The following is a 71892-nucleotide window of genomic DNA, read 5'->3' as shown; positions in this document are numbered from 1 at the left end:
CTAGGAAAGTCCTATTGAGGTGAAGAAACTCTTTCTCAAGGGAGTCCTGGCCAAGAGGCAGCAAGAGTTACAGGCAATTTACATGTTACTACTTAAACAGAACAAATAATTAATAGCAATTGCAACTAAAGGAGGACATCTCAAAATCTCTCACTCTGGACTTAAAACCGTTCAAAGAAATAAGTTGCAACATTTTCCAGTCTCTCTGCAAAGAGTTCCACGTAGATGGAGCGGAGTAAACAAAGGCCCTTTTTCCCAGTTCTGTGCGGGCAAATGGTCGATCTTAAGGACCAGACTTGGGCCCCCTGCTCTAGAGTCTATTAAGTCTTCAGTGATTTGTGTTGTAATCTTTACAAGCTGGAAAGTTTTGAGATTTGCTTGAACTATTCCTATTAACTGGCATTTGTCCATCAGATTGGCACATTTTTCACTTTTTAGTTGACACATGGTGATGTTGAACAGTTTTCTGCAGAAGCAAAGTCCAGAAACACTGAAACACAACTCTGCATACATACATACATGAAAAATGCTTAACTGTAATAAATCTGCTTTAAAGATCATAATTTTTTTTTTTTATATCAGCAGTTTATTCCATGCAGAGGAAACTGTTTAAATGTCCTTTTCCTCACTTCATCCACATGTTTAACCTCTGAAAATGAGCATTGGGAATGAATCCTGAGAAAAAAAAGACAAGTTTCACAGCTTTTTTTTTTTTTTTAATTCATTTTTAGAGGACATAAGCCAATTAGGACGTGAGGGGAAATTAGACTAATAAACAGCCTTGTGAATAAAATGCCAGGGATGGAGTTTACATGTGGACATGGGAGATGATAGTTCCATTAATAGTATAGGTGTGTGTGTGTGTGTGTGTGTGTGTGTGTGTGTGTGTGTGTGTGTGTGTGTGTGTGTGTGTGTGGCTGAAGCAGCACAAATCAAGGAAAACAGGAAGTGTGTATCTGTATTCACTTTGGTTGGGCGATATTGCACCTTCTTATAGAATTCCAATGAATTTTATTTATATCTAAGAGTTTTCTCTACTGCAACACTGGAAGAAATTTGTCCTTTCCTTTGCTCTTCATGGTGTTCTGTAAGACCAACATAAAGTACCCAGAACACTCAGAAGTATGAGCATCAGATCAGATTCTCAACCCCCCCCTTTTTTTTTTTTTTTTTTTTTTTTTTTTAAAGAGCTTATTTCCTCATAAACTGCAGTGTTTTGTGGTTTGATACCTTTTAATTAGCATAACAGACTCACAAAGGCCAGCACAGCATAACACTTTACTTCTATGGAAGGTAAAAATAATGGGTGAGAATTTATTGGGGTCCACAGACTATTGGTCAGTGAATTGTAAGAAAAGCAGTTGGATTATGATACATTTTCTTCTACTTTAAAAAGCTTTTTTTTTTTTTTAAAAAAAAAAAAGAGGGATTTCACTCTTTTTTCAATCATCGATATCGCTACGTAATCAAACATTTAAAGCCTCTGGTTTCTTATCTCAGACCACCTTAAGAGATGGATGTCCCTTTCCAGTGTGTCTCCACTCTGTAAATACATGATACAGATGACAATGGGCCACGGGGTCGTCCTCAATTCTCCTCTGCCCGCCTGTCACAGCGAGTTACAAGTAAGACTCCATTTCATACATTTCCACTCACTGTCACTGTCAATTTGTATCACTTAGGTTGTCATTACAGCACGTTATGTTTGCGCTCGTTCATTGTGAGCAGCTAATGTTTAAGATATGAGGCATTTGTGTAGTATGGAGTGTTTTAATACCTAAACTGTCCAACCCAGCTGCTGAGAATTTAATAGTTTAACAAGATGAGCTGAGTTCAAGCTTTATTTTTAATTGTTGTAGCCGGAAACCCTGCATGGTTGCTCTTATATTTATTTATTTTTCTCTCTCTCTCCCTGCTTGCTTTAGCCTTCTACAACCATTTCGTTTCCTATTCGATATTGGGACCTCTCCATTGGGCAGAACAGGACCTGGGACCTGCAGTGCCCATACCAAAGTCTCGCTAAAACTGCAGCTCCACTTACCCCACCCCCATCGAGCACCACCAAGGACAAGACCAGTCTGTCTCTGACTGAAGTCTTTTGCTCCTTCCACCAGATGACTGTAATGCTTCCCTATGGTCCCATTTCAGAACTGGCAGTTCGAGGTGTGTGTCTTGTCTCTGGTGATACATGTGCGTCAGGTGCATATGGAAACCATCAGTTCTGCATGAGTTCAAATGGTTCAGACACTGTTGTGCAGTGAGTGGGGGTTGGGATGATTTTCTTTTTGAATGGAGAAATCTGGGCCCTTTTTAATATGCAGAGCTGTAATTATGCCCTCTGATATCTAAACAGAAATGAGCTGCTGGTATGAGAGAACATGTTTTTATTTTTAAGATGTCAAGGGGAACCAGATGAAGCTCCTTGAAGCCCCAAAAGAATGTGGGTATCATGCAAGGGAAGGCAAAGTTGGCAGAATCCATTTGATTCTCCAGTTACATCCTCATTGTCATATGAGCGTGCAGGCAAGTATTGACTGAAATTTCATGCTGAGCACATGACCTTTTTATATGAGAGACCATTTCATGTACCTGTTGACTCTTCTATCAATGTTTCCCTCAAAAGGGCGACAACTACGTCATCACTGTTCTCTACATGACAGAAAGTGGGAGAAAGGAGGCTCGGTTTTCCTGTCCAGTTGTGATACCGAGGTCTGGGCATGGTATGTATTTATTTTTGTTCTATGCGAGGCTCTTTGGCTTGCCTAAGACCACTTTCTCCAGGCCAGTGAGTTATTTTAACTGTGTGCCTGACATTTGTCGTGCTGCCTCTCAGAGTGCAACCTTCATAGCGAATACCGTCTCCCCTGTGGATCCAGCTCTATATCCCAGACTCAGTGCCTCTCCATGGGCTGCTGCTTCGACAAGCACCCTCCTGCCTGCTATTACCCAATGGATGGTGAGTTGCACTCAGTGTCCCTACTGGCATTTTCACACCACTTAGCTCAGTACAGTTGAGCTGTTTTGAGAACAGAAATGTAAGTAGTGCTGCTGCTGGATGTGTGAAGAATATTTGGGGCCAGCGCAGCATGATTCAAGCTGGCAGTGACGCAGAATGTGAAAAGGCTGGAAAATACCTTGGGTCTCATTATCAATTGCCTCCTGAGATTTCTGACCTTTTGTTCATCCGACCTTTTCATAACTGTGCATGCGTGTCTGTCTGTGTGTTTGTATCCCCCTCCAGAGTGCACTATTGACCGCCGCATGATTTTCTCAGTGCCCGCCTCCCTAACAGACCCCCCTCTTTCCCCTGCTCTGCTTGTTGCTGCCAACAACTCCACTTGCAAACCGCAGAGAACAACCTCTGAGTACGCCTTGTTCAATATCCCAATGGATGGCTGTGGGACACGCAGAGTGGTGAGATTTACATGACAAAAGCGAATCAGAAAATATTGAAGCATTTTATTGTGAAACATGAACATTGTCTGGATAGTTTGAACACTGACCAGGTGAACTGTTTATTTATACATGTTTGCATATTGATGCTTTTTTCCCCTTTTTAAAAAAAAAAAAAAAAAAAAATCAATGAAAAGACCAATTTAACAAAATTGATTTTATTTCCTAAATGATGGAAGTTTCATGCAGACCTGGTAAGAATCTGCATATTTTTATTTATACTCAAAATAATCTCAAATTAAAATCAGTTCATCATTTCAGTAACATCACATTCAGTTTATTCATATTGGATATTTATGCTTTTTTTCCTGTTTTTTTTTTTTTATTTTTTTAAATCCATGAAAAGACCAATTTAACTAAATTGATTTTATTTATTTGACGGAAGTTTCATGCAGACCTGGTAAGAATTTGCATATTTTTATTTAGACTCAAAATAATCTCAAATTAAAAAGTTAATTTTTTCAGTATTTTATTAGAACCTCAAGTGACTGCGTGACTGCATTAAAAATGCAGACTAAAGGTTCCCAGTTTACAGCTACTGGCTTTCCTTTCTACCATTTTATAGAAGTTGTTAAAGATGACCCAAAGATCTTGTAACCATCTCGAATCTTTTTGCATTTGTCGACTGATTGTGGCAACCAGTTCTTTTCCACTGACAGATTCAAGCTTTTTTTTTTTTTTTGCTTTTTTTTTTTTTTTAATGGGATTTAGAACAGAATCCACTGCAGGCCAGTTTGACTTGGTCAGTTGTTCTTTAGTTAGATGTGTGCATCAGTTAATCCTGCTGAAAGACCCGACATGTTTAAGAGTTTTAATACCAACACACCTCTGTTCTAAAATGCTTGGACTCACCAACAGATAAATGGAAATTAGATTATACCACACTTTGTTTGGTAAAGAGATGATGCTGAAGAAGAAAATGATAAATATGGCCATCTTAGCACATTTCTGCCATGTGTATCAGAGAGCTGTACAGCTGTGTACATTTAATGCATGCCATACATTAGGGGAGGGCAATTGAATTTTAATCTCAATTATGATCTCGGTTTTCAACCATCATAAAAATAAAGGTGCGATTAATTTTCTTTACTGTTTACTCTCGTCCTTTTGAGCGGCTCTGGCATTGCAACGCTGTGCTGTAAACTCCTCCCACAGCCGCTTCGGTTTCATTCAGACAGTTGCCAACTTGGCGACTTTCTCACTAAATCTGGCAACTTTCTACACCTCCTTGGTGACTTTTTTTTGTTAAAAGCGACAAATCTAGCAACTTTTACTGGAGTTATTAGACTTTTCTGGTGTTTTGGCGACTGACTTGAAGGCACATATTCTGCAGTTACTGTAACAAACATGCAGCGGGAGCTCCAACACACTTGACTCAAATTAATCAAACAGCCTATAAATTTCTGCACAATAGCCCATTAATTTGAGTCAGATGTGGAGCAGGGATACATTGTAAACCTGCAGGACTGTGGCCCTCATAGGACTGAATTGAGCAGTCCTGATCTACATGAAGCAGTGGATGACAACATGGAAAATCTGGAAGCCTGTAGCTCATGTGAATGGGTGAGAGCAGTTAGGGTTTAAGATCCTTCATGACAAATCCTGCGTTTTCTACTCCTGTAAACGCACATTTTGGTGTTGTCATAACATTGTTGCTGCATGTGTTTGGTGTAAACTCTGTTACGGCCCAGATCCTCTGTAGAAACCAGGCTGTTCATTTAAAACTGACTCAACGTACATGTTGTTGGACAAGCAGAACAAAGTGGCTTTTATCTCTCTAAGATTTAATATATCCACAAAATGTCAGAAGCTGACAGAAGAACTGTAATTAAAAGAAGTAAAGTTACCTTTTTAACAGTGACATCACTGAATGCTTTGATTTGGTTCATTAGATCTGAACAAATGACTTTTTTTCAACATCTGTGACTGCCATTCCTCTTTTTGATACTTAAGTTTCATCAGGATTCCTTTTCCAGTTTCATAATCTGGAAAAACATGAAAAAAGTGGAACAGCCAAAAATGGCAAACCTGTACCATTTTCCAACAATCCAAACTGTGTTCTGGTCTACAATAAGCTAGTTTGCCCATCCCTCAGTCTGTATAAGGGATGAAACTGGTAAACTCCATTTTTCTAAGTGTCTGGACGCAGAATTTAACTTCTACTTCTGTCCTAATAGGTGTTGGAGAAGACTGTTGTATACATGGTGGAGATAATCAACATGATACAAGCAGTCAGCCTCAACTATGGCACCATCACGAGGGATTCTCCTGTCAGGTCAGCTCATGTTACAGCTTGTGAAGTTACCTGCAGTGTTCACAGCAAGCGCCTGCATTGTGTTGCAGCTCCATCAGAGCTGTCACAGATAATCTGCTGGTGTTATACCTGATGTGGGTGTTTCCTCTGGGTCCTCGACATGCGCGTCGTGCCTCAGTCTTTCCAGTTTTACTCACCAGCTCCATTTTCATTTGAGTAAGGTTTTCATTTATACAAAGGCTTGAAATATTCCACTCTATCATGGATCTATATAATATATGGGCTTTAATTCCTAAAATAAGGGACAAAAATATTAACCTTTTTTTAATGATATTCTAATTTTTTTAGATGAGAAAATACAACTTGAATACTAATTGTCTTGTTGAAATGGGGAAAAACTTAATTTCAGTCTTTTTTTTTTTTTTTAACCTCTTGTCCAAGTAAGGGTCTCGGGGAAGCTGGAGCCAATCCCAGCAATCACTGGGTGAGAGGCAGGGTACACCCTGGACAGGTCGCCAGTTTATCAAAGGGTCAACACAGAGAGACAAACATTCAGACTAATTAACCTAACGTGCATGTGGACGGTGCAAAGAAGCCAGAGTACCAGGAGAGAACCCACACAGGAAGAACATGCAAACTCCACACAAAGATTACTGTATAAACTCTCCCTGTCGAGACTCAAACCAGTGACCTTCTAGTTGGGAGGTCACAGCGCTAACCACTACACCAAAAAGAAAAAAAACTTGAAGCAGAAAAAGATTTTAATGTTCAAAGGGGTTCAAAAGCTGAGCATTGCTGCCAAAACAAATCTGAAGCCTTAGAAATGCAGCTGCCGCACAACAGATGCACTCCTGAACGTTTCCAGGCAAAGCCGTTGGTGCGGTAAAGCCATGAGGAGGCAGAGCATCTGTTTCTCATGCTAATTGTCTGTCAGCGCAGGTTCTAAGGACATGCTGCCTGACCACCTCAGAAATCAGCCGCCTGTACATCTAGTCTCTACACTGGAAATCACACACATCCAGATGGATGTTTTATTGCAAGCAAAGCGCTCTACTTATACATTCAGACATCAATAAATGCAGACAGTGGAATTAAATGAAAGGCTCTAATAGTTCTGTGCCTGTTATTTCCAGGTTGCTGGTGGAATGCAGGTATGTACCAGGAACAACCCTGTCTGTGAGCTATGTAGTTAAAACTCCCACTTTTGGTCCAGAAATTCATACTCAAGGGGTCTTTGGAGTCCAGCTCAGGATTGCCAAAGGTAAACTTGTCTTAATTTCACAGATCAAATTTAGACAAATAGTTTGGTTAAATAAGTCGAGGTAAAAAATAATTGGTAGCATCTGATTTGATAAATGCATTTTGTATTTTAATATGCTTTATTTTAGACGCTGACTACAGCAGCTACTACCCACAGTATCACCAGCCCCTGCACATGTTGGTGGGAAAACCTCTCCATCTAGAAGTGCGGCTCCTGAACTCCCCAGATCCGAATTTGGTGTTGCTGGTGCACTTCTGCGTGGCGTACCCCCGCTCTGGGAAGGCTGTGTGGGTGCTGCTTTACAACGGGTACGCTGGAACACGCTCTGTGTGGAAGGGGGAGAAAGTGACTGTAGAAGCAACTAAAATGTTTTACTGAACACACATCAGTGTTGATTCCCATTTTGTACTTTTCAGCAGAAAATGACTGTGGCCTTTTCTTTAGGTGTCCCAACCCCTTGGACCCAGCACCACCAAAGACTGTGCTGTCTCACCAGGATCCATCTTCTCCTCCGAGTCAGACCCGTCGATTCACCATCAGCACTTTCCAGTTCCTGCCTGATGATGAGTTCAAGGACATGGACGAAGAGGTAAGGCTGAGCAGAGGGTACTGGTGTCTGTGTTGAAGCAGCAGAAGTAGCGACAGGGGAGCCTGTAGGGTCCATGAAGGAGGTGGAAAGATGCTCCATGTGCAAAAAGGCATTCTTAGGGCGGGGGGGGAGGAAACACCACTAAAATTCACAGGCAACAAGGCAGGTAATAAAAAAAATTTAAAAAAAAAAAAAAAAAAAACTTTCATTTTGGAACAAAACTATCAAAATGTTAATATGGAGTTGGCATTAGTGGCTAACTAGTTAGCCTTTTGTGTCCATACCATAAAGGTGTATAAAAGATGGACAGAGCCTTCGGCAGTAAAAAGTGAAGCCTATGTGGAAGTGCATAAAACTGCAGTTCCACCTTCATCCACTAGGGGCTGCAAAACAGAGAATCCCCATAGACTCCAATGTTAAAAAGATCAACTTCACAGCAGAAATAAACATGTTTACAGCCTGGTACAAAAATCCATTTTTGGTTAATAGGTCAGGTTTACCTTCATGACAACTGTGGGGGGAGTGAATTTTTTTCCCCTAACTCGCCCGTTTAAAAGTAATTTAATCTCGAAGTTTGTCATATTTAGGGCCGTGTCCTTTTGATTGACAGGTACCAATCTCCCGCTTCAGGTAAGAAGAACGTAGAAAAACCGCGATTTTTAGCCAGTAAATAATATAACTTGGCTTTCGCCTGCTTCCTTCCGTTAGATGGTTAGCTCCGGGGTTAGCTCTTAGCTAGAGAAAGCTCGGAGTTTGCTAGATGTCAATCATCCACCATGACGCTCACAGCTCCACCTCTTTGCCCATATTTGTATTTTCCGGGCGAGACGACACGCATGCCTCTGCCAAGATGGCGATGGTAGGAACCGCCCACCGAGCTTCAATTCAGTTCTTCAGAAACCTATGGGTGACGTCACGGAGGCTCCGTCCATCTCTATACAATCTATGGTCCATGCAGGAAACGATGCTAGTCACCGACATAAGAAGCGAAAGATGCTTAAGGTTACAAAATGCTAAACACTTATAGCCTTTCAGTCCTTCCAGTTAAACCCGCTGTGGTTGCTTTGGTCTTTGATGGTACTCATCAGTTTTAAAAAGTTGCTCTACATTGTTTTGGAGTCCATTGGACACATGAACGGTTATCAGCTTGGAGACTTTGTAGTAAAACTTCTCATTTCAGGGCACTTCATGCAGTTTCCTCTTGGTATGAGCATCAGCCACCAAGCAGAGAAACTTGAGGCCATGGCAGTGGTCTCTGCAGCCATTTACCAGTTAAAGACTACAGACATAATAAAATCTTCTAGTCTTCTAGTGTTTGGTCAAGATATAATTGGTTCACTGTTGCTGGGTTTTTTAAAAATGGCAGAGTGGTTGTAGTTGCTCTGACTCCTGGTGAAGTCACTCTTCCCCGATCAGTGCCGTGTATTAAGATGTTTTCAGCCTGACTTTCCCTGCTTGGACCCTCGACGGAGTAGGTAGCGCTAAATGTCCTGCTCAGCCCGGAAACCCCTCATGGGAAACCTCATCCTTGTAGAGTCAGGTAAGGTAGGTATGAGAGGAAAGGGGCTTTAGTGTTGGAGAAGCTGCTAAAACACCCCCCCCCCCCCCCCCCCCCCCCCCTTTGCAGTATTGTTTTTTTTTTTTTTTTTTTTTTTTTTTTATAAGTACTCTGGAGTGCTTAATACTTGCCATAAAATGGTCAGAGTGCTCAGGGCGCACTAAAAGCTACGTTGAAGGGCTGTTAGAGCACTTATTTATTTTGGCAACTGATACTCAAACCTCATTTTATTGCTAATTGAATGTTGTATTGAGGTTTTAACACCATGTTGGATGAGACTTTCCTACAGGCTGGCTGTGTGTAATTTGACCTGTGCTGTGACACGGTATTGTAACCAAGACCCTTAAGCGGCACGCTCACCCATCAGGATTTATTCCTGACTCTCCAGCCTGACTTGCTTTCAGCTGCAAGTCGGGGACTGGCTGCTTGTAAGAACTTCACAGCTCAACTTACAAAAACAGTACTCAGTTTTTCTGGAAGAGCAGAGCGAAAAGGAAGCAGCTGGTTTTACCGTCATGTGTCGAGATGTAGTCGTGAAAATGAGTTTCTTTGCTTTTGACTTGTGGCAAGAAGGTGAAGATTTTCCCTGATTTTGGAAAATTGTTCAGGTACATCTGTAGAAGAATATGCCTGCTTATTCAGCAGAAGCGTGCAGCCTTGGAGGTTTTTATTTTAAGCTGGCTCAAAATCTCAACATCAGCGTTTTATAGGCATGGAGAGGCCATTTTGTAAACTTCCTGACCAGTCACCTCCAGCTGCTGCTTTAGCACACTGCACTCTGAGTTCCTGCTTTACTTGTGCCTCCCTCTCAGATCTACTTCATGTGTTCAACTGAGATCTGCTCACCACAAGATGGGCCTTGTGTTGAAGGATGCTTTGGCCAGTGAGGGTGAGGAAACGGGTCATCTCAACGACCATCCCTGCTAACCCTCATACACTTTGGTAGAAGCTGTAAACCAGTCTCGTCTCAACCGTCTTCACTTGAAAACAGCCTGAGTTGGTTGTAGCTGCAGATCCATATGACAGCAGGACAATGTTTAAGTAATGAGAAGTGTGAATTATTTATCAACTCTGATCTATTTCCTGTTTATCACTTAAGAAAAGGAGGATGCTGGACTCAGTTGAGATGATTTGGTAAGTCGACTGATGTTTAAACTTCATAAATGTCACAAATTGTTTTTGTAATCCTGACCATCTGTCATTTTCTCTTTCTGGCCTCAGATTTGCACTCATTTAACCTCCAATAAAACTCTTAAGAAAATAAGTGGTTTTGTAGTTGTTGTGTAGAAGCTGGAGGCAGATATGATGTGAATGTGACAGTTTTGTTTTGTCTAACTTTATGTGGAAAACACAGCTCCAAACCTCTTACATCATGCACGGAGTACAAAAAAACTGAAGGTCCAGGTTGTATCTAGTCTGATGCAGAACATGCCATCAGACTCTGAAGCTACCATGAAAATTATATACATATTTGTTTGACGGATGCAGTCAACTTAAGCATGTTACATCCTCCAGGAGAAGCGAGAACTTTCTTTCGTCCGATTTTTTTTTTTTTTTTTTTTTTTTTTTTCTTTCTCTCTCCATACTTCACGAGAAGCTTCATCTGCAGCGGGGGGGTGACTGTGAGCAGCAATGTCTGCTTTTATGCGCAATGAGCTGTTTTATATTTAACAAGAAACTTCATCTGCAGCAGGGTGGGTTTTGCAGGTGGATCTGTCTGTGTTTTAATGCCACATCTTGTAAAATCTTTTTTTTTTTTACTTCCTCACCTGCACGTTTTACCTGCATTAGTAAAGATGTGGAAGCGGAAGCTGCCCTCTTCATGCTTTTCTGTTTTTAACCACGCCCGCCTCAAATGTCCAACCAATCACACAATACTTCTCGGAGCGCCACAAGAAACAAAGTTCTGCCAGGCTGATGTGTTGAACAGTCTTCCAGCACGTCCACAAGAACAAAAGGACATCTTGTCCTTTTTGGGGCCTTGAGGAAATAAGTTCTTCCTCCTCGTGGAGGATGTAGACGGCTTTAGTTGGAGGTGACAGGACACTCCCCATCATTAAATGTGTACAGTACTCGTTTGTTGGAATGTTTTACTTTGTAGTAATCTGATAAAACATTCATTTAAGTGATGGGCAAGCTGAACTTTAATTAGACTCAAGCATTGACTAAACATGCATTTTCTAAGCGGCTACATGCCGGGGCACAAACTGATACCCTGGTTGGCAACTTCCCATATTGATGAGCTTTTTTCCTTTGGATTTACCTAGCTGACACCCAAAGCAAACATTACAGATGAATTCAAACTTTGTCACCAACATGTATCTTGTGCAAGTTTAAAAAAAAAAAAAAAAAAAAAAAAAGCTATTTGTAGGCCTTGTAGGCTTTTTGTATGGCAGAATTAACTTGGACTTCATGATTTTCAATACACATCTACAATTAAATATTAACCAATTGCATAACATGCTGCTCTCTGTTACGGTGATTAACTATTCAGAGCTATGAACGGAGCACTAAATGTTCTGGTTCAGAGACAACTTGTATCTAAGGTCCTCACATTTTAACATCCGACCAAGATGACCTGCACAGTTGTAGTTTATTGGTCCAAACCAGACAATAGAAATGTGCCAACTTGCCATTCTGTTGGGTAATCGCTGACAAAAAGCATATTGCTACAGCTTGTGGTATTTTGTAGGAAAATGAACTGTTTCAGTCAGAGCAGTGATATTTGGGGTGAATCTGTGTTTTTAATCATTATAGACAGATGTATTATCTAAGGACCAGTGTGTAAAGACTTGAAATAAACTGAACTATCCCAAACCCATCAGCAATTACATTGAGTGTAAAAGCCTTGTCTTTAATTTTTCTTGCTGAACTTTGCATTATGTAATGGATACCACTAAAATCTATCCACTAAAGATGGTGTAGAACGGGTAAGAATTACATCCTCTTATGTTTTAGTCAGGTTTAGAGACCAATAAACTTAAAACTGAGTCACATCCAGCAGTTTGCTTCATCTCTCTCCTTGTACCTCCTGGTGCGATGCTCGCTTATTTACCTCAAACAAGTGCTGTTCACCTTCGTAGGGTGAGTTGGTTAGGTTTAGGCATGAAGGTGAGTTTCAGATGGAATATGATAATTGTGTATAAACTAAAAACTTTAGTTAGCATAATCATTTCCTTTAAAGAGAGACCAAACTATTAAAACAAATATGGTGACGCTATTAATCGCGAGCCATCAGATATGGTTCTAATTTTGCTATAGACTTTTTTGCAAGTTTAGTCTTATATGATGACCAGTTTGACAGGTGTGTGTGAGCAAACATTTGATTAGCATGAACCTTTAATCTTTAATGCATAGGGAAATATATGGTGACCTGAAATACTGTTGATGTGGATTTTGACCAAACTCCAAAGTGCGTATCCTCCAGAAAAAAAAATCCTTATGAAGGAAATATGAATATGCATGCATGTCCGGTGTAATTGGGAGACGCGACACTTCTTGTGTCCAGCAAATAGCCATTTAATCTATTCGGCTCTAGTGGAACCCCTTTGACCACTGGGTGTCATCCAAGCAATAAAAATGCCAGAGGAACACGAGGCGCTTCATGCTGCATGACTCACAGCTGGGTTCGTGTGAAGACCTTGGCCTGGCCATTGGTTGTGTAATGAGTTGGGCATAAAATCTTGCAGAGAAGCCCACCCCCTTTAATGTCGAGCCGTGTAATGTGACACCATTAAACAGCCGGGAAATCCATCAAAACTGCGCATGTTGGGAGAATTGCGCACAGCCCGACATATAAGGAGGGGGGGTAATTTGATTTAAAGGTTTGGGGGTTGACTCTTAAGAAGCATGGCAGTCTGTCAGGGCTATCCCCCCCTTTTCCTCTTTGCCTCTAACACACACACACACACACCTCCCCTCTGTGAAATGTATGGAAGCACTGCGGCACACTGCGTGTATTTGCAGGCTGCATGGCTGCCTGGCTCAGCGTTCAAAGGCAGAGCGGAAGATAGGAGGAGGGGAATGACTACAGCAAGGGAAGAGGAGGAGGGAGGGAGGGAGGGAGGACGGCTGCCTTTCTGTAACACACGCTACATGAACACACCGCCGGGAAAACGAAGAGAGGGAAGAAAATACTAATCGACAGAAGGAGAAGGAGACACCGCAGCCCTTCAGTCCGTCCTTTCTCTTCCTTTTGTATTTTTTTTTTTAAAGAGAGGAAAGTCTTTCCCCCACCCCCCTATCCATAAATGCAGACTTGCGGAAAACATGGGAAGAGCGAGCTGAGGAGGATTGGCTTTCAGTGAACCTCTCCTCTGTGGTGCAAGCCTGTGGCTGGTAGGGAAAAGGCGACAGGGAGGACATGTTGAGGGGCTTCTCGTCTTGAGGTTGCGGCTGGGTGTTCATGTTGCGCTCTTCCAGCACTCGGAAGGAAAAAAGGAGAGGAAAAAAAACGGAGTAAATGGACATTGAGCGGTAGACTGGCTCAGGAGCCATTGTTGGGATCGGTGTTTGTTTATTTGGGGTTTTGTTATGATCTGGAATAAGGTAGGCCTCTAAGGCAGTAAATAAATACACGGTCAGCAGACAGGGGGGCTGCTTTGCTTGAAATCAGACTGACAATCCTGCTTGTGTTTTTTTGTTTGGGGGGGTGGGGGGAACATTTTTTTTTTCTTTTTTACACTGAGCTGCTGTGTTTAGGAAGGAAATTTCCTGACCGTGGAGCGAAAACATTAGAAACACCAACTCTTTGGAGAGGGATTACACAGAGGCCCAGAAGAATGAGGGAGAAGGAGCAGTGAAGGCAACTTGGCATATTAAGACATTTCTTTTAAACCCTCCGCCGACTGACTTTAAGCTCAGAAGATCCGATAGGTGATCTTAGCCCCCAGTTCAGCTGAGAAAAGGGAACAAAAGAAGAGATTTTAAATGTTAATGTCGACCGACGTTGCTTCCATCATGCTGCCAGTGTCCCGGGCTCTCATAGACCGGGATAGAGAGCTGGACACCATGGCCGGGGTGCACCCCAACCCGGCTGGAGCTCCTGCAGCTGTGCGGGGCATGAAGCGCGGAGACCCGGAGCCCGACGGACAGGCAGCGGCCGTTCTGGTGGACTCCACCGGGGCGGAGTGCAAGCGTCCCCGCATCGACGGCACGGGAGGGATCGGCGAGGTCGGCCAGGTAAATAGTAAAGCAAACAAAAGGGGTTGTCTCTGTTACTTTTATTTAAACCCAGTTTCTTTGTACCCACTCAGCTTTGTCTGCATTTACATTGTGTTTATTCAGTCTAAGCGGTGGTTGCAGATACTGTAGTTGGAGCTGCAGCATTAGGCCCTCCATGTACTCCATTAGCAGCTGTGCTGTAAATACCAACACAATTCACAGCTGCACAAGACTGCACATGTGTTCTGGTGTGGTTACAATGTAGCCCACTGCTTCCCAGTTAGACAACTGCAGCAACCAGGTTGCACCTCTGCTCGTAAGGCTGAGCCACTCTCCTCAGACACTTACTTTAAAAACATCAGCTGGTTTAATATCCATAAATCCCAGAGTTCCAGCACAGGGACAATGTAAACAAACCTGACCTTTAGTTATGAAGTCTAAAACACTTTCATTTGAGTCAGGAGCGTTAAGCCCTTCTTGGGTTTACAGTCATAACCCATGTTAGTGTTTGTTTGTTTTGATCTTTGAGGGGGGGTAAACTATAGTGGGTGTGTGAGGTTAACCAAAGAGCCCTAGCTTTTTTTGGGCTGAAAACTCAGTATATTTGCATTGATCCTTGGTTTCCTGCTGTTTTTCAAACTTTTAAACCTTTTACTCCCCCCCCCCCCCCCCAACAGCTATTAACCCCTTGTCTTTCAGTAAATGTGTTCTTCTCTCCCTGATTGATCCAAAAATGGTCATATGTTATTTAATAGAGCATTACAGGAAGGCAGGGCATCATTAGAGTGGATTACATAGGCTGAAGTACTCTACTGGACGACAGAAAGCCATTTCTCCACCGCTGAAAGAGGCAGTAATGGAGGTGAAGTGGCCTGTTTGCTCCTGTTTGAAAAGTAAATGGCTGGCTTTACATTGCCATGCTGTCCGGGAGTGCTGACAGGCAGGCTCGCAAACCTAATGCACTTAAAAACACATGTGAATGGAAGAGCGTGTGCCTGACTGCATTGGGGGGGGACCTACTGGGCAGTCTGGAAATGAGAGTGGGGAAAGATACTCCCCTCCCCATCGCAGTCTGGCAGTGTAGGAACAGATTTGCCCTATCACTGGCAGTAAAGAGGCTTTGTTTCCAGCTTATAGGATCACATCTCGTGCTGAAACAGAGCGTAAGGGGGGGCTTATAACCAGCTTGATCTCAGATCTTTACTTAAGGCGAAGGCCGATGGAACACTGATACTGCTGAGACATAAATTTCGAAGTTGGGTGATTAATTAGAAAGTTAATTATCAATTACTGAAGTAATTTTCAGACAATAACAAACCAGTTTTCAGCTGTTTGCTTATGTTGATTTAAAAATATTTAACAATTGAGTTAATTATTTCTGACATTTTTACACCAAATGATGGATGAATTCATCAAGAATGAAATTGGGGTTTATTTCTAGCTTTATTATTTACATAAGAGAAAGAATAAAGATTCCCCCCCCCCCCCCCCCCCCTCCACACACACACACAATGATCTAGATTAGAAAAACAGCCTCCACTGATGTATTTTTATCCCTTTTCATCTGACATTGTTGTGTAAGTTTAGTTGAGTACTTTTCCAAGTGGCTTTCTGAGAAATGTCTGTAAAAGTGGAATGAAGTGCGTCTGTGAAACTAATCTGTGGAGGATGGAAAATATTACAGCAGTCTGTACCCTCCCTTTCAGAAAGCAGTTTCCTTTTCTTAATCCTTTCCGTCTTTGATTTGAAAAAGGAAAAAAAAACTTCTTTATTGCTGACATAATGGCAAGAGTTGAACTGTGCCCTGCATGTGAGCGCAGCTCGGTGGGGTGTGGTTGTAGCAAACAGCTTTCTCTTTGCACCGCCGCAGCCTGATAATGGCATCTTTTCCCATTTGGTCATCGACATGGCCGGTTCCCTCATTATGGCGTGATGTCATCAGCGTGCAGGGGAAGAACTGCTCCGTCGGGTCGGATCCGCAGCGTGTTAGCCGAGCAACAAAGCATTTGTAAACCGGTGCAGCGTGCAGAAGACGACTGAAGGCTCAGCAAAAGGGGGAGCAAATAAAGCAAGTGGAAGAAAAAAAAAAGCAGAGAGCTTTCAGCAGTTTTGTGCTGATGCTGCGTTTATAATCCAACTGCATGGATTTTAAATGAATATCCTCCCCCTCTCTGCTCCCACCAACTTCAAAAACACGCAGTCTGCTTTGTATTCCTGTGCAGTATCAGGGGAAGTCCTGTTTTTTTTTTTTTTCCCCACTCCAGGAAACGGAGGATTTATAACAACACCCCACATCTTCAGCTCCAGTCGGATTGTTGGGAATGTTGAGAGGAGCTTGTCTGCTCCCGTATCCATCCGGTCTGCTGCTGAGAGCTGAGCGGCCTGTGCTTTGTTGTCAGTCCGCGTAGGAACCCGGGCTCGCTCTGGAACCTGATAAGGGCCCGCCTCGGGTGACAGTGCTGGGGACAAATGACTTGACTAGGACACTAATGTAGGTGGATCACCCCTGTGAGCTTTCATACCAGCCCCGGCGCCGAAATGGTATGAAAATGTCAGCAAGAAAAATGCTCTTGCACAGCCAGCTGAGAATATTTGTTTTGTGCTTGTGTGTGTGTGTGTGTGTTGTATTTTTTTTTTTTTTTTAGATGAGGGCATCTCATTTTTTTCCGTGATGAATTGCTGGTAGGAATGTTTTGACTGATGCATATTTTAACAGGACCCGGTAGTGTTTTGGGATGCTGTTGGAGGAGCGAGCTGATGTGCCTGAAATGCAGTTATCCTCACATATTAACTGCAGCTGACTGATGGTTTGCTGCAGAGTATCCGGCGTTGATTGTGCAGAGTGCTATATTCATTTTAGCTCATCTAAAAGTAAGATGTTAGCTTCAGGATTTCCATGATGCAGAACTTTTTGCTGTTGTGACATTTGAAAACATTTTGAAGCATTTTAACTCTACATGCCGGCGCGTTTCCTTATGTATGCTTAATGAGCTTTAAAGTCACTTTTTGGGTTAAATAATTCAGGATTCTCTGATGTGTTGGTTAGCATCTAGTTTTCACTTTTCAGATTTGTCTTAAACCAAGTTTTGGTTTCAGTCTGTCACAATATCAGGTTTTCTTTGGCTTAAAACATTCCCAATACCCACATCTTCCTCATATCAGTGGCAAACATTGGGGAGTTGAATGAAATGCAAAGCAATTAGCTAAAAACTGGGAAAAAACGTTGCAAATCTTCTTTCATAATATTTTGATTAGATGTTATAAGACCAATATTGTGTATTAACATCACAATACAATATATTTTCCAATATTTCCATGTTAATGTGTTATTTAATAACATCCTTTATTTAGCAAATCAAAAATATAATTACTAACTAAACAGGACTTGAAGAAACTAGTATTGTGAGTAGATAATGTACTTCCTGTGGTCTTTACTCATGTGGGTTCTACTGGTTGGCAGTGATTGACTGGTGGAGCGTTGCACATCTCTTATCAAATTTATTTAGCAACAATCCTGTTTAAAAGAATGAAGAAAAGCAAATGATTCATTTGTGGTTTTACATATAAAACTTTTCATTATAGCATCACCATCAGTTCAAACACACCCCTCATTCGTTTTTATATTCTCTCAAAACATCTTCCATATATTTCCATTTAAAAAAAAAAAAAAAGTTTACTTTTATATTTGACCAAAACAGGGATGGGAGATGCTGACACTTTTCCTGTCAAAACGATACCGTAAGTTCATCGATATCGATACTTCTTGTCCCTTCAAGGAAAATCACAGCTGTAAAGTGTTCATATTTTTAATTCCAGAGCAATATTACTGTAAATGAAAAGTTTTTCTCAATTGATTTCACCTGGTAAAATAATGGTTAAAATAAAATAAATAAAAGTCAGAAACATTAGAACATGAAAGAAACGCATTTAAAACAAAACTAAGTTGTACTGAGTTAAAAAAAACATGGATAAAATAAATCTTAATGAGCAAAAAACTTCAGATTAGTACGAGATTTATTTAATGTAAAATAAAGTAATAGTAGTATGATATATTTATAACACATAATACACAATAGCCTGCATTCATTTAGTAAAATATCAAAACAACCTCAATGACTGAAGTGTCGACACCATCATCATGACATGTGACTGCTATGATCATGTGACACAGCAGAAAAACACTGGCTCGCCTTTCCACGCAATTTTATTACCTAAAACTGTCAAAGATGGAATCAAATGGCATGTTTTACGTCACCAGAGTGGCATCTTAATATTAAAAGTACTAAATCTGATATTTTGACTCACTATTATCAAAGTATTAAATACCAGAGTATAAATATGCCCAAATATAGAGACTCTATATTTATCAGTATCGATTCTATAACCAATAAAAAAAAACAAACATGTTTTTTCTTCTTTCCAAGTGTTGCTGCAGTTTTTTCTCCAGTTCTGACCTCTGGCAACTAGAAGTTAGTGTAACTGGTCAGAAGATGACCAACCCCAGCTATTTTTTCTAATTAATACTAAGGTTCAGCTGTTTGTTGTCGGAGTTTCACACCAGATTGTTGTTAAACTCAAAACAGCTGCTAATAAAGCACAACTAATCTATGTATTATCAGCTAGCATTGGCTCATCACAACTATATCTTATTTTATTGAGTATAACAAAGAAAAAATAGTATAAGTCATTTTACCAAACTCCATTGTTTACGGTGGCTGTAACATCATGTGCAGTACCTTCAGCAGAATAAGAGTCACAGCTGAGCAGACAGTCAGGCTATGTGGGGGTTTTTCTAAGAGTGGGAAATCAAATATTGGGATTTTTTGCTTCACAATTTCAAAATCAATTAAAAAAAAAATTCAAATAAAAACAATCCATTTTAACATTTTTTTAAAATTGTTTTTATTGATCTTTTTACTCGTCTTCTTGGGCGTTATAGCAGCAGAATGATGGTCCGCCTACTGTGTTGCATTTTCCACATTGAAATCAAGAAAAATGATGAGAAAAAAATGTTTTAAATTTTTTTTCCATTTGTTTTTAGTCTACAAAAATTAACAATATCGTAGAATCAAGAGAATCACAATTTAAATTGAATCGACACCTAAAAAAAAAAAGAATCGAACCAAATCGGGACAAATGCATATCGTCACAGCCATAGTATTTTCTTATTCCTTAAACATTTCTCTTCATTTTAACCCCCCCACATCCAGAATCAGTGAAGGTTTAGCTGCTAAAGGTTACATAATCTGGTCAATGATACTAAATGAGTTATTAGCTGTGAACTTTGGATATTGTTCACAGATCCCCAATCACACTTACACAATATATGTGTGATACAGTATATCATATTTTTACAACAAAGAAATACTAGGTACTAGTAGAGGTGACTAGGTAGACCAAGATGGAAAAAAGTGTCTAGTCTGTGTTGAAAGGATATTTGTCACCATATTTGTTACATTGGCTGCTTTTCTGTTGAAGCCAAAACTTCATGAATGCACGATGAGAAACTTTATCGATTCTTAAGGAAAAATGTTGACAACCAGCTGCTCGTGCTCGTCATAAAAACCTTCAGGCACGAAATAAATAGGGCTGTGATGATATGCTTTTGTCCCGATTTTGGGTGCCGATTCGATTTAAATTGTGATTCTCACAATTCTTTGATATTGCTAATTTTTGTAGATTATAAACAAAAAAAAAAAAGTATAAAACTCTCTTTTTGCTCGTCATTTTCCTTGATTTCAATTAGAAAAAAAACAACACAGTGGCCAGACCTTCATTCTGCTGCTATAATGCCCAAGAAGACAAGTAAAAAGATCAATAAAAACAACAAAAAATTTGTAATTGATTATTTTAATTTATTTGAAAAAAAAAAAAAAACTTTTTTTTTTAAACAAAAAAATCGATTTTAAAATTGTGAAGCAAAAAAATCCCGATATTCGATTTTTCCACCCCTATAAATAAATATAATAAAATGAGAAAAATACTTAATTAAATTTAATAAATAGATTAAAAAATCTCACCAAACTAAAACCTCAAGCCCAAATTACACCCGCGTACCGTTGCTTACCTGCTCAGTGGCACATAGGCAGCGCTGCTCACTAGGGAGCTTTCAGCCTGTGGTCTGTGTCATATCCAGTCCAACTGATTCAGCTGCTACACATTTATAATGTCTTGAAAGTTTCAAGGCTGCGTTAAGCACGTGAAAACAGCTTTATCTCTCCTGTATTCCTCTTTCCTCCACCCCGTATTGTCTGTGATTAAACTGCTTCTCATGAGCAAATGGAACTAGTTTCCGCTCCTCATCGGCCACAGTGTTCTTCCTAATATGGGGATCAACATCGGTTTCAGAAGCACAGCATCAGGCTTCAGTTTCACTGCCAGGATGTTGCAAACGAGTTATGATGTAAAGCAGTCGGTGTGTGCAGTCGGATAATTGCAAGCAAATGCTAGTCGGCTCTTATCAGATGGAAAAGAAACTGATGGGAAAAAGAAAATGGCTGTTTTTTATTTTAAGATCAGCAGTGGACCGTGGGTTCCTCGTGCAGCATGTGATTTGGCAGCCGGCGCTGCTACGTGATTATCTTTCTTCCAGAACTGTCAAGCCAGCTTCCAAAATCCACTTTGTCTCTGGCCATCATCCCCTGGAGGAGGCACGTGTAGGTTTGCTGCGAACAGTCGGAGGAATGGGAGGTGTACGCAGAGAAAATAAACTTCAAATGGTCTCGCTGGCTGTTTGGAGGCTTAGCACATAAGTGCTTTGTGGTAGAAGTGGATTCACATCCTCTTGAGTGTATTGAGTGCCCTGCTTTGCAGTTAGGTAGGATGACTCTCAGAGTGGTGTAGTTCCTCTCTTCCTCCTCCTCCTCCTCCTCCTCCTCCTTCTCCTCCTCCTCCTCAGAAGAGCAGCTGTCCCAAGGCACGATAGGAATAGACACGAGCCTTGTGACCAAATTAGACATCACACACACACACACACACACACACACACACACACCTGCTGTAACCTGTAATGTTTAGCAAGTTTCATGTTTATACCCACACACACACGCTGGATTATGCCCACACTCCCCCCACCATCTCCCTCCCCTCTTTGCCATATGTTGAGTTCAGGTCATTTAGTTACTTTCTCCTGATTGCCCCGCCAGTCTTTCCCCACGTTTCTCCGCCTCCTCGTCCCGCCCCAAACCCAGCAACAACCCCCCCCCCCCCCCCCCCCCCGGACAGGCCTTGGCTGTTTGCTTTGTTTGTCGGCATCGGCGAATACACGCCAGAAAAATATGAACTACAGCTGCGTGAAGCACAGAATCCTCTTTTTGTTTCTCCTGTACCGAGGCTGAGACGCGCTCATTTTGTGCTGCCTCCACGCCGCCCTCCCCATCCCATCCCTCCCAGTTCCTTAAGGAAATTAAGCACATGACTCTGCTCATGTATGAGTCATTGTCTTTGCTCCCTCCATCCCTTCTTTTTCTAACGCTGTCCGTTTCCCGTTGCATTGCCAGCTCCTTATTCAGCCTCTTGCATGTATGAATTCCAGATGTTTTCAGACGTCTTTCAACACCCCCCCCCCCCCCCCCCCCCCCCCCCCCTTTACACACACACACACACCTTCATGGCACATAAATCTATGTGTACCCCCCTGCTTTGGTTTGGCTTCCCCATACCTTCAGTATATCGCATTTAGAGTTTGTCCTCGTTGCAAAAGAAGCTTTATACTTTATTCATGTTATTCAAGCCTCTAAAAGGTGATTCATTATTTAGAGCTTCTACCTCCCAAAGCCAGTTCACTAAGTACGTTTTTGGCTCTGAGATAGACTCACACAAGCTGTATTTTTCAATCACGAAGGCGCTTCCTGCTCCTTCCTCCTCGGCTCTGCCTCTTACATTTGGATGTGTTGTGTTCAGTTTTAGTGAAATGGCCTCGTGGGGTCCAGAGTGAGATGGCTACAGTATTAATCAGGCGAACTCAAGCTTCGAAGCGCACAGAGCAAAGTGGTTTCCCCCGGGGACAGAGCAGACTGGGGACATTGGTTCCACATGAAAGGGAGATCACAGGGGAAGGACGGAGAGAAGAGGGAGGAGCTGAGCTGTTTTCTAATCTACTGATATGAAGTCAGAGACGAGCAAATCTGTTTTCCTTATCAAAGTGTGTCATAATTGCGGTGAAAAGCAGCCTTTTTAATGGAATAAATTATCCTAAACACCAGAACGAGCACAAATAAAGTCGCTTGCAAACCATTTTAGGGGAAACTCCATCAGGGCTCCTGATGGAGTTTCACACCAATGGGTTTCATGCACGCCGACACTCCTGACCTATTTGTGGTTTAAGAGCCATGGTGACATTCGTTCTTTCATTCCTGCCTTTCATCTACATCCTACATGAACTCACTCGTGTCGTGTCCCCCCCCCCCCCTGTTATCACGTCTTTACAAGCAGACAAAAGACCCGCTGACTGGAAAACTCGAGAGGAGGCTGAGGTGGGAGATGGCAGGAGTTGTGTCACCAGTGCAGCTAATTTGATTAGGATCCAAAAACGCCATGCAAACTGGAAATGTAGAAGACAAACATAGAAGAGGGGGGGGGATAAAATGGCATTACCAACTAAAGGAAATATGAATTGGCTGGTCTGCTTCCAAATTTACACTTTAAGTTGACATAAATCTCCTCTTCTCTTTCAGAACAATGATCCTTTGACCCTTGGTTACCATGGATACCCATCTCACAGTCAGGTAAGGGCAATCAGATGCCTGCAAGAATCCACGTTGCATAACAACCCACATTCCAGAAGCTCCTTTGGTTGCACTGCACTTGCAGCAGTAATATGTTTGTGTCTGTGTAGTTCTGTAAGCCACAAGGTGGGGGTGCAGATTTTAATTTGCTGCTTGTGTAGCAGAAGACATGCCTCCACAATCATCACTCTTCCATTCCCATCCTCCACCTACTCTCCTTTTCCACCCTCAATAATAGTAATCATGGCTCAGCGTGTAGAACACGCTTATTTCATCCTTAAACCTTTAAACGCAGCAGTGTTTTAGTTTTGCTGCCCACCAAACACACACACACACACACGCACACACTCATGGAAAAAATGATCAGCTGCATCACACGCTTTGTGCGAACTTGGCCGCGTGTGAGTACACAATCTGTTTGCTTGTCTTTGTATTAGCCGTCTGATTGTGTTATTAGACTGCTCAGTTTATTTGGTTAATCCTCAGATCATCCTCTGTTCATCCACTCATCCATCCCATGCTCTGCCCGTAATCCCTTCATCCCTCGCTCTCTGATGCCTGGCAACCTCTGGCTCCTTATCTGCACTTTATCGGTCTTAGACTTTACCCATACGCTTTCATCTGCCGCAATAACAGTGTTTTCTTTTTTTCTTTTCTTCTAATACCGCTAAGTGGATGCTGTGGATGCCTCCGAGTCAATTAGAGCCTTTTTATTTCATTGGAAGATAAGCGAACTTTGAGTTATTTCCTTCCAAATGATGTTTGAAGGATACTCGTATAGTTTTGCTTTGTGTGAACAATCTCTTGCTGAATAGAATAGAGTCAGTCAAGGATTTGCTTCTTCAGGGGCTTGGAGGTGTGAAGTGACCTGGGGATTTAAAAAAAAAAAAAAAAAAAGGCAGAGAGGAAAAAACAATACTGAGCAGCAGAGGCTTCCACAACACTGAGGTGCTAAACTGTCAGCAGTAGTGTGAGAATGATGTTGATCAAAGGATCCTGAAAGGAAGGGCCTGGAGAGTAGCAGGAACTGTGTGTGAAGCAAGAGATGGCTCTCTTTCAGATGGATTATGAAACCTGGTGGCTTTTGTGTCATCTGGAGCAATTTAAAGCAGAATTTGGTTGAGTGTGGACACACCTACTCATCGGTAGTTGTTGCTTTTGATTGGTATTCCATATAAGTGTTTAGGTTTTTTCTCAGGTTCAAAGTGTCTGGTGTTGCTTTATAACATCAGTTTGAAATTGAGATATTTTTCTCTTGTTATATGCAAAGAACCAAACACCTAACCTACAAAACTTGGAATATGAATTGGAAATGAAAGCGAATCACAAATTTATGAAGCTGGAAAGAATAATCATGTAAATGGTTTTGACATGATGCACTTTGGGAGTTTTCAAAACTTGCAGCGTGACTCCATTTAGTTGCACCGCAACATTAGAGTGCAGATGAGTCCCATGTTACATGTAGGACTTGCCTGTTTGGAAGTAAACATGCTCAAGATGGAGTTTTTATCCAAAAGTGTCTTTATAAATTCAAACTGTGCTTTATTGTTCAGAAAATCCAACATAAACAATGTCAACTTTACATCTGTTTTTCCTTCTGTGCCTGACTGGATTGTTTGTTTCTGTTGGATAATGAGACGTTTGGGTCATCACAGCATGCGCCAGTCCAAGTTCGATCATGTGTTCTCGCTTCGCTGAACATGACAAGAAACTGCATGATATGGTGTCGATGTTGGCAAACAATGGGTTTCACAGTGATGCTGTTTGTTAAGGTGTGTACAAACTGGAAAGAATAGTTGTATTTTGGACAGAAATTGCCATTGCAAACAGGATATTTCAAGGGGAGTGCGTTTTTATGCTGAATGTGGAGCTAAAGACAACAACCTCTGCAAATTTTAGCCTTACATACTGGATGCCATTCTTTTATTTTGATATGTTAATAGATAACATGTAACATTGATTGTTTGTTCAGCATGTGTTTTTTTTCAAATTTTTCTGTTGCGTACTTGATTGTGTGACTGCTCAAAGCGAGTTTGGTACCTGCTGGTGTGCATGGAAACAAAAAGAACAATCAATTAAATGCTAATCTTAGTCCGTTTCTATAATGGAATACGAGTTAGCAATTGAACATTACTTTTCATACCAATGTGATGGTCTCGTCAGATCTTAAACAGTACATTTTAGTATTTGCTTCATAATTGGCTCGTATATTTAAGAATTAAAATGACTGGTTAAGCAAGCATTACGTAACTGGGATAGTTTGAGTATTAGGATTTAACAATTAAAGATAATGGTCTCATTTAAATTTATAGTTTAAGAATTGGTCCAAAAAAATCCAAATAAGTTGCAGTCCTCTACATTTAAAAAAGCCAAAGCCAACATAGAAAAAATGGTATCAAACCACCTTTATCTGTGTGGGAAAATCTGTCAGTAATTACTGCTACACCTGAAAAAAGGATACTACATTTGTGACATTTAGCATGACATTTCAGTTGCTAGCTAATATTCCTCCTGATGCTAAAACATCTTAATTTAGTTTTAATGTTTATTAAAAGCATTTAATACTAACATCGGTCATGTTAGCAGTTTTTGGGGCATCAGTTGCGACATTTAGCATGGCATTTTAGTTGCTAGCTAATATTCCTCCTTATGCTAAAACATTTCCATTTAATTTTAATGTTTATTAAAGTCATTTAATACAAACATCGGTCATGTTAGCAGTTTTTGGGGCATCAGTTGGAACATTTCGTATGGCATTTTAGTTGCTAGCTAAACGCTGTCATGATGCTAAAATGTCTCAATTTAGCTTTAATGTTTATTAAAAGCATTTTGTATGAGTACTGCTGCTTGTTAGCAGTTTTCTCCGTGATTTCTGGTGGTTTTGCTTTAACTGTGTCAAGTGATGGATAGCTACGCTCTATGAAAACAGACCGAATTACAAGCAAAACCAACGCAGGAGACGAATGAAACTTTGTCCGTTTGCGTATCCAGCGTCTGCATCGAGCATGATGGGCCTTAAGACTGTGGCCTCCACCATGTTTAACAAACACTTCTGAAAATAACAGGAAGTGACACCAATGACATAAATGACGTAAATGTGCTAATGGACAAAAAAATTTAGACGATTATTTGAATATTGTATTTCAGAAGGGCGTGTACAGAGATCAGATTCCAGTAATCTGATTACTCCCAAACATTTGATTTGATACAGAGATCAGATTCCAGTAATCTGATTACTCCCAAACATTTGATTTTTAATGGTCAAATATTAACAACTTGGTGTTTTTATAAAAAAAAAAAAAAAGAAATGCTTATCTGAGAATTACTTATATTTAAATACCTGTAAATTAGTCTATATTGAATCTGTTAATTTAGTCAAACTCTAATCAGGCTTTCTTTTTTAAACAAATAAAATTGGAAGTTAGGGGCGAAAATCTACCCTAATTAGCACTCATAGAGCAAACGCAGGTGTATGAATAGAGTCTAAACTGCAAAAACTGAAATCTAAGTAAGATTAAAAAATTTTAAATTGAGTACACATATGCTTATTTTTTTAAAGGTAATATAATTCTTAGTTTTTTGCCAGAGAATTCCTTTTTGTTTTAAGAGTATTTTTACTTGTTTTGGGAAGTCTTGACAAGACAAATTTTCTTCTTCTGTTGGCAGATAATTTATCTTATTTAAAGCAATATTTACCTATTTTTTGTATATTTTTTTCTTGTTTTTTTAAGGCTGAGTTTTTGCAGTATACAAATAAGTTGCTAATAATGACAAACACTATAAACTGAAATAAAAAAATTCACATTGGGGGAAAAAAAGTGTTACGGCATTGTAGTGTAAATCCGAGCCAGCCATGTCATAAAATGCTCATCAAAATGCAGTTCCTCAAGATCGACAGTTTGTGGTGCTGATTCTCCACTCATTCCCATCAACCACAGTAGAATAAGGAAACAAAAATATATCCTTAAAAAGAAATGTCAGCCAAACCTCAAATGCTGAAAAACAATGTCAAAGTGATAGGAACATGACTATTCAGTTTAATTCGGTTCTTTTACTCTGATTAAATGAAAAGTTTTTTAAAATAATTTGTTTTATGCCAGTATTTGTACTTTTGAACCTTTCTTAAAGAGGAATATCAGCCAGTGCAGCTTTCCATGCTCAAACATGATGATGGCGGTATTTAAACGGCAATGTTGTGAGATATATTATTAGCTTTGACCTGATAAGATTGAGAAAACAGACATCAAACAGCCGTCAAATGTGCAATTTACCAGCACGTTTGCGTAATAAGGTGCATGTCTGAAAAGGACAGAGACGGAGAGAAGGAATGTCTTCTCTTCCTCTCCCAGTGGTGCCAGCAGCCCCAGTTAACTCACCTACATGGAGAAAGAGAACAGAAGAAGAGAGAGAGGGAGAGAAAGAGGAGGGGAGGACTGCGACATGAGAGTGAAGCAGAGGGGAGGGGAAAGTTTGCAGGTGTGACAGAGGCAGCGAAGTAGGAGGAGGGAGGCGTCAGGCTATGTGAGCGAGAGAGGAGGAGGACCAGAGAAGAGATGAGCAGGCAAGGGCACAGCAGCAAAACAGAAGGCTGGGGGTAGAGGGAAAGCAAGGAGCGAGTGGGATAAGGAAAGAAAAGAGTGAGTGGGAGACAGAGAGAAAGAGAGAGCAGGGGAGAAAGAGAAGAAGAAGAAGAAGTGAGCGAGCAAGCGAGGGAGAGTGACAGGGACAGAGGCCAGCAGAGAAGGAGGAGGTGGTGGTGGTGGTGGAGGAGGAGGTGGTGGTGGGGAGGGGATTGGCAGGGCAGACAGAGCGAGCGGGGGCAGAGAGAGGGAGATTTTGAATCTGTGAGACAGACAAGAGAGACTGAGCTGGTGAGGTGACACAGGCTCGGAGAGAAGGCGAGGCAGCGCGAGAAGAGGAAAGGAGCGAGGAGCAACGACACTTTGAGTTGTTGCACAGAATACGATGATGGGACTGTACTATCCTAACGTGTTGTCGGTGAGTGTTTATCTCCATATCTTCCCACATCCTTCTCCGCGCGCTGTATCTCGCCGCCGAAGCTCAGGCGAAACGGCATCAGAGCGAGCCGCGCTGTCACTGAGCATTAAACCTTAATTAACTACTAACAGATGAGGACTCTACTTGACCCGTTTAACTACAACTGTCCACGCAGGACATTTCTGACTCTTGTTAGGACTCTGCGGACACTTGCTACGGCGAACATAAACAGTGAAACTAGTGTAGTACATGACAGCGAGATACAGGCTGGAGATTGTATCGTTGCAATTATGATTTGCTATGTTGAGACGCATGAGCAGCGATGTATTATTGCACGCTGTTGTTGTGGCATCTGTTCTCCTGCCCAGAGCTAGAAGTGTGCACGCAATCTGAACAGCAAGAGCTGCCACTGCCAGAAACCGTGCTCTGCCATGTATTATGCATGCTCAGAAGAATCTATGTGAGCATACAGCACACCGCGTTAGTCCGTACAGCTGCATGTAGCAGCTTCTGCCATCAACTCCGATTAGACATTTACCAGAGAAAAGAGTGGAAACAGAGAAGCAAATAGGGGAGTGGAGAGGTAAGTGAAAAAGTCTTTCTTCTTTATTGTCCCTGCAGCTGTCTCCGTACGTCGCTCAAGCCCGTGAGCGAAAGGGACAGGTGTCCACTGAACAGTTGCCCCTCTCTCGCTTGCTCTCTTTTCTTTTTTTTTTCCCATTACTCACTCTTTACTTTCTCTTGCTCCGTTCTGCATCTCGTCTGTTCTGCTTACACCTCCTCACTGTAATTTCTGTGTCACACATTTCACAAACACACAGAAGCTGAAGCACACAGTGGGCTGCAAAGTTGGTGCATGAAGTGTCATGTTCATATTACATTTCAATTGCTGTGAGTCAGGATGAGTGTGTGTGTGTGTGTGTGTGTGTGTGTTTCTTCCTTTCTTTGCTGGCATGTGTGCACCTCTTTTTCAGCTGTACCTTGGATTCCTGCTCTCTTTACTGTTTGACCTCTTTTCTCCCTTCTCCTGCTCTCCCTGGGGCCCTGGCAGCTGTTATCTCAATGTTTTCCTTTAAGAGCCCCTGGAAGAGAGAGAAAGGGGGGATGGGGAGGGGGGGGGGAGGCTAGAGGAGGGAGAGAGAATGGGAGCATGAGAGAAGGAAATAGATTTTTAACCCTCGGACAGTCACCACGTAAGCCCCCGGCTGAGGAAAGCTCGATGCAGAAGAGGACAGATGAGGTGAAAGACATGGAGAGCAGCACAGATACCGTAGGTCAGCTGGAGAGGGCCAGTTTGCTCATCATCCAGCTGACTTTGCAGTTACACATGTGCACAAGTGTGGTGAGTTGCTGTACAGTAGGGGTAATTTATTAGCTCTCTGATAGTGCTACTTGTGCTAATTCTGTTGGCCTGCGCTGCGAGAGTTAACGCAGCCGGTCGGGTGCAAAACACTGAAATATTTTCTCAAGCCCCACCTAAGTGTGTGCCCTAAGGCAAGGGAGAGACGCCTACCTGCTGCAAAAGCGAAGCACATACTGCCACGCTTGCATAAACTATATAAACCGGTCGTGAGGATTCAAACCTCCCCCTTCTTGCCTCCTCTCCACCACCACAACCTTCTGCATTCTCCCACCCGGCAGCCTCCACCTCCCAAATCTTGTTATTGATTCTTTGCTGGGTTTACAATGATGGTTGTTAAATGATCCCAATGAGCCATGTTGCCGTGGCAACTTGAATGAGTCACTCATTTTGTGCTGATTGTTGGATGGTTCAAGGCATGAGGAAAATGTTGAGGGTAGAGCAGTGAGAGGTTAAGCACCTTTTGGACTAAGAGCATAGTTAGGAAATGTTTTCAGTCTTGTGCTGCAGGTGACAGTTTTGCCTCCTTGGCAGACATTTTTGTCTTAAACGGCTCTGGAAGTGCTCATTGTGAGGGTTAACATTTAAAAAAGACAGTAGCTACCTTTGAAACAGATAGGGGGTTACCCTTACACTCTTCAAAAAGGCTGCTGTTGACAGTGACAACAGCATCCTCTGTGCGTTGTTAAAGCATGCTGGACACCAGGACATGTATTAATACAGAGTCGTTCCTAAACAAGACCAACTGGTTCCATGGTCATGCCTAATGGGGTTTGCACGTTGGGTAAATACATATGTCAGTGAGTTTGTGTGTTCACCTGCACATGTTTGTCCAGGATCATCCTCTCTTTTTTTTGTTTTGGAGTGTTTACTTTTAATAAATGGTGCCGAAGTGCTGAATGGACCAGTGGCCCAGCCAGCAAGGAGATGACAGGGAAGAGCTGCAGGTTTGTGTGTTTGTGTGTGTGTGTGTGTGTGTGTGTGTTCATGTATGAGGAGAGGGAGACCCTACAAGGCAACGGATGGGGAGTAGAATAGGAGGTCTTTGCTTGACAAGCAGACATGTTCCCCTATAAGGAGATGGAGGAGAACTCTGTGGGAGGGGCTTGGATGTTGCCGATATCCTGTTGCTATGAGGCAAATGGGCTTGATTGACATGTGTGGGGGCGGGACGCATGCAAGGGTCCCGTCTGGATTTTATGAAGCGTAAAGAAGTGAAGCACACAGCATAGAGAGTGGGAGGAAAGGGAGAACAGCAGCAAGAGGAGCAGAGAGGAAGAGCAAGAGGGGGTGGAAAGGGGTTGACGTGGGATGGAATAATTTAACGAGAGGGTGTCTCCTGCCTCATCGGTATGCCAGAGACATGCTGCAAATGTTTCTCCAGCTGTTTTCAGCGTGGGTAACAACAGCACAGGCTCAAATGCCAAGACGCCAGCCGAAAGCTGAAGTTCCCCAGTTAATCCGATTATTGAGCCAAAATGTGAGCTGCTGTTAACGTGAGTCACGCTTCCCATAGTCGAGTTTGTCGAATTGCCCTATAGAGTACTGCTGGCGGCCGGGGGAAGTTAGATCCCGAAATGTCATTATTCATGTGAAATGACCCAGTGATGGCCTAGTTAGCTATTAGCCATGTTTCCTCTCTTCCCTTCCTCGTCTCCTCTCCTCTTGTCTCCTCGTGTAGCGTGGTAAAACCGCACACGAGCACACTTTATAGCATGCCCTCCTCAGACGCACTTGGTGCTGCTAACTGACCCGAAAAGAAGCCAGCTACAGCTACCGCTCTGAGTCACTGGATTTGCCCGGCCAACACATACACAACCCCTTAATGTCCTAACACCAGGGGAGTGTGCGCACATTTTTCAAACGTGCGCTTACAGAACCTGAGTGCTGACACAAATGCACTGCATTGAGTTTGCTTCCTTTCCGATTGACCAAGAATGCCCTCCCTCTGTGTCTTTGTGTTCCCCCTCTTATCCCGCTATCTATGTGCATTTATTCAGTAGATGCTTTTATCCTGATGCGAATCACAATGGCCACTCTCAGTCAGCAAAAGGCCTGTAGCTTGGCGGGTTGAGAGAGCAGAGGGTAAAACAACAAAACAAAACAAAAAAAAAGGCACACCACACGTGGACGCACTGTGTAGATACCAGGCTATTGACACACTGTATCAGGTAGAAAGAGGACTGTTGAGATGCAGCCAAAATGGATCTCCTCTGAAAAGGCCAATTGTGCAACACAAATACAAGGTTGTTTTTGGCTTGTATTCCCGCTTCTATTTCTGTCTGGCAGAAGGAGCCGTAACAGCCGGGGTAGTCCATTCTCCTGCTGGCTGTAGTCTGTTTGAGCATGAGCAACAACAGTAAGCAGACCAGTGTGATTGGTTAAATTAGACGGTTTCAGCCAATGTATCCAAGCTAAGCTCAATATATCATATCCCAAGTGTGCAGTATTAAACATCCAAGTCACCATCTCCCTGCCCGGTTGCATCATAACTTGTCAAGTCCAAGATTGACTCATCTGTAGTCGAGTGAGATGTGTCATGAGTCACCAATGTTGGGACTCAAAAACGACAACACAGGAGCCGCGATGAACATTTTAGTGCACGGCAGGAGGGAAGTTTTCCCAACAAATAGGTCAAAAGGTACAGTTTGATAACGCTGTTTTCTAGTTGGCAATATTCTGAGGACAACCCACTGCAGGAGGCAGATGCCTGAATATACTTTCCTCCACTTAGGTTTGTTTCTGCTTATTTGCTCCAGTTCAAGGCTTATGGTGCAAAGGAAAGCCATTTATTTTGCAGCAACTACTGCAGATTGTACAAGATATCTCTAAATATTTGATTATGTTAAAGTCGCTGGTACAAGAAGTACAAGAAGCTTCAGAGTACAACACCTTTTTTAGGCTCTAAATCTACCAAGATTTTGGTGTAATGGGCCAGAAGTGCATCATAATCAGAGGCATGGATGGAAACAAAACAGTGATGCTCATACACATAACATACTGTTGACATGGAAAATCACTGGAACCTAAGCATGTCATTTGTTCAATTGTTTGTTTGTATGAGTGTGTATCATAGTAGATCTTCGTCTCTCCACAGAACCAAACTTATCCAGATACTGAAAGGGCAAAAAATGAAAAGCTCACTCTCCCTCCCCAAAAAAAACTGTTTATGCTCTTACTGTAGGTGCTGATGCACCACAGAGCTGATGAGTTCTGACTTTACAAACATGCTACCTGCTCCTACTGGTTTCTTTTTAGAGAAAGAACACAACGTAACCAGCTGAAATAGATTCCCAGAAACCTCGCTTCATTTACTCAGATGTGGCCCTAGACAACTGGTTTTCTTTGCGTTTCTCCTTGTGAACAGCTACTTTGTTTATTCCAGTGAAATGTAACTCCGCCTGCCAATGACAGCCTGATTTATTCACCACAAACTGGTAAATGGAGATAAACCAGAGCTCACTGAGCATTCACGCTGAAGAGTCATTTGAAAATGTTTCCTTCAAATTTTCTTTGCAGCTAGTGAAGAGGCTTGGCTGAAGGTGAAAGAAGGTTGTGTAACTTGCTGCAGATTATTATTAATAGAATGGGAAAAACTGAGTCTTTGAATGGCGTTGCAGTAGCGGCAGCTTTTAGCAGTAGCTGTGCTTGGATAGTGTTTTATCCTCCTGAGGTTTCCTACCAAGCTTTTTCAAATAAATTATCTTAAAAACTTTATTCACCATTGGTTTGTGATTCTGTTCTTATTCAGGAATTCCCTCCCTTTTTTTTTTTTTTTTACTTAATTGGGCCAAAAGTAAAGTTGTTTATACGCAGGAGCAGCTGATTAAGTCAAACAAAGTCCAACTGATGTGCAGAATAACATCTATAATCTGTATGAGGCGACTAGTGCATCATAGACGAAGGGCTGCAGCTAAATGGAAAGAAAGGAAAAGAAAGTATCTGACTCATAATAATCTGACTTTTGCACATTTACGAATCATAACCGAATCAGCACGAGACACATCGAGATGAATCGGTTAACTGGTTTATATTTGCTCAGTGTCTGTGTTGGGTTAGTTACGCCATAACCGCTGTAGATCCACAGGTCAGAGTGATAGTGTTTCTGGGTGTTTGGGTCTTGTAGCTGAATGCAAAACACTTGCTTATGTATGTATACATATGTATACAAGTTAATAGCGGAATAAATGCCATTAGCTGCTATTCTTCTAAAACAGGAAATACTTGCTGGAACTGAAGCAAACCATCAAAAACCAATGGTTACCAACCCTACTGGCATCTGCAGATATGCTACCCGAGCTCGACCTGATGCAGACTGGAGTATAAACTGGCCTTTTCTGCTCCTTGCCTTGCCTTTCAGACCTGAACTGCAGAGCAGCGATTGCTTGGGTTGTGCCATCTGAGGTACCTCACGATTTGATTAAACTACGATTTAGGGTTCTCTGATTCGATCATTAAACAATTATCAGGATTTTCAGTGTCTTTTTTTTCTTCCAAATTGAGAATATTTTTCCCCTCAGTCTGTGCTACCTTTATACTACTTTATACTCCATTCAGTTACCATTCATCCACCTGCAACCCTGAATTGGTCTAAGTGTTTGAAAAATTGTTCATTCAGGTACCATTAATTCAAGTTAACTCCACTATCTTGATTTATGTCAAACTATATATGAATCCATCTCATATATAACATATTTTTCATTTTGTGTTTCCATTTTTCCATTATATCTACAGGAAAAATAACTTTGCAATAGTCAGGAACAACAACCAGCGGCTCCTTCTCTAACCTGGACTGGGAATGCATGAGGTGCTCTCACGTTTGTAGTAACATTATGTTTTATTTTGGTGTTAACCAACCTGCATAAGGAATAATTCTTGTTCAGGCCTTGCCTGTTTCCAAACACTAGCCTATCCTTCAAAATTGACGAGTAAATCACCATAACTAGCTTAATAACAGCAGCTAGCGGCAGCTTCCTTGGTGTCTGTGTTCTTAGTCCCTCTCCATAGTGTATACATGCTTTTATGCACATTTACGAATCATAACAGAATCAGCGCGAGATACATCGAGATGAATCGATTAACTCATTGGCTGCATCGTTGTAGCAGAGAGCCATGTGCGTTTTTGAGCGTTTCGGCTCATCTTTTGGGACTATGGAACGATTTGGCCAGATGCGTGCGTTGGTGCGCGCTCGGAGCGCATTCACAGCATGTTGGGTACATGTTCAGTGCATGCTTTGGGTGGCGCATTTTGGAGGCATTTTGATGCACGTCTGACCAAATTCTCATATACAGAAATTGCAAAGGATGTCTTTCGTAGTCAATGAGTAAATTAGTGAATCGGCCCACTCCTTTTAATTGCAGTGCTTTCTTGCAAGAGACTGTTTATATTTGGACTTGCTGTGGAAAAAGGACAATGTGCACGCTTGATGTTGAAACGTTGGTCATCTACATGTTAATACAAATACAGTTTCACAATACATTTGTGTGCTCTCTGGAGATTTAGATTTTATTAATGCCTTTCTTATTCTGCAGGACTTCTAACTTTCCAACACTTTGACAATATATTTTCATTTCATTTATTTGCTAATTGATCATTAATTCATACCACATCAATATAATTTGTCTTCTGGGGCTAAATAAAGAATTATTCCAAGTGTAATAAAAAGTTTGGAATTATATAATAGCTGCGTGAAGCTGGGTTTATAGTAGCGTCTGTGTATGGTGGGGCTGACGGTGGCGAAATGCGCCCTCACACTGGAGCACATTTCAGTTTTTCTTCTGGGTTTACTGCAAACACTCAGCAAGAAGCTACGTGAATACTGAAACACGTAATCACTAACCGACCAATCACAAGGGGGTACTTCTGCATGACCATGTCGCAAAGAAGGATGCACCTCCTTGCGCTTATACAGACCTTCACGGAGCATACCACTGGACGCCGTAACCAACCGCATGCAGGCGCAAGTATAAATCCAGTTTAAGGAGTCGTATGGAAGCTGAAAATTCCAGCAGGTTTCACCGCATATCATCTTCAATTCAATTCAACTTCAACTTTATTTATATAGCGTCAAATCATGGCAATGCCATCTCAAGACGCTTTACAGACAGAGGGGAAAACATAATGAAGGCCAACTCATAATAGCCTATATAAGGAAACCTACAGATTGAGTTGAGTCCAACTCAATCTCCCATCCTGAGCAAGCACACTGGCGACAGTGGGAAGGAAAAAACTCCCTTTTAACAGGAAGGAAACCTCCGGCAGAACCCGGCTCAGGACAGGCAGCCATCTGCCTCTGCTGTGTGGGGGGAAGAGGACAGAAAGACAACAGACAACAGGAACTGCTACTCCCGGCCAGGGAGACCTGCTGAGACAGGAGACATACATGTTAATGATGCAACACTGTTGGGGGGGGATCTTGTCTTTCTAACATTTAAAAACACTTTTTCTGATGACGGTACTAGATATAAATTTGAGTGATTCCTTTAACATAACATCCGAGGTGTAGAAACTAGAAGCCCTGTCCGGCAACTCTTTCCAACCAGTCACAAAACCAGGTGAATTTAATCAGCTCAGCTTCGCTGCAAGGTAAACAAGCCTGTTGGTGAAAACACCAGTTCTAAATGCACAGGTAGAACCATGCACAGGTAGAACATGGCAGGACTTTTACTTTTTTATACTTCTACTTTATGCATCTCTGCTTAACATAACCTCTCTCATGTTTCAATGAAAGTGTTGTGACACTTTCCCTCTTTTTGGACATAAACAGCTGATTGTTGTTGTGAAATCTTAGTTTTTCTGTACTATTAGTGTCTTCAGTCAGTTTTATTATTTATATTCCATTTATTTTTTCACCAAAAACTGAACCCACGTGCCGACAGAAAAGGAAAAATGCGACAAAATGCTGGCTGTTTGTCACGTCTTTCCTACTTTTCCCACCTTACCACTTCACTCAGGCTGGGCGATCAGCTTTCCCTTTCTAGCTGCACAGCAGCAGCTCTAGTTTCCTTATTCCTGTTTGGTATCCAGGTTAGCTCCTACCTGGCGACACAGAATGACTTTCTCCACCCACTATCATTTTCACGTCTGCAGATGCATTTGAGCTAAGGTGGGCCGTTTTAAAGGTGATGTCACCCTCGTGCCGTTTAGGACACTGTGATATTTTTCCATCGCATAGTTGAAAGCTTGAGCTGGACTAACAAATTTACATTTTTCTACTCTCCTATTTTTGTCTCTGAGTGAGGCGTATGTAATGAATTCAGTATTCTCATCAGAGGATTGCAGCTCGTGTTCACATTATTACCATCGGTTATGTAACAGATTGAATTTCTTTATACAACAAGGAGAAAATTCCTCACATCTTAATGATTTTCTGTTCTGTTTTTAAGCTTTCATTCATTAGAGCGTAAACTGTTTAGAGTGAGCGCAGTGAAATAACGTGGGAGTAATGTGGGAAGAAAAATACCTCCAGGTCAGTTTTTCTTATTGCTGGAAACTCGAAAAAGGACTGAGAGTCTGTATATTGTATGTGCTACTGCTACTGCTGTACTCCATGCAAACAATGAGCATCTGCTGGCAAAGCATGAGGCTGTTTTGCTGCTACAGGACAGCGAGGCAGAGATGTGAGGGATGTTATCACTCAGCAGAATCTTAATTTGGATGCTCGTAGGGCAAGATTGGAAGAGCTTCATACAGCTGCGGGGTTTAGATGGGCGGACACAGCCGCTATCAGTAAATGTGAATGAAGTTAAAGTTGGACGCTGCGGTCAGTAATCTGGTGGCAGCGCTCCGAGGACGGAGAACATGGTCTCTGCTCCGACACTCTTCACACGACAGGCAAGCAGAGGAGCTTTCTGGGTTTTCAGTATGAAGAAAGAGCACAATGTGCTACCAAGCGTGCACTGTTAAGATTAATGACACATGTATTTACTGCTTGTTATCAGGGAACGTGAGGGAGAAAGATAACGGGATTTCTGGTTGTGATTACACTGCTGAAATCACAAGAGGCAGAGCGGTGCTGCAGTCATTAAGGGTTAGTTTCAAAGTGTTTCTCTTAAAGTGGCTGATGGTTGGTTTCGCTCTGCATCAGCAGGAAGACGAAGAAACGACGATGAGGTGAAGCAGTTTCTGCACGGTACACATAACCGAAGAGATGATTGAATGTTGCAGATACAAACGTATAGATTACACCGTGCATATGCTACATGATACATCAGGAAAGTGACTCAGACAAAAAAAAAAACAGTATATGCATTGTGTCTTAGAAGCTTCAAGTATTGCTTTAGTTCTTTTTCTTGGTTGATTACCTGAGAAAGAGGTCCGTCCCTCGCCGTCTGCAGCGTGCAGCTCTCCTGCAGCTCTTCTCATGTCACAATATTGATGTGATCCATGTTGACCGTGTGCATCCCCCGGTTTGTTACTGAGTCGAGGGGCTGGACTACAGTGTCACAGGTGTGATGCTGAGAAAGGTCAAAATCTGGGAGACAGATGGCACTCACACACACACACACACACACACACACATGCACACATACACACACACACACACACACACACACACAAACAAACATACAAATCCTCCCACACACTTTTTACTCTCCCAAAGGGACAGTGATCTATTGTGCAGCTCAGATGGGCATCGCTGCCGACTGCCATTCACACACACATGCATAAACACACACTAGGCAGGAAGATGTCGTGTAAAAGGTGCATCAGTTGTTAGCATTTATTATTAATAATAATAAATGATCGTCTGTCTTCTTTTCGTGCTGCCTCATTGCTACAAATGCTCCTAATAATAAGAAGAGTAAAAACTATAATGTTGATGATAACTACGTGTAGAACAGGATAAACAAAGTGATCAGGTCTTGTGTGAGAGAGCAAAATAAGAAATTAGGCCGGATACAAAAAAGATCATATTTATAGAGCCTCATATGTTTTACTTTATCTGATAGGAATTACTATTTTCGTTGCTTTTGATACTTTTTGTCAATTTTTCGTTCATATGAGTCATTAGTTTGGTTCTTTTGTTCTCTGTTTCTGATACAGAGTCGTTTTTAAATCAGACACTCCGTCTCTGTCTCCATATAAACGCGAGAACAATGATGCAAAAGTCAAAGAATTCATTGTTCTCTTCCTGGCAGGAGCTCAGGTGGAGGTTTTTCCTTTTTTACTGTCAAGGCCGCTCGCCAGCTGGTTTCTGTTCCACCCCTGAATGTACGACCACATCTGATTTTATACACTTTTATTTAAAAAAACCAAAACCTGCTGGCTAATTTCAAACGTTTTGCTTGCAAATCATCCAACAATGTGGCTATTTTTAAGTTAAGCTTATTCTCGCCACTGTGACTCACGCTTCAAAGGGACATCACTACTATCCTTGGAAATGTTTCTGGCACCTATAGATTTTTTTTTTTTTTTTTTTTTTTTTTTTTTTTTTTTTTATAAACCTCATTCAGACGGCTGTCGGGGTGGAGGCACTAGTCCTTACAGGTGTCTCTGCAACCCGTTAAGGTAGAAGCATAGGGACTCCCAGGTGGCTCAGGACTTGTGGGCAACTGGAAACACTGGGAAGTTGTGCTGAACGCTGTAAAAACAAACCAAAACATCCCTGACTGCTTTTACTTGCTGCCTCTCACCTCGTCTATTTTTACTCCAGAACTATATTTTTCTCCAGTGACTTTTTTTTCCCCCTCCCTTTTCCTTTTTTTTTTTAAAAATTTTTTTTATTTTTTTTATTTTGTGCCAGTCAGTCCAGGTATAAACAGCGATGACGCTGCAGTGACGCAACAGTCAACACACCAAATTACCGGTGCGTGAAGTGTGTCAGCAGCTTCGGTAGCATTTACCTGACTGCATCTGACTGCAAGTTGTCACGCTGTAACAACATTAATCTGATCAATAAACAGAGAACATGTGCATTCCTCTCAGTTTGTTAGTCTTTAATTGATCCTCCATCCCGTGCAGTCCTCGGAATTATAAATAGATGAGAAAGACAGTGATGGATGGTTTATCTGTGCAGCTATGTATCAGAGGCAGACCATGCCTCTTCTATCAGTCACCACCTTTTATCGTCCACCCCCCCATACTCTGCCGTCTCCCTTCGCTCGCTCGCCGTTACCATTTAGGGTATCCATGCCACCCTGCCGGTTGCCAGGAATGTGCGTACACGAGTGTTTATGTTTGCAGGCGCTCATATTGTTCGGTAACCTAAACAACGATGTTGTGGGGTAATCGCGTTAGAGATACTTGGGCAGGCTTCCATCCTAACAGTTGGTCTTTGTGTGAGCGTTGAGGTGTGTGGGTGTTTGCGTGTCAAAGGTGATTTGCGTGCAGAGGCGTTGGTAAGTGTGTGTGCAGGCATTAGACTCTCATCGTTTTACAACACACTGAGCGTGGAGGCATCTGACCCTCAATAATAGATGTGGCTGCAGTGAATATTTAATGGCTCGGGGTGGAGGTACATGCACGCTTTTACAAATATGGGGAAATTATTGATATTAAGTTTCTCTGCCTGCATGACTTTTGGGTTAAAGCTCCCGGCGAAGCGTTGAGGCCATCCGAGGAGGGAAAAAAACGCAGTGAAATTTCATCAGCTTTGCTTTAGCTTCAGCAGCCCCCTCATTATTCTCTTTCTTTCCTCCAACAGGGCTCTCAGGATAGTGCTGGCGGTCAGGAGGGACTCGTACCCCCACCTTTCTCCGCGTTCCCACCTCCTCCACCGCCGCCCCCTCAGAACGGCCTGGCCCTGGATTACGGGGGCAGCCTGTATGCAGCAGGGGCCGTGCAGGGCCCCGTGGAAGCCGGAGGAGCAGGCAGCAGCGCAGCCAACGCCGCCAACAGTCTCAGCACCCAAGTGAGTGCCAGCACCATCCACGGTGTGAAGCTACATCAGGTTTTTGGCTTTAGAGGATGCAGAAAGCAAGTGTGTGAATGTCTGTTGCACAGCCGGAGTGATGATGCCGGTAATGAGGCGACTGAAGGATGCAGGTTCAACTCCTCCATCTTACCTCCCAGTTTTAACTTCTATGACTTTAAGCAACACACAATCAACTTAATGTTAAATATTTACCATACTTTGCTAGTAACGCAGAAGGACACGCAGACAGATGGACAGTTTGGTCCGTCAGTTTTGGTTTGTTTAGCTGAGACGCAACTAGTGTAAGAAACAAACCAGAGGAAAATAAGAAATGGGAAGAAGACAATACAGAAACAGTCAAATAAAAATCACATCCTGTAAAGAAGCTGCAGAAGAAGTTCAGGGGAAATAAAAATGGAAAAAATGATTTTCTTCTTCCACTTCAGGTGTTTTTATAGCAGTGATTACCAAAACAAACTCATCACTGCCCACCAGTGGATGAGCTGACATAACTATGGCAACGTAAAAGACACATGGATGACACTGTTTACATACATAAAGGAGCATAAATGGGCCTCAACATACAAAAATGGTGCCTAATATGAGCAGCAATAAAATAATCGGTAGTGATAAAGTTAGCAACCACTTGCAGAAATGGTGTTGCTTCATACAATCTGATTTCCCCCCCATTCTTCCTGGACATGGTTAATAAAAATAAATGTGATCAGAGTTTTATCAAATGTGTATTCTCAGACACCATCATTGAAAAAATAAAAGATAAAAAGGCTCTGCAGCTTTTTTTCTTCCAGCCTGCAAACTCCCCGTCTTCCCAGTTTCTGTTCTGGCAAAAAAGTAAAAATGCTTAAAAAAAATTTTTTTTGTTTTATTTTTAATCCCATCTTGAGAAACGGAGAAAGTCAGAGTCAAAGACTAAAAACCTTTTTTTATTTGTTACTACTGTTTGAAAACATTCACACACACAGAGAAAAAAACCCAACTCAGCGCAGTAGCATACAACCATTTTTCCAGCTACTGCTCTGGTGTCTAATTGCAAAAAAACTGGCACAGCAGTGCTCATGCGTGCACGTAACAGCATGGGTCATTTGCACCGACTTGCAAAAAATGTAACTCCAGAAGATGAGTGAAATGAAAATGCATATCTGTTGCCACATGTCTTAGCATTTTGGAAGACAAGTTGAACAATGTGGGGGAATAGAAGACATACTTGTGACGTTTGGTGATGTCCTGCATGTTTAAATGACAAAGATTGAGTAAATCTGCGGAGCAAGTACAAACGTTGCTCTTCTGAGAGGAACTGGTCATGTGTGAAATTAGGTTCTTGTGTGTGTGGAGGTGTATATGTTTCATATTAAACATGTAAAGCAGAAAAGCAACTTCTTTTATTCTTACATTTGCACATGAAAATATGAACCACACACATAATCTCTTAAGTAAAATTCCGATTGCAGCATATGAGACGAAGACACAGCCTTGCTGTTTCCATGTAACTGGACATCCAGCTGAGTCCACCGGAACGTTGGGCTGCAAAAGTCACAATATAGCTAAAAAACCCCAACAGCTACATGTGGGAGTCTACAGGCCTCGGCATGCGAAACGTTTCCCTGCAGAACGGTCCGACTACAGAAAGACAAGTACAGCTTGGTTAGGAAGTCTTTTATCATATCAAAGTAGCATCTGAACAAATCACAGAATTCAGACACAGTTTTCTGCTGAAAGTCAAGACGGAACCGGAGATAATTTATTCATTTCAGCACGTTTGCTGAAAACCAATTGCAGAACATGAGCACAAACCACGTCGCAACGTCATGGTGGGGGGTGATTCGGGCGGGTTTTGTAGCCACAGAAAAAGAAAAATTTGCAATCACTGAGTTAGCCATTAACTCTGTATACCAAAATATTCTGCAGGTAAAATAAGAGGCCGCGTGACTTCCAGCTGAAGCCTGGTGGGAATCGGGTCATGTGACCAGCCGGTAATCCCAAACACAGCAGCTTTTACGGCAGAATACCTGAATAAGAAAGAAACCCCAGAAAATATGTAGAGAGCTGCGGATGAACAAACAGCAATGAAGGAAGCGATGCCTCCATAACCACGTGAGACGGATAACATCGTAAAGAAAACAATTTAAGTTATGTTTGCAGAAGGTGGTTCTGCAAGATGTTCCACAAGCCTCGTTTCTGTCCGGAAACATCGAGCGTTCTAGCTTTTCCACGTGATCGCACCCAGTTGAGAGTCCCACGGCGAGCAGGAACGGCTAAACGGATGTGAGGAGGGAACAATCAGCCCATTCGGACCGCTGCTAGTTTCAGGCTGCAGCAGCACCTCTTCCTTTCTTCCTCTGCGTCTCTTTCATGTCCTTTTATGTCCGTTTGTCCCTGCAGTCAGATGGGTCCTCCCAGATTGATGGCCAGTCTGGAGTTGGCTCGGGTGGAGGGGGCGGTGGCGGGGGTCCCGGAGATGATTCAGATGCTAAGGGGACCCCCAAACGCCTCCACGTATCTAACATCCCTTTCCGCTTCAGAGACCCTGACCTACGGCAGATGTTTGGGGTACGTAGACCAAAATATCTCCTTTTTCTTTCCACTGATAGATTCCAGGCTTGTCTTTTTTTTTTTTTTTAATCAGAGATGAATGAATCAGTTGAGATGTTTGAGGAAAATTCCAGCTATTGTTGTTATTTTACAGTCAGATTCTGTAATCTGGCTTTTCGGATGTGTTGTCAGAGTAAAACGCAGTGCTGAGGAAAGAGCAGATGCAGGGAAGATGTGGGAGAAGAGCAGAGCTGGCTGGGCTCCAGCTCTTCCTCCCTGAACAGTGCTGCCCCCCTGTGGCGAGCGTGCGACTCTTCCTCCTCATTTTCCTCATCCTCTTTGTTGTTTCAGCAATTTGGCAAAATCCTGGATGTGGAGATCATTTTCAACGAGAGAGGCTCGAAGGTAGGAATAAAAAGACACAACTGGAACATTTGCTTGAACAGAGAACGAGCTTTAACCGGCGACTTCCTGCCCCCCCCCCCCGTTTCTCCATTTTCTCCCTCCCGTTTCTCCATTTTCTCCCTCTCCTCTCGCAGGGCTTCGGTTTTGTAACATTCGAGTCGAGCGCAGACGCAGAGCGGGCCAGAGAGAAGCTTCACGGTACGCTGGTTGAAGGACGTAAAATCGAGGTAAGTCAGCACCCTCAAAACAGTGGCCATTTTCTCCTCTGTCCCCCCCCCCCCCTCCCCCCCCCCCCATTTCTAACAGTGACAGTGAGTATTTAACGGCGCTTTCAGCCCCAGAGAAGGTTTCCGGATGGCTGTTTTTCCTTTTTTATTTTTTTTTCTAATTTTGTTTCTTTTCAACTCTGCCCTCCGTCTGGCTTCACTACAGCATGGTGCAGTGGTGCCGCACGCGCAGGCGTCTCTTCAGACGGCACTTCCTGTCAATGTTGTCATTGTTGATGTTCTTGTTGATGTCGTGGGCTGTCCATTTGCACCTTGATCTCTGAGCTGTGTGGTTTGCAAAGCTTGCTGGTTGGAGTGGCTACACAACAGGCATGGCTGGTGAGACGCCCCACAGACACGGTTGCTGACGACTCGGCTTCACAGCATGGAGGACTCTTCATGTTCCTTTTCTTTTCTGTTTTTTTTTCCTGCACCTTTTCCATCCCCATCCTCACTTCTTCCATGATCATGAGTGGCTGTTTTTTTTTTCCTGTTGGTTTATGGTTGTGTTTTCTGACTGGACGGGGAGTTAAAAGGCCCGGTTGTTTTCCCTCTGGGTGGGGGGGGGGAGTGCCTGCTGGTGTCTGTGAGAGGCTACTGTATGTTGCATGGTGGGAGCATAAGGTCAGATGTTGCCACAGAGATTTTTCTCTCTTCCACTTAACATCATGCGACTTCCTTGGGGTCGCTTTCTTTTAGTTTTGTTTTTTTGGTGTTTGGTGTGTTCAGGACTTGATGCATGAGGGGATCATTTTTCAGGGGAGGGGGTGTAAGTTTGGGGAATGAGACTGCTGTGAGAAGTGTGATGACATTTCTGATTTATTTTAAAACAAAATGAATGAAAATAAAGAGTTTAATTTCAGACGTGCAAGCCGGTTGGTAAATGTAGCGAAGCTTCCTGCTTCCAGACACGCTGCTGCATCCACTACTCTGAAAAAAACGAACACCAGATCTCATGGAAGTGCATTTTGTTGTTTTGTTTTTTTTTTGTTTTGTTTATAATTTGTCAGCATGAGCTCAGACTTGAGTTGCAAATGGCTTTGGGAGATAAAAAAAAAACAAAAAACTCGCCATGCTTTTCGCCATTTGCTCCGGCTCTTGATCTCGAACCACGCTTTGTATTTTCCTTTTTCCTGCCGCTGAAGCTCTTCTGCATGGTCTCTCTGGATGTCCTGCACTCCTCTCTGTGTCTGTGTGTGGGTGTGCACAATACGTTTTATTCTAAAGTGGAGGGCGGAGAAAGAAGTGATGAGAATGCCACAGATAGCTGTCGTTCCCTCTCCTCCCCCCCCCCCCCCCCCCCCCCCCCCCACAGATAGGTTCTTCTCCATCTCTTTCCACTCCTCTTCACCAGGCCAGTCTGTCTGTCCGTCCCTCCCAGTTCGTTTCTGCTCTACACCCCTCCCCTCATATCTCCGTCCATTTCCTCCTTTTGGGATGTAGTCAGGTAGCGTAAACGTTAAGTTGAGGTTTTTTGTTGTTGTTTTTGTTTACAGCCTGGTTAAGGATAGTTTACTTTTCTTTTTTTTTTTTAATCTTTTCTGATTTCTGTTCCTGGCGGGTTTTTCTTCTTCTTTTAAAGACTAGGTAGGTTGTTGCAACACGGCTGATACCTGTAGGTGACTGTTACATCACTTCCTCTCTACCTCAGGGTGGGGGTTGCTTTTCATTACCTCGTTTTGTTTGTTTTCCTTCCTCTCTCTCTCTCTCTCTCTCTTTCTCTCTCTCCCTTCCTTCCTTCCTTTTTTTCGGTTCATCATTTTCTTTCTTACATATATTTTCTCTATTTCCCTGATGATTTTTGTATGTTGTTGTTGTTGTCAGTCTCCACGGTAACTGCTCGCGTGTCCTCACGCCGTTTCCCTGGCAACGGTAAGTCGTGTACACATGGCATCATCTTTGAATGACTCCCCCTCCCCCTCCCTCCCCTCCCCACCCCCATCCGTCCAAACGAAATAAAATGCACCCAACACCCAAATGAAGGACTCCTTTGCTGAAGGGAGCTCGATTGATTGATGGAACCTGATTGGCTAATCCAGTGATTGATTGATTGATTGATTGGGGAGGTGGTGAATGAAACTACGAGATTAGCCGTTGACCGCATGGCATTACTATAAGGCCACTTGTATAACTGAATGTACTGCATCTATCTGCAAGTGCAACGACTATGACTACCACTTCTTCTGCATTCATTCCGATCACCTCTCTAACTGCATTCAGCATTTAATTCCAGAGCTGTATCCTGCATGGTTTACTCTCTTTCTAGTCATCTGTATGACGTCATATAGTACTATGTCATCTCTCTGTGTCATGTGTCAGCCAATAGCTGCATTTTTTTTGCACCTTAGTGGGACAGCATGCCGAAGCATGAGCGCTATTAGCTTTTACTGGAGAGGGGATGATAGCTGTCTGTACATCATGGCGTGCCGTCGTGCTTGATTATCACTTCCTGTACCAATGTGTAGACTGCTGTCAAGGTGCAGCTGTGCAGACTTAATATTCAAATGAAATATGTGTATGTGGATGAATAGTTTGTGTCCCAAACGGGGTGGGGGGGGGGGGTTGCCAGAATGCAGGAAATCTGCTTACGTAACATCTGAGACAATTAGGAGGAAAGGAAAAAAAGAAGCTGCCCTGGAATAATTGCTAGTGGACTGAAGGGCTTCCAGCAGTGAAAGAGGTGTCTTTGATTTTACTTGTTGATCCGTTTGGTTCTGGATGGTGTGTGTCGGTGGTTGTGTGCTTAAAAAAAAAAAAAGGTGTTTCTGGTGTGTGACTCTGATCTGAAATGCCTGGCAGTGTTTCACAGCCATGGTTACATTTGGTATTTTAATTTACTTTTCTTCTGCATTTTTTTCTTTCTTTTTTTTTTTTTTTTTATGTTTTTTTTTTTTTGTTTGTTTGTTTTTATCTTTAATCTTTTTATTTTTTGGAGGAATGATATTTGCATCCCCCATCCTCTCTGTCTCTCATCTAGCCTCTTCTCTTTCTCTCCTTTCTTGCACCGGTCATTATTTCGCCACCATTGCTCATGTCCAGTTAGATCCAACGTCGGCAAATGGTCAGATGTGTGGTGAATGGCATCTTTATTGTTTGTTTGTTTAGACGAACTGCACATTTGGATGGATTGTTCACTCTCTGCCTTTCTCTTCTCCACCACATGTCTGTGTTGTTGTGTCTTTTCATGTGGACTGGCACCTCCTTCTGCATCCCTCTCTCTCTGCCTCTTCTCTCTCCCTCCTCTTCCTCTTCTTTATTCTGTATGATGTGATCTGATTGGGAGGGCTTCCGACCTCTTTTTTGATTGGTCTCTTGCTGCATCTGATGCTTGCTGATCGTCTAGTTATGCTCACCTCTGGAGATGCGATGCGCTCTTGACTGGCTGTATGTAATTTCTGTACAAACTATTTGATGTTTTTTTTTTCTTTCTTTTGTTTGCATTGTGTTAAACTGATGAATCTGCTGCTTAATTCACCTTCTTTTTCCCTCCTTTATTTAGCAGCAATATAAAATGGTCTTGGTCTGTTCTGTTTTTTTTGTTGTTTTTTTTTTTGAATGCCTTTGCTCTGAAATATTTAGTTTTCTTTGTTCTGTGTGCCGACGGTTGCATTGTTTGTGTGCAAAACTGCCTGACTACTCACCAGGATCCTAGTTTTCTGTGTCTTTCTCCTTCAAAAGAAGCGCATGCATCAAATACCATCGCTGCCCATCAACAGAATTAACCCTGTCATGAGTAAAAGAGAAAAAAAAAAAAAAAGAGAGAAAAATCCTGATAAAAGTATAATGACACCTCACACGAAAAGCAGAAGTTTCCTATGACAGCTCCAGTCTTCATTCTATTTATAAAAAGATTTGAATATACAACTTTTTTTTAAATTTTTTTTACAAAGCTTCTCACAGCTTGTGTGTCGACTAACGTGTGTTAAACCGACACCTGAACCTTTTTGTTTGCGGTCCAGGTCAACAATGCAACAGCCAGAGTCATGACAAACAAGAAGATGACCACGCCGTACTCCAACGGAGAGGGCCTGGCAGCGCTACCATACGGTAATGCATTCAGCTCAGTTACACCTGCGACATTTTGACTCTTTTTTACGATTCGGTTTCAGATCAGATTTCTGTAGACATCTATGAAAATGACTTAAATCAGCATTTCTGCTGAAAACAGGATTAAATTGACTCCACATGGGGTGATCATGACTTTATTAGAAAAACAAGTGTAGATATCTGTGTATCTGTGGATGGAGCAGCGTTTGATAAGCGAGGCTTTATAAGAGCGATGATCAGCAGACTTGCAGAGGATAAATACGCATGTCGTACTTTCTGGCTGTTTAAAGTTACTTTCCAGTGATGTTTTGTTTTATTGTTGTGCTTTTTATCAATTATAGCCGGCTGGAAGTTGAGTCCAATGGTTGGAGCCATGTACAGCCCTGAGCTCTACACAGGTAACTCAGTTCAGCTTTATTTGTATTGCATCACGTCACAGCAAAGGTCAATTTAAACACGTCTTTTAATGTCTGTTTTATTTCCCTTCTTTTGTTGATTTTATTCTGTGTTATTTAATTAAAATGAGACGTTGTATCTCCAGTCCAAAGAGTATTATGAATAATATTAACTATGGATGTTATTGTGTGTATTATTGAGTTTGAAACTTGCCTGTGTGTGTCAGTACCAGGGTTTCCGTACCCGGCAGCAGCCGCCGCCGCCGCCGCCGCCGCCTCCACCGCCGCGACCTTTCGAGGCGCTCATCTCCGGGGTCGAGCTCGGCCCGTCTACAGCGCAGTCCGGGCCGCCGTCCCGCAACCCGCCATCCCTGCATACCCGGGGTAAACTCCAAACCAACATGCTTGGATAAACAAACAAACAAACTGACCTGTAAAGGCTTATTATCAACGGAAAGGAGACATCTGTCGTCTTTAAACGCACGGCTTCACTGATGCCGACAGTGATCTGTTACTGTGCATGCTGTGTGTCGGAACAGTTTTTACTGAGATATCATTGACTTTGCTGGTTTGCTGAGCTGAAATACCATCTCCTTGTGCTTCCAAGCGGCGATGAGAAGATGCTTTAGTGTCAGCTATCAAACTGCAGCCCTCCACAATCCTGCAGGTTGTTGTTGTCTCCGAACTCCAACACACCGAACCAAATGAATGAAAATGTAGACGAGAAGCTGCTGATTTGGATCAGGTGTGTTGGTGCAGGGAAACCAGTCCTCCAGCGCTGGTATCCAGCTGGCTTTAGTGGAGTTGGACCCCCCCCATGCTTCAGTGTTCCCTCTGCAGCAGCCGTAGTATCACTGAAAAAGTCGCTGCGTCACACAAAGAGGTGGTATTTTTGCCTTGCATGTTGCACGGTGTGTAATAATCTCACCCTTCTTTCTTTCTCTTCTCTCTCTCACAATCTGTTTGGCACCGTTTTCCTCCCCCCCCCCTCTCTCTCCCCCTCCCCCCCTCTCTCCCTTTAAACCGTCACTCATGTTTATTTTTCCCTGCACTGCCCACACGGTGGCGCATCGCACCAACTTTTTGGTTTCGTTTGGCCGTTCCACCACGGCACCGTTCTACTCTCTACCTCTCCTTCCTCCCCCCCCCCCCCCTGCTGTCGCCTGTCTCCTTCTCAGTGTGATGGCCTATCAGGATGGTTTTTACGGTGCGGCTGAACTCTACGTAAGTACTCCTGCCTCTCCTCTCCTGGCTAAACTCGTCACCTACGTTTTCCTCCTCTTGCCTGTGGGGTTTTTCAAGTGTGAAACGGCACGGATCAAACCCGTAGAGGCGTTTACTTTCGGGTGTTTTTATTCGTCCCTGCTGCCCCGTTCATGTCACATCCAATTTAAACAAGTAATACTAGTCCTACTGTGTAATATTCCTCCATTAATACACAGTGTTTCAGTGGAGAAACACAGCTCTCAGTGCAGGACACACTTAAAGTTCCCGAGTAGACCCTTCTACGGTTTGTTTCTGTGCATTTGCCAGTAAGTTTGTACCAATGTGATTATGAGTGTGTGCCTGTGTGTAATGGTGTGCGCGTGTGTGACCAGGTTGACAATAGCTGTTTCTGTTCTCTCTGTAGACTAGTGTTTCAGGACATTAGTGGCAGATTGCCCCAGGTAGGGTTGACACACTCTGTGTGAGAGCCAGTGTGCATCCTCCTCGTCTCCAATGATTGCGTGCTGCTAGATATTATTGACCATCTGAGACTGAAATTCCTTCTCTGTCTTCTTCTACTAACTCACTGGATTCTGACATGGGTGGACTTACGGAAGGGGGAGAAAAGTCAGTATGATTTAATGCGGAAAATATCAGTTTCTCCAGGTTATCAGGACTTTTTTCTTTTAGATTAAATAATGTCTAAATCGGGAGGTGTTACCAAACTCATGCAACTGAGGTATAATTTAGTTATATTTAGACTAAATTGAACTAATTCAGTCTGTAAGTTAACTACTTCTCATTTGTTTGCAGCAGCACATATAAAAATAGAAGATTAAAAATAATCGTTTTTCTGCAGTACCGTGCGAAAGTCTTGAGCCACTTCTCCTTTCAGTTTTCCTTCAACGGATCCAAACTTTCCTAAAGGGACCTTCAGCAACAGCCTTCTGGGTTTTCTGAAGACCTTATTTAATATTTTTTTATTTCTTTGGTCATGTTTTTTTTTTAAAAACTAATTTTCTGTCCAGTCATGACTTTAGATCATCGAGCCTTTTACACATGAAAGGATTCCTCTGTTGTTTCTGCAAACTGCAGATAATACACATCCGTTGCCATTTGATTGGTTGCATCTACATAAAACGACCAACATTAACACAGTTAATGGATAAAAAAATGAAAACTTTGATCTTGAAGAGGGATCACCTGAAGATTTTACGTATGTTGGTGGATTATGTGGTGTGGAGTGTGTTGTTAAGAAATCTGAGGGAAAGTTAGAAAAGTGGAGGAAACATCAGGGAAAAAGCTGCAGAAGATGGACAGAATCTGGATGTGTTCACCTCAAAGGAGAAGAAAAACCCTGATGTGGGACTGAATCATCATCAGAAATACTCAGAAAACAGAAAAACAGAAACAGAAAAGCAGAGAAAAGTTTAGGTGTGTGAGCCGAGGAGAGGTGTGTGTTGCAGCCAGAAAACATGCCAGAGGCTTTGGCACGATTTGGGACCGTCATGTTCAGGATTTTCCCCAAACTGATGGAAATATGAAATGTAAAATAGTTGCATCAGATATTAAAACACCTGAAAGAGCCTGATTGGTTGCTTGGTAACATTTCACCATGGTAACGATCCCAAACCCATCTCCAGTAAAATGAAAACATTTACATTTAAACAGCTCCTCCTGAAGACGAAGAAAAAGTCGTCACTTTCAATCCTTTTAAAACTGTACACACTCATTTAGTAATACACTTATACATGTATGTATATATGTATATATATATATATGTATGTATATATATATATGTATGTATATATATATATATATATTTTTTTTTTTTTAATCTAGAAAGGCGCTTTAAAAATACTTAATTTCTACGTATAATTTCCATGTTCCTGGTCCACATATGGAAGGAGGGGCGGTTCAAGACTACACACTACTGCACATTGTAGCTCAATGCAAAACTTTCAGGGTTAGATTTATTTGTGGTGCTACGTGGCCTTTTGTTTTAATTTTCTCACCGTTTCATGTAGCTGGGAGTATTCTAATGTAGGAGCTCTAAAAACGGCTGATGCGAGTGGAAAAGCAGATGTTCGCTCCATCCAGAGCATCAGGTATCAGCCTGGAGATGATGCAGTCTTCGGATAAAATAAACTTTTTCGCACTTTTTTGAACACCGATCTCCTTCAGCGTGATGAAACTCACCTTCACACTTCAGGTCCAGTAACATGACATAAACACAAAGGGTAAAGATTTAGTTTTTTATTGATTTAAAAAGGATGTAATGGGGCGTCATTAGACTTCACATCGGCGTTGTGGGACGAGACCGACGCTTAATTCAGACCCCTTCCAGGAATCTCCCTATCTGTTTCACCTGTGGCATGCTAACTGAATCAGTGTCAGCATGCCGACGTACTTACAAGGCTGACCCCCCCCCTCCTCCCTTCTACTCCCTCCTCCACCTTTTTCCCTTTTTATGTTGCTCTTCATTCATTTTTTCTACTTTAGTCATTTAAAGCAGCTTTTCTTTCCGTCTAGTTGTTATTTTGACTCGTTCAGTACTTTTCTGTCTTCCCACCACTTCATCCCCCCCCACCCTCGCTCCAAACCAACCTCCTCCCTCCTAGTCCAGCCTTCTTCCCATAGCAGCTGCTGTGTGGTCCTGAATGCAGGGACTTGGTCATGACTGATTCTTTAGGGTAGAATGCAGTGGTGTGTGCTTGTTCTGTTCTTGTAGGGTAATTTGACCTAATCCGTGTTCTGAGTTTGGGAAAGCATGCCGTGTCTGTCTGTGTTTGGTTGCTGGCCATGCGAGAGAGCGTGTTTGCCTTTTTTTTTTTTTTAATCCAACTGGCTGACTGTCTTCTTCCAACCTGTAGAATACTCTTTATTTTATTTTATTTTAAATCGGCGTCTCTGTTCATCAGCTGTCCATCCAAACATAAATAATGACACGATCACCTTGCCACCCCTTCCCTTTTCTCTAACTGTGTGTTTCTGGAAGGGAACGGGAGTGGGGCGCAGTTATGGCTGTGAACTCTCTCTCCCTCCCTGTTCGAACTCGCAGTGAAGAAAACGAAGCACTTGCATCCTGCAAAGAGTCAAAAGCATCACGTGCTAATGAGTCTGTTTCCGCTGAGTTAGTTATGGAGTGAGAGAGCCACACAGAGCCTGAGCTACATCCTTGTGAATGCTGGACTGCACCAGATTATCCAGTTTTGCTGACCGTCTGCTTGTTAATCTTTCGCTTTTCTCAGCAGTTTTCTCTCACAATGTAACAACTCTTTAAATTCAGCACTAGTGTTGTTTACTGCAGAAGAAACGGCAAACAGAGCAGGAGTCTCACCTTCTTTTTCCTCCGCCATACCTATCCCTTCATTTCCTCTCTGCACATCTCCCTCCTGCTTTCCTCTGCCTCCCTCCTCTTCATCGCCATCTCACAGGGCGGTTATGCAGCATATCGTTACGCCCAGCCGGCTGCCGTAGCGACCCCAGCGGCGGCAGCGGCCGCGGCTGCAGCGTACAGCGACGGGTGAGTCCAGAACCCACAACATCTTGTTTCCTTCCATCTCTGAGGGTTCAGCGTTCATGTGTCCACTTACAGCCAACAGGAAGACTTCATGCAGTGTCCAAGGATTTGCAGATATTTTAAGCTAATATAAATAAGAATAAAAATATATGAATTATGATAAGTGAGTGTATTGGTAGGTCATGAATAAATGTCTCGTCTTGGAATAAACGTGTGATTAAAAAGCTGGAAAGTCAGAAACGTTGAGATTCAGACTCGGAAATAAAGCAGGGAGGAGATTAAAGTAGGCTGTTATGAATTGGCCTTCATTATGTTTTCCCCTCTGTCTGTAAAGCGTCTTGAGATGGCATTGCCGTGTTTTGACGCTATATAAATAAAGTTGAATTGAATTGAAAAATTGCCAAAAAATTCCTTTTAATTATGGAGCAGTTTTGGAAAAATATTACTGAATACGAAACGGCAATGCTGGAATATTCCATCGTCTACTTAAACATTAATATGCAGGACTTTTAGAAACGTGTGTGTGTGTGTGCACAAGTAAAACATCACGACTGTGAAATTCTGTATTCTGAATTAAAGAAGGAAAACCTTCTGGCAGCTCTCTGAGGGAAATATTGGTTTGTTGGATTTGCACATTTTTATTCCACTTTTACTCGCTGTGCTAACATTTATGTGGCGTTGCCTTGTCCGTCACACACCACGCACACACTCCGGCTTCTCGCCAACTCCAGATCATAAAGGATAAAACTAATTCAGGTTCCTCATTACAAACTTTATTTCCTGTAGTTTTCTCCAGTAATTCATCACATTTCCTCCATTTTCTTTCTCTCCTGCACCTCATGTGATGTTCCTGAAAGCTACGGACGAGTTTACACGGCAGACCCCTACCACGCTGCACTCGCTCCAGCTGCCTACGGCGTTGGAGCCATGGTGAGTTCATACGCTGGAAGTCTGGGTTTCATGAAGCCGGTCGTCCCACTTCCTCCATCTAACACCTCAGATTGATCAGATGTGGATTTTAGCCGCTGATTTCCGTATTTCCTCAAGTTAAACCTTGTTTAACACGACCGCTGCCTCTCAGTCTGTTAACTTGTCTCGTAAATCTGTTGGGATCAGCGGTGCAGTGGATAGTACAAGAAGTGGGTATACTCTCAATTTTTTGCCCTTTAAAAAACAAAACAGAGAAAGTAGCCCAGAAAACCACCCTTTCAGAAAAAGTTACATGTAAAACTACTTTATTTAGTTCATCCCAACAATTCTTCAGAATATTTGCTCATTGTCGCATCATTTCAGGGTTTCAGAAAAAGTTATGAGATGATAAAACCAAAACTTTCACACAGACTAGTGAGAGACAGGCTCATAGACATATATACATATTTGTTTATGTCTATGTTCAAGCTAAAGCTGATGGCTAATGGCACCAGTGCAGCATACTGGTAACCTTCACTTAGCTGCTGAGCAACGTAGGTACATGTGTACGGACGTTTGTAGTTGTGGAAGCAGCATCTCATGGGATTCAGAAGAGGGTAAACTCAGTTAACCCGCGTATATATGAGGCTACTCCACTGGTTTGGATCCATTTCAAGATGACCTCCTGATCTGAGCTCGGTTTGAATACTGACTGACGAACACATCAGTGCAGTATGACCTTTACTTGTCCTGAAGGTTTGTTCCATCCTGTGCTGGCGGTAAATGAACTGAGCATCTTTTTCCCGCTTAAACTTTTAGCAACACACTTTTTCTGCAAACTGGGCGAGGAAACAACAGTTGTGGCTCATTACAGCTCAAAGCGCATTGGCATTAACTGAAATATCTCGAGTTTACCACGCAGAACATCTGCTCAAATGATTTCATCATCTAACTGGAAAATAAACGCATGAATGGCTGATTAAAGTGCAACACAGCAGATGTTGCAGCATGCATTTAAAATGATCTTTCTTCTTATTTTGCCTCGTTATTGTCTGAAAGTTTAACTCTAAATGTCATTTCTTCTCTTCCTTCGTAGGCCACGCTGTACAGGGGAGGCTACAGTAGATTTGCCCCTTACTAAAGACACTACATTTCCCAGGAGCTCCTCTTTTCCATTGAATTCCTCTGAAAGAGCTCCCCCTGTTGTTGTGGAGATGAACTGCACCCCGTTTTAAAGTGTGGAGTTGACCACAGCAAAGATATTTCAGATCCCACCCCAGAGCAGTCTCTATGTTTTCTTATCTACGCTACTACAGAAATAGAGGAATGCTGTATTAAAGACTGAAGGATGGCCTTTACATGGAAAAAAAGAAAAAAAAAAAAGAAATACGACTGAAAACGGCCACCTTCCCTACTGCACGGCTGTATTATAGTCTCCCCCTCTTATTCCCTCAGCACTCAGCAGCACAAGATACGGGGACGGAGCCCAGATGTTCTTCCAAAGGCTGTATGTGGATAACGGACATTTCAACAGCTGCCACGCGTAGAAAGAGCTGAGCGCTGTGTGGCACACACACACGCACGCTGTGTTTAAGGAAAAAGAGAGGGAAACAAGCAATCAAGGTGTCAAAAAAAAAAAAAACAACAACAACGAAAGCTGGAAGAGAGAAGGTGCCTCGAGAGAGCGCCTGCAGACGCGATATGATAAAGCGCCCACCTCCTGCGCGTGGGTGGATGGTAGAGATGTTTCCATCCCCGCTGGCTTCCGCTTTGAAGGAGATTGGACACGGCAGCTTGGAGAGATTATGGAAAGCTGAAGGAGGGAGGAGGGTTTATTAGAGCTGTTCCTTACCTCAAGTTTTCTTAGTATGTGGAAATGGTAAACCTTTAAACTTAAAATTGTTATGATATGCAAAGAAATTAGTTTAGAGAAAAAAAAAAGTTACCAAATTATTATTATTATTATTATTATTATTATTACTGTTGTAATTATTCTCATCATTATTAAACCCATTATTATTCTTTTCTAAACCCGGCTGCGCAGCAGTCGCTGCAGCGATGGAGGTTCCGCCGTGAACTTTGGGGTTAAAACCAGAGAATCAGCATCTATATCTCCCACCTTTCAACTATATAACGCAACCACGTGTCACACTTTCCCGCTCGCGCACGAGATTTCACGACACTTCATGTGCAAACCATCACTCCACACTACAAAAAGAGCAACACTACACCGCGACACTACACTGCAGAACACGCGTTTACTTGTGTTTACATCCGACAGCCCCGCGGTTCAGGTCTCTGCTGAACCTTTTAATGCAGAGATGTATCGTTTGGATTTTCCCGCCGTGCTCTCATCTTTTCTAGAATCAAGCACCGGACGAGTCTTCCTGAAACATGTTTTAGTTGGTAATTGCGGTTAAGATGCTGCCAACAGCAATTACTGAGCGAGAGAGATTCAGTCAGTGAGATAATAGCGAATATTTAATGCAAAACATGTTACTATTGTGCATATTTCTATACTATTGTACCCTATATTTCCAAAAAAAATAATGTGGCTTTCTGTTTTTTGGGCTTTTTGTTTTTTTTTTGTTCCAAAGATTTGTGGAAAGCACATCTTTCTGCCGTATGTATAAATATATTCTCTTTGTTGTTGTTATTCTCATAATGATGGCTGTTTTTATTATTTACTTTCTTTCCATACGAGTGTTGTTCCTTTTCCAGTAACGTGCACATTTCAAGTTTCATTTTCTGCTTTGCGTTGAAGCTCCGGAGCACTGAAGGCGTGCAGGCAACATTACCAAAATTTATTTATCCTCAAGTTAAATGTTTAGTCAGTTCAGACTTTTGTTTTTGTTGTTTTTCCGTTAGTTTTTTTGAACAATTATAGGATCTGCCAGCATGATGTTCAGTTATATTTGTACAATATACAAAAATCAGCTGGATTTTTCTTTCTTTTTCCATGTGTGAGTGCGTGAGTGTGTCCATATTTGGCTGGTGTATCTGGAATGAACGAGCATAGGTCTGTGGCACTTTGATTAAAACCAACCGGGTTTCTTCTTTTTATAATTTTATTTTTTGTTTGATTATTCTGAAAGCAGTTTTCTAACATTTCAGTGGTCAAATCTGTCGGCTTTACCAGTGTGGTCGCTTCAGGTTTGTTGAAGATATCCAGTTAAAACGTCTGAAAGTGTTATTATTCGTACGTCCGCAGGTTGATATTCCAGCTCTGGAAAAAAAAACAAACAAAAAAAAAAAGGTAAATATCAGTGTGGGATATGATCTATGCTGTGCTAAAACAGGACTGTTGAGAACCATTTCCCATGCTGCCTTTGTGTTTTCCAGTCGTCACACGTGGAAGAAACACAGGAGCGTCACAATTGTTCTCATGATATGTTACTCTTTTTTTTTTTTCTTATAATATCTTCATATTAGAATGTGCTCTGGACAAAACATTAAAAAGGAAAAAAAAAAAAAAAAAAAAAAAAGGCACCAGCCAAAGATGCAAACAGTCCCCAGCATGTTCTGGTTCCCAACTTTAAAAGTGCTACAAAAAAGGAAAAGAAAAAAGAAATGAATAAAATACAAACATGGAGCTGCCGATGGCATGGACAAACCAGCATGAGCGAAAATGTCGAGTTTAAAAAGAAAAAAAAGAAAAGAAAAACTAGTTTTGCATGAATCTTGTGTCTTTTCATATCTGACTTCAGCAGCAGAGCCAGGCTGCTCTTTTCTTTACCACTAAACTTGTTGCCGGGAAGCCGGCGGTTTGATGCTGGCTGACACAACAAAGAGCACAGTTTGGCAAAAAAGGCCTGCGACAAACAAAATGGCTGCTGCAACAATCCGGCGGTGCGGCTTCATTCCCGTCACGGTTTTCTTGCCACTGTATTATAGACAACAACTTGGTCATTCTTCATAGTAACTATGGTTTTCTCAATGAACAGTCCTCCCTCTGTCCCGTCTGTATCCCCTCGACTGCCATTAAGTTTTTTTGTTATTGAATGTCCATATAAAATGTTTTATATAAAAATGTTTTGTTGTGATTGAGCCTCCTGGTTACTTCTTTTTTTGTCTTTAATCATTTTACTGCAGAGAATAAGTTTTATTTTGTAGAGTTTAGAGCTGAGCGATGAAGACTTTAGCTCAATTGTTCATTAACTCAATGCTTTTTGTTGGGGGGGTTTATGGCTTTTATTTATTCTTTTCAAAGTGAATTAATTTTTATGTTTATTTTATGCATAATTTCACATTAGTTATTTATTTTTATTATTATTTGGTTTAGTCGTATTTTCTCTCTTTCTAGTTTTTTTTTTCCCCTGTATTTACTTCATTTTTTTTTCTTTTTTAACTGAATTAATTAAGGCGTTAAGGTGTTTCCATACATTTAAATGTAGTAACGGTGAAAACTCATTTTCTACTGCAGAGGTAAACAATCCTGGACGTTTGAACTCCATATTTTCACCAGTTCATACGCTAGTTTTCATTCTTGAATATTGGAATCAAGGATTCCCTGATGTCCATACACTGATGATCAAAGGAAAAAAGGATTTTAGTAACCAGATTTACCAGAGTACGGATTTGTACGACTTGTTTTTACCCAGAAAGGTAGCTTGTAAAGTCACTGCAACTTTCTCTTCTGGTTCTTGATCTAAAACAACAGCAGACGTTTATGTTTGGGATGATATAACCGACCTGCTGCTGACATGAAATGCTTGAACCATGGTGCAACTTTGTGCCATAAAGATGTCATTTAAAGCAGTGGCTTTCAAACTAAGTGCTGCCAAAAAAAAAAAAAAGACATTTATTAAATAAATTTGGGATTTTTACCAGGTCAGTCAAGATGAATATTTAATAAGCATCTTAATTTTTTAAAGTTATTGCACATGCTATTAAAAGAAAATCAGAATTTTGTATTTTATCTGCAGTTTTTATGCATGAAGAGTTGTTGCCTTGTCACAGCTGTGAACCAAATCCACCAAAAACCTTATTTTTGAAGATTCTGACGGTTTTCCAGCCTTACATTTAGAGCAGAGAACACACACAACCCAGACAAGCTCTGCACATGTCTGCTACACACACATTGATTTGAATCAGATGCAGCAGGGATTCCTAGAAAACCTGCAGGACACTGGCCCTTAAGGACTAGGACTGAGGATCCCTGATGCAGCAGCAAGATGACCGTTTGGTATGTCACACAGTTAACTATTCAGTCTTCGTGTGTGTGTGGGGGGGGGGGGGGTGTTTAACATCTGACCTTATGGAATGATTTACAGTGAAGTGGGTTCCAAAGGGAAGACCAGTTTTGCAAGTATGTGATGAATCTGAGCCTGATTTCACCCCAGATCAGGAGTAGGGAACTTTGGTCCTGGAGCGATCCAGTCCTGCAAGTGTTGGGAGTTTCCCTGCTGCAACACACCTGTCATTAATCAATGGGTAATCGGCCAAGTTGTGCAGAGTTTACCTTCAAGTTCAGCACTAGTCTGCTAATTAGGTTTGATAGGTGTCTGGTGTGTCTAAGCAGGGAAACCTCTAACAATAGCAGGACTGCCGCTCTCCAGGAGATGGTCACCCCAGATGGAAGATCAGCTTAAAAAAAAAACCCCAAAACCAGATTTCATGGCAGTCGAGCACTTTGTCTGAGGGATGATGCAGTATTTTGATCCAGAGGTGTGAGCCGAACACTGATGCTGCCATGAAATTGTGGGGATCTATAACTAATATGGTGTGATTAAGTAATGGTTATGTGTTAAGTCATAAAGAATAACTGATTAAATCAAAACAAAACCAGAGAAAATCAGTCAAGTTGAATCTTTAGAGGAGTCCAGATTTGTTTCACAAGTTAATGGCAGTTTAACCCATATGAACCCAGCGCAATATGTATGATACATAAAGTTTCTGAGACATCTGGCATCACTTTATGATCAACCAGATTTTTTGTCTTCTGCCCCTTAATGGACATCAGAAAGCAGAAGAATACACTATAAAACATTTGACATAACATTTAGTAATAACTGGTAAATATCTCTAAATAATTCAGGTATGAATTAAATTTACATAATGTTAAAGGGACAAATCAGGACTTTCGATTAAAAAATTAGGATTTATTGATCATTTTTTCATGGGTTGGGTCTTTATGGGTCAAGTTTCAGTCCTCAGGACCAAACATGTTAGAAAAACCTGCTGAACACAACCATCGGTCAAGACTCCGGCTAATTACAGCAGCTTTAATGATGCACATCTGGACTTTACAGGGAGAGGTTTCAGGCAGAGTCAGGAAATACTTTAAAGTTATACTTTATTTTACTGTATGAATGTGAGCTCAGACTTAAGTCAACATTTCTTGGGGAAACTTTTCTTTTTTTTTAACAATCTCACAAAACTGTGGCTTTTCTATTCTCACACATACATTCAGAATCCATAAAAATAAAAATCTCTTTTTCACAAACTGCTGTACATTTACAGGAAACAACTCCAAAGAGGGGGACGGAGACAGAAAGGCCGAAGAGAGGAGAGGAAGGTGAGAAATCAGTCTGAAGTGGATCTATAAAGGGGTGAAAGGGAAGTCGGGGGGGGGCTACTGCTCAGTGAAGCATTCATAAATAAAGAAATACATTATATATCTTTACAAACTGTAATGCTATTTGACACATTTCTGAAACGGCTGTGAGGAGGAGACTTTGTGCATTACAGGAAGAGATAAAGTATCCTGGGAGGCCATGGAGAACCGGGGCGAGATGGGTGCACAAACGGCCGTACAGGTGGGTAAAGCTGGCAGGGTGAAGACACGGAAAGCTTTCTAGACAATTCCGTATTTGGCCAGGTCGCTGAGCTCCATGTCCCCGAAGGCCTCCCATGGGCAGACCACTGTGATGTCTGTGCCCAGTCCCTCCATGCCGGGGATGTCGTCTCCGAACCTACAACACAAACAAATGTTTCAGCTGCCCTGAATCTTTCCAGAAACTTCCAGAGGAAGAAGTAGGAGGAAGAGACTCTCACCCCTTCTGGCCTGGTTTAGGGGCCTTGCTCTTGAAGGTACGAGTGGTCCTCTGCTTGAACTTGGGAGGAGCCTTTTTGTCGGCGGGTGCTGCAACGGCTGCGTCTGCCATCTTTTATCTGAGACCAACAGAATCAACAACGTGTTACTTAATGTTGATCTTTAACACCCTTTCCCTTTATCCTAATCCTCCTCCATCCCTAAGCCCCAGCTCCCCTGCAGCTTGATAATATAAATCTCCCAGGTGAGGTCAAATTATAATCCACGGCTGCCGTAGCACCTTAAGCTGACGCCGTTATGCAAAGAGCTTGTGTCTATTTTTCTTGGCATTGTTGTAGATGGGTACATGGGCTAAAATAACAGCTGAACAGTAGATGATAGTCTTACTGTGGGTCAATAAATCCTGACTCCATAAGGTGATTTAACTCATTTACAATCTGCTTTAATCTGTCAAAAAGGCACATTCTGCAGAGAAGGCTAAACATGTTGTGTTTTCCTGAAGGTTTAACACAAGATGAACTAGTTGTGAGATTTTACACCCCGCTTTCTTCTTTTAACACTCCTCATCGCAGTTACAGCTGGTGTTAATAAGAGAGCTCTGCTTCTTTGGTGAGTGCTGGTCATCACTGATGTTACGAAATCTGACCAGTTTCAACCCTAAATGATGGAGAAGCAGCAAAAAACTGCAGTCATTTCTCACAATTGTCACTTTGTTCTGCTGTTTGAGCATTTTTCTTCTTTTTTCTCATCTGTTTAGCTAATTATGTTGGTGTAATTAGTTATACCGTCAATGCTTTTCAGAGAACATCTTAAATTTTGAGACCCTGAATTAGAGCAAGCAGGGACAGAAAGTGGATATTTTAAATAGTTTAATTTGACATGACCTGTGAAAGTTAAAAAAAAAAAAACAAAAAAAAAACTAAACTGACCATTTAATATAATTTTTAATATATTTTTTGATAACATATTTACTGTCACATTTATTATCCCTAACATGCACTTAACCCCACACCAGCGATTAATCATGATCATTTCTTGTCTTTGAAATGAGATCATCTTGAATCAAACAAGGTGTCACAATTCAGAAGTTTCTGAGATTTTCCTTTCAGTAAACCTTCGTCATTTCCTCATTTTTTTTCCCTCTCTTCATTTCTCAGATAAATCAGTGATAAAAACACCAGAAAACTGTTTTCTTCTAGATATAAACCAGGAAAAGTTCACTTTTTAAGAGTTAAGACAAGAAGAATTCATTTCATTCTTAATACTAATAAAGAGTTTTTGTTAAATTAAACAAAAAATAAAAGAAAATTATCTTTAAAGTTCATACAAAGAAGGAAGAAGATGATGATGATGGCTGTAAAGTTCCCACAAACTTGCATCAGAGTGGATCTTACCTGTTCCTGTAGAGGTGCTTTTGGCTTCTGCTCGATGTATCGCTGGTCAGCTTCTATCTGTTTGCTCTTCCTCACAGCATCTTCTTATATACCCTCTCCTCGCCCCCCTCCCTGTCGCTCTAATCCCACATTAATGTGTCCTGCCATGTGAAATACCTGGCACCTTGCATAATGAGGCTCCACAGAGAAACTAAATCAGGCACCCTGAAAGATTACCGTCCTCTGAATGGATTCGGTTTCTTTAAAAATAGACCCAAACTGTATCATTAGTCTAAACTGCAACAAATGTTGTGGATGTGCTATTTAATAGAAAAACACAGCAAAGTTCATTACAGACAGTCACAGATGGATGAGTTGATAAGATGTGGGAACGCTCTAGAAAAGCAATGATGAATGATTTAAAAGAAAAATGGCCTTGAATGAGGTGGAAATGATGTTCAGGAGACGGGAGGCATGTTGCGTCTGTCATATTTTAGCCTCCTCTTGAGTTTTTGTGTCATTTTGATAATCTGCCATTTAAGGATCCACTTACAGTGTCAGTTTTCTCCTCACTCCCAGGCCACAACATGAGGTCACAGCTTAAGAGATGAATGCTTAAGTATTCTTTATCTGTCGCCATGTGACTCATCTCCTGAAAAAGAGTTCAAGTCTCTTCATCTCTTATATCACATGCTCCAGATCTCTACGCAGGTGGTATGAGGACACAGCTTTGTTTACAAATATAGTGAAATTTAAGGCCGTCTTTATTGGTTTTTAACCCTCTGAGACATGAATTATTAAAAACAATTTCCCATTTTTTTCACATGCAACATTTTTACTTTTACAAACAAGAAGCACACAAGAAGCTTTTCTTGTCTTTAAAATAATAACTTTCTATGTAATTGATTTAAATTTATCTATTCTGTAGAAATATTTACTTAAAAAATGTCATATTTAAATGGAAATATTTTATAAAAATGATGAGTATCATTTTCTCGTTCTGTTTATCACAGAGATAAACTTGGTGTTTATAAACAGGAATGTTTCTATATGAAATTTATACTATATTTGTTTATTCTTCAGTGAGTGGCAGTGTGTTGGGTGACTCTCTAATATCCACGGAAAGGACCAAATTGAAAATATACAATCCTGACTTGTGAATATCCCAGAAAACAGCCTTTAAATTAATGTTGGCTGTAGTGGACACAATGCAGTAAAAGGTTCATTGAGATTTTTTTTAAGACTCTTGCCATATAAAAGTCAATATATGAGAACAAATATCAGTATCAGTCGTCATTGTGTAGGAATTTATTAATGTGATCAAACAAATATTACTATATAAACAGGTGTAGCACTTTTCTTACAACCTGGAAGTGTTTGTACATGGAGCGAATGTAATAAACAACAAAACACCCACCTTCATACCCAAACAGACCAAACGGGGGCATTCTGTATTAAAAATAAATATTATCTCAATACAAAGAACCGAAGAAACCAGTCATGTAATGTTTGCATCTGCATCCCTGTCAAGTTCTGGATTTTAAAATAAGGGGTTTGTCTCCTCAAGTCGGTTTTTATTCTCACTGTATAAGCTGGAAGATGTAACGGAAAATAAAAATGCAGGAAAGATGCTGTAAAGATGGATTTTTTAAAAAAACAAAACAAAACCGGAGTTTTCTGGCCAAACGGGATACTTAACAGGTATGCATTTGTATGCAGAGTTGATGCAGAGCTCATGGATTTAGGATCTGTTCTGTGACAATTTGTTCAATATTGGAGCTCTAAATTGAATCAAATTAAGTTAAATTAAATTAGCATTTAAAGTAATTCATATTGTTGAGTTGAGTTAAAGAAAATAGAAATAAAAAACTTAATATGTAGATGCATAGATAACAGATGTACAACAGTGCAAGAATGGAGTAAAAATAAATTTAAAAAAGTTTTAAAAAAAAATAGAATTAAATTAAAATAAATAAATGTAACAATTAAAGATTAGACTAAACAAATAATAAAAATGAAAACCAAACCATTTTTATAAAATTTATGGATGAAAAAAAAAATAACCAGAACGTTTTTTTAAATAAAAACTTTACTTAATTTGGAGCCTTTTGATGTCTGTCAAAAAAAAAAAAAGCTCTTTGTGCTGTCTGGACACGTACAGTAAGGCTGGTGCACAGACCTCAGATAAAAAACAAAACAAAACTAAACAAAACATACACCGAGGCTTTATTTGGATCTTCGTGGGCATCATTCAGGCCCCTTCTGGAAAGGCAGAGGCTTCTGGAACATTTGTAGACAAATAAATCCGATAAATAAGCAGGACTGAGATTATTAAAAGCCGTGTAAACCCATAAAAGAACTTCAAACTAATCTCCAAAGCTGACGTGCAGCCAGTGTGGGAACCGTCTTTCATACTGGTCATCATCCACCCTGCTGGGTTTTAATGTAGCTGCGCTGGAGTCGTTGTGACCAGAAGTAGAAAGTTACAAAATCCAGGGGTCCCCGACTCCGGTCCCGCAGGTTTTAGTGTTTCCCTGCTACAACACACTTGAGGCGATTAACAGCTTCTCCAACAGCTTGTCATCTTCTGTTCCTGCCTGTTAATGAGTCCGGCGTGTTGCAGCGGGGAAACATTAAAACCTGCAGGATGGTAGCCCCTCGGTGACCCCGGACATAATCAATCCTGATGTGTAGAGTCTACATTTTCTTCCTTCTTTTTCAAATCATATTTTCTTTTCAATATTTTCCCTTCAATAACATTACATGTGTTTTTTTTACCCAGTGGAAAAGTAACTACATCCCAGTTAGTTTTTTGCCCATTTTACCTAAAACAACTGCTTGTCGGACAGATTGTCCACCCGGACACATTGATATGATGCAGGATCAATAGTTTGCTCAGACATCAAGCTGGTCTGATGCAGTAAAGCAACCCCAAACCATAACTAGTCCACCACCATGCTTGACAGTTGCTGTTCAACCAATGGTTGCATTTTCATGTTAATTTATTTTTATTTCTGAGACCAGAAGGGCTGGGATTGATGGAGTTATTGTCACAAATCGCTTTATTTACTTCAGACCGACCCTCTCTGTAGGCTGTCAGATCAGCCTGCGGGCAAAACGAGTGGATTGAGACTCTTCCGCATTAAGCCCCGCCTCCCGCCACTGCACTACATCGGGAGCGCGCACCGCAACTGCTTTCACCGTCATTGTAACATCTCATAAACAGAAGGATTAGGCTAATATGAACTCAATAAAAAAAAAACAAAATACAATGTCAACACATAGCATACAGCCCTACATGTTGGAACCTGAATCAGACCCTGAAAACAAAGTGGAAAACAGCAACCCACAGCAACGAATGCAGCAGGATGTCTCTCTTTGGTAAACTCACCAGCCATCGTTGGAAATAACTTTATCCCACGTTTTCCACCCGCCTGATGTATTTGTACATGCCCTAGTTAACCAGTAGAAGGTAACCAATCACCGAACCTTATCCCCCGGGACGTCACAAGGATTTCGAAGTAGAAAAAACTCTCTAAAACGACACGTTTTTCGTCGCCATGGAAACCGAACAGAGAGCGTGCTGGAACTCAAACTCAAACATGCCTTTAGGGGATAAAAAACAGTGAAGTTCACATATCTGATGAGGATTCAACACTGTAACACTGTAGAAAACTCAGAAAACTCCAAATACCATCATAGCACCCCTTTAAACTCAATCTTATGGTCAACGCCAATCAAATGCCAGGTAATTTTTTTTGTGTTTTCTGTGGAAGGAAGTGTGTTTACCCAGAGAGATGCCACAGTGGCAAAGTGAAAACATGTGATGAAAAGCAGGATGTAACAGGGGCGGCTGTAGCTCAGGAGGAAGAGCAGTTGTCCTTCAACGGGTAAGTTGAGGGATCGATTCAGGCTTCCCCTGAAATGCCGAAGTGTCCTAGGGCAAGACACTGAACCCCAAACTGCCCCCCGATGTGCCTATCGGGGTATGAGTGTGTAGAATGAGTGTGTGTGTGAATGGGTGAATGTGACAAGTAGTGTAAAGCGCTTTGAGTGGTCTGTATGACTAGAAAAGCGCTATAGAAGTACAAGTCCATTTACCATTTACAGCAACGGCCACATCGTCACCAAAACACAGCTTTGTAAAATTTGCAGAAATACATGGATAAATAATATATAACATCCACATTAAATACTGATCACATATTGACCACACATACTTGTGCTTGTTTAGTATTAAATGAAGCTGAAACTGAAAACTCAGTCCTACATAAATAGCCATTAAATAAAGATTTAATCTGTAGAATATTTTCTTTTTAGTGCATGCATTTAAAAGGATATGCAAATCTTTTTTTTTTTTTTTTTTTACCTTCACCACCTTTTTTTTCACCTTTGAGCCTCGTTTGAGCTGATCAACATCACATGCTGCATTAGCTTCAAGCGCTAAAAGAACAGCAGGTCAAAGATGAGAGAGGTAATAAGCAGGATCGACTATCATTAGCAACTAATCTAAAAACCTTCATTGTAACGTTACAGATTTAAACATGTTTAAAAGTGAGAATTATTTCATATGACTGATCGTGTTCGCTACAAACTAAAATTTCTGTGACGTTTGTATAAAATATCAACCTTTTGGATTATCATTATTACAGTTTCATAAGGTTTAAAAACAACTAATTTACTTGTTCAACATACATAAAACCAGAAGTATCTGGAAACTTTTTCAAACCGATGAATTAAAATGTTCCAAGCAGGGTTTAGGAGGACTTAGAGGGACATGACTGGCTTGCACACCGTCCTGATCTCAACCCAACTAAACACGTTTTGGCTGATTTAGAGAAGAGACCGTGAGTCAGGCCTCCTTGTCCAACATCAGTGTCTAAAAGATTTTCATAAATATCCTCCTAAATCATGTTGAAAACCTTCCTGAAGAGTCGGCCAACTCTATATTACAGCCCGCAGGTTCAGGAGGAGATTATCATGAAAGTTCCAGCAAAGCATCCCAATACGTTTGACGGATTAGTGTATCTGAGCAGGACACACTGAGTATTCTTCTTTTTTCTGATTTAACTGTGTAAAACTGCAAATATACGAGGTAGTACTTGTAGCTATGTGGTAAAGGGAAAAGGTGGATGTTGTGAAGAAGAGAAAAGAGAGAAAACAATCCTTTTTCGTGCAGCAGTTCTTTCTGATCTTCCTGCATCGTAATGAATCATTTCTCAGTGATTTTCTGGAGTCTGAGGAAAAAAATGTATCATTTAAAAGTTAATTTCTTTGCACCTTAAATAAAAATTCTCTGGTGACAAAACTAAAATGAACAGACACCTTTCAGCTGATTTCTTTAGTCAGTTTAATCATTGACTCTACTGGCCTTTAATAACCTCGACGGTGTATTATAATTTGCACGTTGTCGGGCATGTCCAGCTTGAAATACACCCTGTGCTTATATCGAGTTATCCTTTGTCGCACCTATTTGTGGTTGAGCTGCCGCATGCGAGGGCTGAGCAGGGCTGACACATGAAAGAATGGCAGAATCTGAGTGGATTAGGGGCTTGGAGGACTTTAAAAGCGAGCCGTCAGACTGAGAGAGCACACCACAAGCAAGAAACCGACAGGCTCATCAGACAGCTTCAGGAAGACTGAACAAAAGGTGAGATGAAACTGCAGTTTTGTCAGCTCTTGTTCGGGGACTTGGGGCTTTTTCCAGCTTTGATAGCTTGTATCGCCAAGAGATGTTAAAAGAGCTTCTGTGGACTTTGTATGCCTTTTTTCTGCTTTCAGCTATTTTCTTACAAAGGATAAAATCTGGAGGTTGCTTTTCCTGGTTTTTCCTCTTCTCCTTCAGCGTCGACTGAAAAGGAGCTGATGAGGAGTAGTTCTGTTTTATATTTTCTTAGTGCAGCTTCAGGCCTTCTAACAACTGTTTCCAGTCTTCTTTGGTTTTAATGATTTCAGAAGTTGTTCAGGAAACTAGTTGTACAATTTAAATAAAGTGGTGAATGCACTGCTGTCTCTCTGACTGGTGGGATTGTTTCCAAACTCAACGTCTGCAACTCAAACTCATAACTGGCGTCTCAATTATGAGAGTTCGAAACTCCTGTCCATGAGTTTTAAGGGGAGGTTTAGAGGGAGTGAACTTTGCAGGGATCTCATTGAAATTTTTTTTCTTCTAAAGCCTCCAAACGAAATGGCAGACGTCGCTACTCCTGCTGAAAAGAAGGCTCCTCCCAAGTTCAAGCAGAGGACTACACGTACCTTCAAGAGCAAGGCCCCTAAACCAGGCCAGAAAGGGTGAGATTGAGATATTTCCATACTTTGCTAGTTTTCATATCTGCATCTCTGTTTGTATTCATCAGAATTTTTTTGCCTCTTTAATTCAGATTCGGGGACGACATCCCCGGCATGGAGGGACTGGGCACAGACATCACAGTGGTCTGCCCATGGGAGGCCTTCGGGGACATGGAGCTCAGCGACCTGGCCAAATACGGAATTGTCTAGAAAGCTTTCCGTGTCTTCACCCTGCCCGTTTCCAATCTCATCCCTTTTTTCTTTACTTTCCCTCATGACTCTTCCTGTTCTGCACAAAAACCCAAAGCTTTTTCAGAAATGTGTCAAAATAGAGACGTCCATCCTCTGCCTTTATCCTTTTCGCCACCATCCTTCCCCCATGTGGTCCTAATGTTAACCGACAGGCGAGTAATGTATTGACTCCCTGTGCAGAGAGGGCAGCATTTGATGTTTTAAAGATTTGAGCTGACAAAAACAACAAAAGAGAAATTCCTCCCCTCTTTCACGTTACTTTCCCTACCTTTCCAACAAATCCCTGTCATCTTCTCTCGCTTCCTTCCTCTTTACCTCGCTTTTCCGTCCTTAAATCCTTTGCTGTCAACACAGAGAAAGAAAATGTATAAAATACATTTTTTAAATATGAAAGAGGACCTGGTATCTGTTATTAAGATATTCTCTGACTCTCCTCTTTTACCTCTTCTACTCAAAGCTGCTGATTCAATGTGCACTGAAGTCTGCTACTGTACTAGCTAGATTACCTTTTGTTTTTATATCAGATGACTGTAATTCATTTCATGCTGTAGTGACATCAACTCTCTGTCAGGAGAGACAGCTGTGTGGAAAAAAAACAATAAATGTAAAAAATTTTCCACAGATCATCTTTGTGTCATCATTATGAGGTTTCACTTTTGCTGAAATGATTGCAACATTCTCATCAGGTGTCTTGTGCCTCATCTCTTCATCCAGGGTATCACACCCATTACTGCATCTGAGTGTGTGTGTGTGTGTGTGTGTGTGTGTGTGTGTGTGTGTGTGTGTGTGTGTGTGTGTGTGCAAGACTGCAGCTTTCTATTTCAAAACTGTAAAAAAAAAGAAAAAAAAAAAGAAAGAAAAACTACTAAAACTTTAAAAGAAATCAAGAAGAAAGCATCTAGCTAGCTAGCTAGCTAGCTATCTGATGAGATGCTAACAGATGGTCAGTACAATAACAAGGAAGTTTCCAGTATAAGTCAAATATACTGTGGCTTGATTTGTCATTTTCCTAATTCAGTTACTCTAAGTGTATTTACAGACACTTGCGGTAAAAATAACAGCCCTCTGACTATTTTTTGTTTCTGGTAAGAGGATTAGACTATGTACAGTCAGTGACAACACTGCACCTGCGCTGTAGTCATTTACGGTTATTTACTCTTTAATTTGTGTTCTCATTGACTTTACAGTCATCGATGACTGTGCAAAGTTTAATTTGGCAGGTAAAGTTTCTTTGGAGATGCAACATGATACGCTGATCATCCTGAAGCACAGACAAATGCCAATCTGTTCAGCTTAAAGCTTCAGGTTCCTCCAGGGTGTTTTTGTCGACTGCAAAGGGCTTAAAAAGACAAAATACCATTTGCAATTCAGAAACAAGACGTCTGAAGGAGACATGAAGGAGACCCCGGGGTCTCCTTCCAGAGGGACGTGCCTGGAACACCTCACCAGGGAGGGGAGGCGTCCAGGAGGCATCCTGACCAGATGCCCGATCATCTCAACTGGTTCCTCTCGATGCGGAGGAGCAGCGGCTCTGCTCTGAGCCCCTCCCGGGTGACCGAGCTCCTCACCCTATCTCTAAGGGAGAGCCAGGCCACCCTGCGGAGGAAACTCATTTCAGCCGCCTGTATACGAGATCTCGTTCTTTCGGTCACGACTCACAGCTCATGAGGGTAGGAACGTAGATCGACTGGTAAATCGAGAGCTTCGCCTTCTGGCTCAGCTCCTTCTTCACCACAACAGACCGGCGCAGAGTTTGTATTACTGCAAATGCCACACCGATCCGTTTGTCGATCTCACGCTCCAATCTATCCCTCACTCGTGAACAAGACCCCGGGATATTTAAACTCCTCCACTTGAGGCAGGACCTCACTCCCGACCCGGAGAGGGCAAACCACCCTATTCCGGCTGAGGACCATGGTCTCAGATTTGGAGGTGCTGATTCTCATCCCAGCCGCTTCACACTCGGCCGTGAATCGCTCAAGTAAGAGCTGGAGATCACGACCAGATGAAGCCAACAGGACCACGTCATCTGCAAAAAGTAGGGATCCAATCCTGAGGCCACCAAGCCCTCAACACCTCAGCTGCTCATGCTCCTGTCAGGCATCATAGCGGCTAAGGTAAGTAGGACTGAAGAGATAAACAAGAGAAGGGTGCCAGGGAGGTACAGCCAGAGGTCCATGGATTAATACATGGCGGAGACACAGAAAGGCATTGGCAAAGGAACCAGAGGAGCCAAACACCAGCTGCTGGTTGACAGAACAGTCGCCCGAGACTGCAAAACCAGGCAGACAAACCTGTGCACTGCCTGGACTGACAACCAGAAAGCCTATGACTCAATGCCACACACATGGATCCTAAAACGTCTGAAGCTGAACAAGATCAATGGCACCTTCGTCACAAACTGACAGTTTCTTTCATAAGAATGAGGCTGTGGCAGACCATCCTAGAGGCCAACTTATCCATCAAATATGGCATATATCAAGGAGATGCCCTGTCCCCGCTGCTGTTCTGTATAGACCTGAACCCCCTCAGCCAACTAATCAACAAGACTGGCTATGGATAGAGACTCAGGAATGGGGCCACCATCAGCCACCTCCTGTTCATGGATGACATCAAGCTGTACGCTAGGAGTGAGCGGGACATCGACTCACTGATCCATACCACCAGGATCTACAGCACGGACACTCGAATGTCATTCAGACTGGAGAAATGTGGGTGGATGATTACAAAGAGAGGGAAGGTAATCCATACAGATGGCATTGTACTCCTGGAGGGCAGGATAACAGATGTGGAAGAAAGCTACAAGTACCTGGGCATACCATAGGCAAATGGCAACCATGAAGAAGCCACAAGGAAAGCTACCACAGCTAAATACCTGCAACGAGGGAGGTAAGTACTGAGAAATCAGCTCAATGGCAAGAACAAGATCCGGCTAATTAACAGCTACACCCTGCCAGTGATCAGATACCCTGCTGGGATAATAAACTGGCCAAAGAAGGAAGTTCAGACCACGGATGTCAAAACACAGAAGCCACTCACCATGCATGGAGGGTTCCACCCCAAGTCCAGTGAAGACACTATGCGCAAAGAAGGGGACTGGGGACTAGTGAGCATCAAGGCCACTATCCAAGATGAAACATCCAAGCTCCACAAATGCATCAGGAAGAGGGCACCAGGGGATGAAGCAATTAGGGAATGTCCCAGACAATGGATTCTGGAGGAAGACGAGATGGAAGAACCATCATGAGAGGAAAAGCCCCTGCATGGGATGTACTACCAGCAGATCACTGAAGTGGCCGACATAAAGAAGTTCTATCAATGGCTGGAGAGGACTGGACTGAAGGACAGCAAAGAGGCACTAATCATGGCAGCACAGAAGCAGGCCTTGAGCACCAGAGCGATCGAGGCCCAAACCAGGCAAGATCACAGGTGCAGACTATGCAAAGGAGCCCCTGAAACAATCCAG

At 41.9% G+C, this 71892-nt stretch overlaps 3 protein-coding genes across 6 annotated transcripts; 2 read left to right on the top strand and 1 right to left on the bottom strand.

Moving 5' to 3' along the window:
* The first annotated feature begins 13234 nt into the window (after positions 1–13234).
* On the top strand, positions 13235–57562 carry rbfox2 (RNA binding fox-1 homolog 2). 4 transcript variants are annotated; one of them, XR_013771829.1, is made up of 13 exons: positions 13235–14296; positions 22954–23004; positions 40009–40215; positions 42619–42786; positions 43120–43173; positions 43308–43400; positions 47399–47486; positions 47828–47884; positions 48109–48265; positions 49060–49105; positions 49512–49548; positions 52525–52613; positions 53468–53515. XR_013771829.1 is itself a non-coding variant. In XM_079264604.1 (13 exons), exons 1-13 carry the CDS (start codon positions 14045–14047, stop codon positions 54658–54660), a joined length of 1371 nt encoding a protein of 456 aa, XP_079120730.1. In that variant the 5' UTR covers positions 13235–14044; the 3' UTR covers positions 54661–57562. The 4 variants fall into 4 exon arrangements, 3 of the variants coding, with proteins under 3 accessions (XP_079120730.1, XP_079120729.1, XP_079120731.1); XM_079264604.1 differs by lacking the exon at positions 49060–49105 and adding an exon at positions 54616–57562 and having other exon boundaries at positions 53468–53540; XM_079264603.1 differs by lacking the exon at positions 49512–49548 and adding an exon at positions 54616–57562 and having other exon boundaries at positions 53468–53540.
* Positions 57563–60315: 2753 nt separating this feature from the next.
* LOC306754281 (retinal cone rhodopsin-sensitive cGMP 3',5'-cyclic phosphodiesterase subunit gamma-like) lies at positions 60316–60625 on the bottom strand (the record flags this gene model as incomplete). Its single annotated transcript, XM_079238239.1, has 2 exons — positions 60316–60433; positions 60516–60625. The coding sequence occupies 2 exons, from the start codon at positions 60623–60625 to the stop codon at positions 60316–60318; spliced, it is 228 nt and encodes a 75-aa protein (XP_079094365.1).
* Positions 60626–68073: 7448 nt separating this feature from the next.
* On the top strand, positions 68074–68384 carry LOC306774610 (retinal cone rhodopsin-sensitive cGMP 3',5'-cyclic phosphodiesterase subunit gamma-like; the record flags this gene model as incomplete). The annotated part of the gene is made up of 2 exons (XM_079264728.1): positions 68074–68177; positions 68267–68384. The coding sequence occupies 2 exons, from the start codon at positions 68074–68076 to the stop codon at positions 68382–68384; spliced, it is 222 nt and encodes a 73-aa protein (XP_079120854.1).
* Between the last annotated feature and the right edge of the window lie 3508 nt (positions 68385–71892).

The sequence above is a fragment of the Telmatherina bonti genome (assembly GCF_933228915.1).
Source record: "Telmatherina bonti genome assembly, chromosome: 3".
NCBI classification, from domain to species: domain Eukaryota; kingdom Metazoa; phylum Chordata; class Actinopteri; order Atheriniformes; family Telmatherinidae; genus Telmatherina; species Telmatherina bonti.
The sequence above is the reverse complement of the archived record's forward strand: the minus strand, read 5'-3'. Positions and strand labels throughout refer to the sequence as shown.

Bases quoted from the DNA above. Each gene is read 5' to 3' on its own strand.
- rbfox2 (XM_079264603.1), top strand. From the start codon at position 14,045: ATGTTAATGTCGACCGACGTTGCTTCCATCATGCTGCCAGTGTCCCGG. The intron at 40,216-42,618 runs GTGAGTGCCAGC...TTGTCCCTGCAG, and splicing joins CCAACAGTCTCAGCACCCAA to TCAGATGGGTCCTCCCAGAT. The intron at 53,541-54,615 runs GTGAGTTCATAC...CTTCCTTCGTAG, and splicing joins CCTACGGCGTTGGAGCCATG to GCCACGCTGTACAGGGGAGG.